General features: G+C 49.1%; 1 protein-coding gene and 1 non-coding gene across 2 annotated transcripts; one reads left to right on the forward strand and one right to left on the reverse strand.

Moving 5' to 3' along the window:
• Nucleotides 1-1067: 1067 nt before the first annotated feature.
• Nucleotides 1068-35630, reverse strand: TGM2 (transglutaminase 2). Its single transcript, XM_019972403.2, has 13 exons — nucleotides 35475-35630; nucleotides 31264-31443; nucleotides 25884-26126; nucleotides 20821-20939; nucleotides 19152-19280; nucleotides 17990-18167; nucleotides 15392-15527; nucleotides 14639-14742; nucleotides 12728-12970; nucleotides 10651-10923; nucleotides 4781-4941; nucleotides 3643-3779; nucleotides 1068-2973 (listed from the first exon to the last, which is right to left on the reverse strand). The coding sequence occupies exons 1-13, from the start codon at nucleotides 35482-35484 to the stop codon at nucleotides 2823-2825; spliced, it is 2064 nt and encodes a 687-aa protein (XP_019827962.1). The 5' UTR covers nucleotides 35485-35630; the 3' UTR covers nucleotides 1068-2822.
• A 14290-nt stretch (nucleotides 35631-49920) lies between these two features.
• On the forward strand, nucleotides 49921-50027 carry LOC139186699 (U6 spliceosomal RNA). The gene has a single exon (XR_011570371.1). It is a non-coding gene; the product is annotated as a U6 spliceosomal RNA (small nuclear RNA).
• The last annotated feature ends 21222 nt before the right edge of the window (nucleotides 50028-71249 follow it).

The raw sequence follows: 71249 nt of genomic DNA on the forward strand, positions 1-71249 counted from the left end.
AACCCAGGGATTGAACCCAGGTCTCCTGTATGGCAGGCAGATTCTTTACCAATGGAGCCATCAGGGAAGCTCAAAACACACTGTTGGCAGTTGGCACCTTGCAAATAAAACCTTACTTTGCTGCAAATACCCGCTGTCAGCGTTTGGCTTTCTGTGTGGCAGGCACATGAGCCCTTGCTCGGTAACACAGTGTGGTAGTCAGTAGCCACCTGAGGCCATGGAGCACTTGAAATGCAGCTAGTCCTAATTGAAATGGGCTGTCAGTGTAAAATACATACCGCATTCCAAAGGCTTTGTATGAAAAGAAGAATGTAAGATATCTCACTCATAATTTTTATGTTGATTATGTGTTGCAATAACAATGTTTATTATACATGCTTATTAAACATAGTATGTTTCAGACATATTAGGTTCAACAAAATACATTACTAAGATGTATTTTACCTGTTTCTTTTTTTAATAGGGCCACTAGAAAAATTTAAATTACATATATGACTTGCATTTGTGGTTCACATTATTTTTCTACTGAACAACACAGGTCTTAGGGGAACTGAGTTGAAACACATCAATTGACCAATTCAGCATTTATTAGGGTCTGTTTAAGAGATACTTGGTCCCCACCCTTGAGGACTTCAGACAGGAAGTGAGGGGCAGGTGTATCAACATGGAGCTAAAAGTCACTGTGATAAATGTTTGAGTTGGTCCACGTTCCAGGGTTCTGAGAAGAAATCTGGGTAGGCTTCACAGAAGAGGTGACTTTAATGTGAAGCATTATGAAATGAATAGGAGTTCATAAGCTGAGTAAGGAAAACACAGCGGCTTTCCAAGGTAAGAGGTTGAAAGTGCGTGGGATGTTAGAAGAGAAACAGGCACTTCATTCTGATCTGAACATGGCTGTTTGGAGATGGGATTGGAGACGGAGCTAAACAGTTGTAGAGCCTTGAATACTGGTTAAATTTAGATCTGAGGGAAGCACTGAAGCTAGGGAAAGGCTCTTAGCATGAAGTGGCTTGTCCAGATGCTAAATGAGCTCACCCACTCACTCTCCTCAAAAGCATGACCAGACCTTGTTTGAATGTGAAAAATAAACTTTTATTTCAGTGCTCGCTGTTTGTAGCTCAAAAGCACATCTACTGCTTGCTTGGAACCCAAAAGCGTTTATAAAACCATAGGGAAACAGAGCAAAACTTATATAGAACGAATATATACTGGCTCATCTTGTGCTTCTCCTTGTGCAAAGCAGAAAGTTCTAAGTGTATCAAGCGTGACTTTCCCCAAGTCCCTCTCTGGGGCTTGGGGGCTCCCTGGAGGCTCTGACCCCACTCACAGAATTCTCTCCCACTTCCCTCCTCCAGGCTGAGGGAAGCCTGGTCACATGGAGAGAGTGAGGAATAAAGTCAGAGATGGCAATTCGTGGGGTCCCCAAGCTTAGTCAGGGGGCAGGGGCTGTGTTCCAGGACTCTGGCTCTTCAAAGAGGAGATGGCTAAGATGCCAGCCTTGTTGCTGGGTGATCAGCATAGGCAACTAAGGCTATTGTGACGTCTAGGCATTGCGGTGGGCGGGCTCATGGTTAGGACAGGGGTTTCTTGGGGGGTCTCTTCCCCCCTATAAATGGGCTCCGAAGGCAGATGCCTGGGCACAGGTGAGGGGACCCAGACACGACTGGGGACAGGAAGGTGGTCACGGTCATGGTCTCACACTTTGAAGCATCCTGGGTCTGTGTCCCAAGGCTCTGTGAAGCCCTGGAGGAGGACCTGCTGTCATTGGCAAGGCTGGGTCATACAAGGCACCGGAAGTGCAGAGCTGGGAGGGCCTTGGAGATGAGCTGGTTCAATCACTCCCTGTGACTAAAGAGGAAACTGAGGCCCAGAGGAGGGGAAGGCAGTAGCTGGCCAGACCTGGGCCTTGAACCTAGGGCTCTAAGCCCTTCCCGTCTCCTCGTCCTAATTGGATCCTTTTTGATCAGGTTCCAAATGGCCTCTCGGACGCAGCCAGGTCAGGGCTGGAGTGGTGGATGGGGCACTGGACTCAGAGTCAGAAGAGCCGGGCTCCTTTCTTGTGCCTCTGCATTAGCCAGCCTTGCAAATATCCAGGATCCCATGGGAGCAGGGCCAGCCGCCTCCCTTCTCCGAGCCCAGTCTCCTCAGCTCCCGCTTTGCAGTTTCCCATGGGGACTGAATGGGCTGATGGGCGTGTGAGCACCAGTATACCCAGGAAGTGCCAGGTACTTACTAGGCGCCTCGCCATTGTGAGAGGGTGGAGGAAGTATTGGGTCAGGGCTGCTGGGATGTGAGGGGATTTGGGGTGTGGTCTGTTCCTGGGACCCTCCCCATCTGCACCTGCTCAGGCTCTGCCGAGGGCCCCCAGGGTCTGGGCTCAACCTGGGGAAAGGGTTCAGGGTACTCTAGGGAGCTGAATTCCTTGATCTGGTCACTGGGCACACTTTTTTTGCCTGCTTCCTAGAAAGGGGCTCTGATGTCAATCAATCAGTTTGGTGGGTGGTCAGTGGCTTTTTAAGGGGCCTCTGGGCTGGGAAGGGAGGGGGAGATGGCCTACCCTCCAGGCTCAGTCAGCCAAGAGGAGAGCTCCCACAGTGCAGGCACAGAGCCTCCCTCATAGGTGAAGGGTGTGGGGAGACAGGCTCAGGGGGACAAGGTGGGCGGGAAGTACATTCGATTCCAAAGGGCCCCCGCAGGCAGCCCACCCCTGCCCTGAGGTCCAGGGCCCAAGGAGGGGCAAGTTTTGTTCATTAGCTTGGGATAAAGATTGGGGTCAATGTGGGGGCCCTCAGTGGCTGAGGTGGGGCTGGCACAGGGACCCCTTAGGAGGGGCCAACGATGACGTTCCTGAAGCCCTTCACGGCCTTCAGCCTATCGCTCTCGAAGTTCACCACCAGCTTGTGGCGGCCCACGTACAGAGGCAGCAGGTCCACCCTCACCTTGACTTCCTCCCCTGCTTCCACGGGGTCTGGGCTGGGAGAGAGAGAGAAAGAGGGTAAGGAGAGGGGCTCTGGCCTGGTCCCCATGATGAGGGATGGGGATGACACGTGACTACTGAGATCTCAGCCCAGTGCCTCCACGGATGTACAGCTGAATAACGACAGGATAAAATGGGCCCTGCTCATAACTCTCAAGGACCTGGGCCATCGCCCTCCTCTGTGTGTGTGTGTGTGTGTATGAGAGTGAATGGTGTGCCAGGGCGTAAGATGTGGATGCTCATGTGACCACATGCATGAAAATGCACTGAGCTGTACATGTGTGATTTGTATTGTATACTGTATGCAAATGATATTACAACAAAAAGTGAAAAAACAAGTGTAAATGCTCATAAGCATATGGGTATATAGACAATTATCTGTGAGGGTACATGGCACAGGCACGCGTGTGCACCTGTGTGCATGGGAGGACTTGTGTGTCTTGAGGCGGGGGTTTAGTGACTGAATGTGTACCTGTTCAGCTGTGTGAACTGTGTGCACAGGATGCAGCTGATGTGTGGGTGTTTGGACATAGACCTGTGTGGGTGAGTGTGTGGGTGATGAGAGGAGGGGGCTAGAGCCCAGGGCTCAGTGTCTAAGGGCACCTGTCCCCTCCACGAGCGTCCACTCTCTGCTCCCGGCCCTGGTGGGAGGGACGGGCACTTACATGTCCACAGTCTTCTGCTCCTCAATCAGGCCTGCTCCCTCCACAGTGAAGGTGCAGCCCGACAGCGCCACAGTGAGCGGGTTCTGCAGAGATATCTCAGCCACCAGCTTGCGGTTCTGCTTGGGCTCTCCCAGGATCTGGAGGAGACACGGGGTGGATGTCACGGGCAGCAGAGACAGAGAGGGGCCCAGAGCCGCTCCAGGGCAGGCAGGGTCCCAAATGAGCCATTTCCATCTCCACTGCAATTTGGCCCCATGTCTGCGCAGCTCCGCCGCTGTCATTCCTCGCCTCACCCAGAAAACACGGATGATGACTCCTGCCCAGGCCTCCTCCTTCACGGAGGTGCAGAGAGGCTCCACGTGACCCACGGGATGTGTAAAGTGCCTCCTTCATTCTAAGGTCTGGGGTGGAAAAATCAGAGGCTTTGGAAGCAGGCTGATCTCTGTCCCTTCCTTGCTGTGTGACCTTGGCAAAGATACCACCACCTTCTCTGAGCTTTGGTTTCTTCATAGGAGAGAAATGCCTGACTGCAGGGTTCTCACGAGGATTCACTGAGCTAACATATGCAAGATCCTAGCAGACTGTCCAGCACACAGCACTCACTCCCCACCCCGCCACCCCCTGCTCTTTACCATTTATTTGTAACGGCAGCACTTGAGGACCTGGGGCTGAGACTGCTCCAAGTGAATCACTGTGATGACCATGATGACGCTGATGGTCAGTATTAATCAGCTTTTATTGCACCCTCATGACATGCTGGATACAGTCTATGTGTTTCCTGTAGACTCACAGCTAATCCTTATAACACCCATTTTACAGATGAACAAATAGACTCCAGAGTCTGAGCCCTTAACAACTCCACCCCTTCCTGCCCCACCAGGGCCCCAGGACCTCAGAATCTTGCCTTGGGAGTTCAGCTTTTAAGGGCCCACAATTCTGAGATCCCTAAATGTCATGATCCTACTACTCTGGGATGTGCGGATTCATTCCTGGAGGCTATGAGTCCCAAATTCTGTTTCACGATGCTTTTCTTTGATGAAGCTAGATTTGAGGAATCCTGGGGCATCAGAGATCTTGAGTCTGTAGGGAGGGAGGTACATGCAGGTGTGGGATCTGGACCTGGGGACCCAGCCCTTACCCGGATCTTGATTTCTGGGTTCTCCAGGTAGATGTCCCTCTCGGCCAGCAGGTAGCTATTGGCAGCTGGCTCAATAAGGAGGCCCCGCACCTTGATAAGGTTCGATTCGGTCAGGCAATCACAGTACTTTTCGTAGAGGATTCGAAGGGGAATGCTCTTCTCTGCAGAAGGGGAGAGGGGAGAACACTCATGCCATCTGAATCATGGCCCCCACCTCTCCTATGGCACCTCCACAAGGCACAGAGAGGGCAAGGGATGAGCTTGAGGTCACACAGCTGGTGAATGACTGGGCAGGTCCCAGCACTTTCTCCCACCTGCCCTGGCTCTAGCACTCCCAGAAAGGAAGTGGGATGAATGGCCTGGGTTTTAATCCTGCCTCTGCCCTTTGCTACCTGGGGATGCTGGGTGAGTCACCCTACCTCTCAGGATGTCCATTTCCCCTCACGAGGTTGGTGGAATTGTATCCATTTTACAGATGAAGAAACACTTCTGCCCATAAGTGTTCAGAAGGGGAGAGTTGGTCCTGTTTGGACCACTGACTGACTGTGTGAGCCTGGGGAGATGACCTCCCCCCTCTGTTTCTGCTCGTTTCCTCTCTGTTCCCAGGAGCATCTGGATCCCACAGGGCAGAGCTAAGACCAGAGATCAGTTCAGAGCAAAAGTCACACAGCGATGGGGGTAAGAACGAAGCTGGCAGGGCCAATCTCCCCACTGCAGAGAAGCAAAGTGTGGATCTTAGCCCTGTTTCTCAGACAAGAACACGGAAGCCCTAGGGCACGAGGGTCAGCTTATGAGAGGCTGGCAGGAGCAGTGGAAAAGGGCACAGGAACTGGACGGATTATCCACAGACCACAGAGAAAATTCGGTACACATATACAGTGGAATATTACTCAGCTATAAAAAAGGATGAAATAGTGTCATTTGCCAGAGAAGGCAATGGCACCCCACTCCAGTACTCTTGCCTGGAAAATCCATGGACAGAGGAGCCTGGTAGGCTGCAGTCCATGGGGTCGCTAAGAGTCGGACATGACTGAGCAACTTCACTTTCACTTTTCTCTTTCATGCATTGGAGAAGGAAATGGCAACCCACTCCAGTATTCTCGCCTGGAGAATCCCAGGGATGGCGGAGCCTGGTGGGCTGCCGTCTATGAGGTCACACAGAGTCGGACATGACTGAAGCGACTTAGCGTTAGCATTAGCATTAGTGTCATTTGCTGCGACATGGATGGACCTGGAGGTTATCATACTGAGTGAAGACAGACAGACACATATCAAATGGTATCGCTCATATGTGGAATCTAAAGAAACGATACAAAGGAACCTATTTACAAAATAGAGATTGAGTCACAGATGTAGAAAACAAACTCCTGGTTACCAGTGGAGGAGAGGGGAGGAGGCAGGATAAATTGGAAGACTGGGATTGAGATATACATACTATATTTAGACTAGATAACTAATAAGAACCTACTGAATAGCACAGGGAACTCTATTCAATACTCTGAGATGACCTGTCTGGGAAGGGAGCCTAGAAAACAGTGTATATATGTGTATAACTGACTCCCTTTGCTGTACAGCAGAAACTAACACAACATTGTAAATTAACTATACTGCTATTTTTTTTTAAAAAAGAGAGAATCCATAGGCTTACGGCAGGCTCTGCTTGTTCACGTGGTCACAGAGAACCTTGGGAGAAATCCTTTCTGTCCCTTGTGTGTGTGTGTGTGTGTGTGTGTGTGTGAGCTGCTCAGTCGTGTCAACTCTCCCGCCAGGCTCCTCTGTCCATGGGATTCTCCAGGCAAGAATACTGGAGTGGGTTGCCATTCCCTTCTCCAGGGGATCTTCCCAATCCAGGGATAGAACCCAAGTCTCCTGCATTGCAGGCAGAGCCTGCCCCATTAAACAGGAATGTTGGAAGGATGGTGCTGGGACTCCGTGGAGCCCAGTCAACCATGATGGGCCATGCTGCTTCCTCTTTTTCTGTCATCTGCTCCCTTCCTCCCCCCAAGAGACTCGAGTTTCCCAAACTCTAGTCATTCATGTGATGTTTCACACGTCTGAGTAAATCCTCATTATTTGCTCATTATTTTTCTTTCAGTCTGCTTGCTTCATACTTTTCAACCTTTTCTGGTTAGGGAATCTTGTTACCATTATTTGCAGCAAACCTGTCTATTTACCACAAGTAGGAGGAAGCTGGTAAAAACAAACACCAGCAAACAATGTCAAGTTTATTCATTCAGGGTCATATTCTTGTTTGCTGAGTGCTCTGAGTTCAGGACCTGAGTTTACTGTTAACGAGGGAGATTAGCAAGGGTCAGGGGTGCCCAGGCCAGCGAGCACCCGCTGGGAGGTCATCTACAGGACTGTGAAGGCCTGAGCAGACGGCCACCTTCTCTCTGCATGGGTCAAGGTCCAGGTCCTGGCCATGCACACTCGGTGCCCCCTATCCTGCTCTCTGGAAAATGAGCGCCCAGCCCTCCCGTCACTCATTCCCCGGGTGGACCTGCCCCAACCTCGGCTCCGATGACATAGAAGGAAAAAAAACACAGCTTCTGCCAAAAAGGACAAAAAGGAGTGAAAAATTCCTGGGTCAGGAATTGGTGGAGCGGAGTGGAAACTCTGACCAGTTCCACGGAGAAGAAGGAAAACACGGCTCTCCAGGAGCCTGGAGGGGGTGGCCCCTGCTGTTAACTTTTCCGGAGGCTGAGGTCAGGGTGAGACAGGACCTTTGAGAATTGCCATCCACGGGCTAGGGGCCTTGGCCTGGCTTCAGGCCAGCGCTGGCCGAAAAAAAGAAACGTGTGCGGTTACTGTCACTCATTACTTAGATACCCCTTTGACCATCACAGAGATTGTGCTGCCCCACCTGGAGGGGTGAGGGCCCCAGAGAGAGGGGGCACGGGCAGGAAGCGGGAGAGCCGCAGAGCCAGGAGGCCAGGGTAAGGGCCGCTGGTTTCAGTTCAGCTGTCCTAGGCCTGGCTTCCTGTCCACCAGCATGTGGAAATCCCCTGGATCTTATCATCAAAGCATAACCAGCAACTCAGGAAAAGTTCAGGGTCTTGGAGGGTGGGAGAATCAGGGTGACCTTGGCCTGGGAGGCCTCAATAGCGCACCCTGGCCTAGCCCCAGCTTCCAGCTTGAGGGCAGTGCCCCGGACTGCTGCCCTCCTCCGCTTTCTCCCGACAGGCTGTGCCCCTCGGGGGTCTACAGAGCAGGTGGGACCCCTCTGCTATGAACACTTTCCCAGGAAGAGACACTGGCAGGCGTGGCTGAAGCAGAACAATGCTGTGAGGAGCCCAGATGTATCTGGGAGGCAAAGTGTGACTCAACAGCGGCCCGGGAGGAAGTCACTCTGGCATCTTGGTTCAGGTTGGGGTTCACCTTATGAAACATATTCCAGGAAAGACACTTCCGCCCTTTGAAGAGGTTCTGAATGTGAGGAAGAGTTGACACGTGCATTCGCACAACGGGGCTGGCGCTCTCTAAAGATGAACCAGGTCTCTCTTGCATTTGGAGGTGGCCCCCACTCTGTTTATGGAGTGGGTTTCCTCCCTGAATCAACATTTGACTTAAAAAAAAAAATAAAGAAAAGATGAACCACCTTTCTAAAAATAGGGAAGCTGAGGCCTGGAATAGAGAAGAGAAATACCCAGGAGCTCACAGCCTGCAGGCGGAAGTGCAGAAAGTAGGACCTGGGTGTGTCCCAAACACCCCACACACCTGGAGGGCCAGCGTCCTGCCCCTGACTTGGGGCCCAGAGGCAGAGTTGAGAGCCCGGTCCTCCAGACACCAGCAATGTTGGCCGTGACTCAGGAAGCTCTGAGCCCAGCCTGGAGAGCACTGTCCGGCACAGCAGCTGTTCAGCAAAGGTGCTTCTTGTCCTCCCCACACCTGTCTGCGCTTGCTCAGTGGGGCATGAAGGGCCCCACCATGGCCGGGCGCCATTTTACATCTTCCAGATCTTTCCAGAACACACATCTCCTTCAGTCCTCAGAGCCACCCACGAGGGGCGTGTCAATGCCCCAAACTGACAGCTGAGTGTGGTGTGAGGCCCGAGGCTGTACATCTAGAAGGTGGGAGAGGTTTTTCCCCGGCTGTGCAGTAGTTAGGACCTTACGCTCCCAATGCAGGTGGGCAGCAGTTCGATCCCTGGTCTGGGAACTAGAATCCCACGTGCTGCATGGTGTGACCAATAATTAAGAATAATAATAGAAGGTGGCAGAGCCAGATTCAAGGCCAAGTCTGGCCTTTGCACATGCCTTTTGGCAGTGAAAGTGTTGGGGCCCTAGCCTGGTACCAACTGGCTCTGTCCCCAAGGCTTCCCCGCTGCTCCTGGACGCTGACAGAGTCTGCTCTGTCCTGGCGTGTAGCTCCAGGAGTGCCTGCCTGAGATAAAGGCCCTAGAGCTGACTGATGTTCTGCTCAAACCACGCTGTTCCCAGGTCCTCTCCCAACTCCAAGACTCCCCTATCCTCCTCATGCCCGTAGGCTCCCAACACAGAAGCCAGAAAAGGGCCACTGCGGGGGCTGAGGGAGAGACCAGGCTCCACGCTGCGTCACTAAGTGACTTCATCAGCCACAACCCCACTCAGGGCCTCCGGCTTATTTTTAGGGAGATAACCAGGCATGGTGACAAAGCGGACAGTGAAACGGATCAAGGGGACGATGACTGTGCAGGCGACCGACCAGGAAGAAAGAGCGACAGAGGCTCAGCCCAGGGGTGAGGGCTGGGTGAGTCGCTGACATCATTTCAGCCCCAAACATGGAAGAGGATCTGCTCCCAGGGAGGTCTGGCCAGGCCCTGGAGCATATGTTCACGCATAAATGTGGAGTCTAGAAAAATGGCACAGATGAGCCTATTTGCAGAGCAGGGATAGAGACTCGGACATAGAGAATGGATGGGTAGGCACAGTTGGGAGGGGTGTGAATTGGAAATTTAGGATTGATATATATACACTACCATGTGTAAACTAGACAGCTAATGGGAAGCTACTGTATAGCTCAGTTCGAAGCTCTGTGATGACCTAGAGGGGTGGGATAGGGAGCAGAGGGTGAGAGGGAGGTCCCAGAGGGAGGAGATATATGTAAACATACAGCGATTCACTCTGCTGTACACAGAAACTAACACAACAAAGTAAAGCAACTATACCCCCAATTAAAAAGATAAAAACCTAAGAAGAGAAGATCAAGGCTCTTCCCATCCCTGTGGGAACAACACTGTCCAACATGGCAGCTTCCGGCCACATATGGCTGTTTAAATGGAATGAAAACTTTAGTCCCGCAATTGCGTGAGTCACACTGCAAGCGTTCAATAGCCACATGGAGCTAGTGGTCACATGGAGCTAGTGGACAGCACAGATATAGAACGTTCTCATATCTCCGACAGTTCTCTGGGCAGCACTAGTCTTGAATCTCTTCTCCCTGAGAACCTCCAGAAGAACAGGAGCGGTTCTCGAAAGGGCTCTGGGGAGAGACAGCTGCAGTGTGAGTTGCTGGAGGCAGAGGGCAGGAATTTGCTGGAAGGGGCAGTAAGTAGAGAGTCTGGGAAAGCAGTCAGGGGTCACATGAAGATGAGCTGAAACAAAATAGAACAGTTGCTGCGAGTACAGGTTCAAGTTTCTGTCCTGTCACTTCCTAACTGTGTGCCCTTAGGAAAGCTACTTAACCTCTCTGTTGTCAGTCTTCTCAACTGGAAAACAGGAGCCATACAAGAATCCACCTCCTACTTTTGTTATAAGAAGGAACTGGGTTGCTATTTATAAAGTGCCAAGGACAGGGCCAGACCTGCAGTGAGGCAGATTGTACATGCTCAGTGCTCGGGGCACAGTCCAGTCAGTGTGGTCAACAGCTGCTCCAGGAACACAGAACCTTACCAGAGTAGGGCTCCAGGGAAAGGCTGAGCAGATCCTTGGTGCCGCACTCAGGTCCCAGGATCCCATTGTAGCTGACAGTGCGGGCACAGAGCAGGAGGCGGCCAGTGTGCTCCTCAGGGGTGCTGTTGGTGATGTGGGCAAAGACGTCGAAGTCGCAGCCTCTGTTCATGCCCTCGCCCACACGGATCCGCATGGCCACCCCTGTCTCCTCTTTGTTAACCAGTTTGTTCAGATGGTTGGCTCTTGTGAAGGCTTCCCTTTCCTCTGGGGACCCTGTGGGGATAGGGTAGAGAGCTTCATCACAGCTGGACAGGGGATCAATGAGGAGGCGGCTGGGGGCAGAGCAAGCTGGCTTCTCAAAGTCTTGGTGACCCAGAGCACCCAGAAGGAGCCCCTTCTTTACATTACTGTGCTAGGAGGAGGAAAGTATTTTATTTACTTCCCACAAGCAAACTCCTATACATCCCTCAAGACCCATCCCCAAATGACCCCTCCTCCAGGATGCCTTCTCTGACTACTTCCCCAGGATGAATGACTCACAATACCTTTTGGAGTTTCATAGCTGCCATTTTTTTTTGGCCCACTAGGGTGTTTTTTTTTTTTTTTTTCTGTTCATATGCTTACACTCGCAAGTCTCTTAGGGACTAAGACTGTGTTTCACTTAATCTTAAGTCATACCCAATGCCTACAACATTGCTTAGTGCCTAGCAGGCACTAATACAATTCAAACTTTCTCACCTCCAAGCATTTGCACAGGGACTGCTTTTACGTGAAATCCTTTCCATCACTTCTCCAACTGTTGAGTTCTCCAGTAGAACTGCCCCCTCCTTTATACCATTTATTTCTCCCCTATGTGCCTTTTATTTTTTCCCAAGTGTTGTTGGATGTATATCCATTTCTTCTATTAAATCAACAACTCTAGACATTTCAGAGGCCAGGAAAATCATCTTTTCCTTCTGTTTTATCCCTTCCTGCAGGAGCATGGCCACTTCACAGCCAATCCCCAGGCAGCCCTTCAAAGGTCAATGGGGGTCAGATGAGGGCTGTGGTTTCTTGGTCACTTCTGTGGAACCTACTGTGCTTGGAACACAGTAGATGCTTCAAAAATATCTGTCTACTGAATCGGCCACTGGATGTGCAAAATAAACCACTTTCTTTCCCCACTCCTGATTTAACATCAGTAGCAAAAAGAAGCTTCATCTTGCTGTCTGACTGAGCCCATCTTATTATCTTTAAGCTTCTTTTGGTCCATTTCTCTTTGAACCTTTCCAATCTACCTTCATACCCACTTCCCCGGCTCTTTATGAAATACTGCAACGATAAACACTACAGTTTGTCTTCCATGGGGCTTCTCTTCCATGGCCCCTCTGGCCTTCCAAGCCTCTTCAGCACATACACTGCAGTAAAAAGGCATGGAACTGCCCGTCTATTGTAGCTCCCATGACTAATGAGTACTGTTAATAAGGGGCTTCCCAGGTGACACCAGTGGTAAAGAACCTGTCTGCCAATGCAGGAAATGTAAGAGACATGGGCTCAATCCCTGAGTTGGGAAGATCCCCTAGAGGAGGGCATGACAACCCACTCCAGTATTCTTGTCTGGAGAATCCCATGGACAGAGAGGAGCCTGGAGGGCTACAGTCCATAGGGTCACAAAGAGTCAGACACGACTGAAGCAACTCAACATGGACGCACGCACTATTAATAAACATGGACATCCTAATTTTTTGTTACGATGCATGCCTCTCCTATTTAACAGCCATCCCTTTTGGTTTTACTAAGAGTCAAACCAACCAAGAAAGTGAGGCTTAAAAACCAAATAGGATCCTTTTGTGGAATATAAAATTCTTTCCCTAAATGAGTAATCCTTTACCATCGCCTCCCCCCTCCACAGTGTGTGTGTCAAATTTGCACTTGTTTCTAAGGAATTTCTTGAAATAGACAGTAAGCAACAAATCACGTCACGTGCAGGCTGCCAGATAAAATACACACACGCACACACACACACAGGCACGCACGCCCACCAGGCTGGTAAAACCCACTGCTTATCTGCAGGGCAGTGATGAGCCCCAGCACCTACCCTCCGGGTACTTGTAGCTGTGGGTGATGTCCTCCCGATCATCTCTGCCCACACACTTTGTGCTGATCTTCAGCCCCACCACCAGGGAGTGGTTGATGGATTTGTGCAGAGACCCATCGTCCTGCCGGATCCAGTCCACCACGTCAGCGTTGACTTCGGCAAAGACGAAAGGGGCGTCGTATTTGGTGCTCAGGTCACCCTCCTTGATGGCACGAACGGGAACCGGGCCACAGCAGTAAGTCCCTGGGGTGAGGGGAGGAGGAGACAGAGACGGACTTGGGCTGATGGGAGGATGGCACCTCCCAAACCTTCCACCATCAAAGCACATGTGGGTAAAACCCGCAAGATGATACAGTGCTTTGACCCAGGAACTCCATTTCTAAGACAGCAGCATCAGGCAAGAACTCAGAACCCCCAGAGAGGAAGTTCCCCATGGTCTAGTGGTCAGAACTCTGCGCTTTCACTGCTCGGACCTGGGTTCAATCCCTGGTTGGGAACTGAGATCTGGCAAATCTCACAATGCAGTCAAAAAAGAGAAGTCCAGGGGACTCTGGAACTCAGCTTCTGGAATTCAAATCTCAGCACAGCCTCTTATTAGCTGTGTGACATTGGAGAATTCATTTAACCTCTCTGAGTCCTGGCTTCATGTGATGACATTTGTACCTGCAAATGAAGACTCACAAACTCTTATCCGCTATGTGTTTGATAAAGAGAAATGTATCCCAAGGCACTTTAGGAAATGAGGGAGCCAAGTGTAGGCAATACTTTACAAGGGCGTGTGTCTGTCTGGTTTCCTGCCAGAATGAGAGTAGCAGTCAGTGCCCGACACAGACTCAGGGAGTGTGTGTTGATTGAATGAACAAGAGAGCTCATGAACAAGACAGCTTGATGCTTATCTAGGTGTGGTTTACAACTGCCTCAAACCAGTCACAATTGCAATGTTGAGGATTAGAGGCTCAGTAGCTATATTACAATGCATCTATCTGATGGAACATAGTAACATTCAATTAAAATTCAAATCACGGAAAATGATCTGATACAGAACTGCTAATGCTATATGGAGAAGCCAGGGGGCCAGGAGAAAAGGTCATGTGCAGCCAGTTTTTAACCTGGGGCCCATGGATCCCCCCGAGGCGCAGCAAATAGAATTCAGGAGTTCGTGATATTGGACAGGAAAAAAAAAAATCACCTCACTATTTTCATTATATTTTGTTAACACTTTTTTTCGATTGTGCAAGCAGACCACAAACCACAGTCTTAGGTACACTTGTGACCTGTCACTCATAAGAACCACAGATATTTTCATATATCTTTATAGTTGTCACAGATAACTGAAAATAGAGATTATGTTCATCTCTATCAAGAAATTAGGGAAATTACTGCCTCTATCACTAGATCATGTTATGTAACACTTATATTACTATATCACAAAAATATTTAAAAAATTTTTGATAACCACATTTCAATGGAATTCAACCCTTTTTCCACTCCCGATTTAACATTAGTAGCAGAAAGAAGCTTCATCTTTATGAAGGTACTATATTCAATATAGGTGTTATATTGTGTGCATTTAAAATATTATTCTGAGGAAGGAGTCATTTGAATTATTGGAAACTGTGTGTAAATGTTAATGAAATTTCTTTGGGGGGAAGAGGACAAAGATGCTATTTGATTTTTTTTTTTCCTTAGTGCTTCTCCATATTTTCTGTTTTCCACAATGTGCATGAATCGCTTTTCAAATTATAAAAGAGGTGTTTCATAAAACACCAACACTCAAAGTTCCTTTGGAGTCAGCCAGACCTGGGTTAGCATCCCTGCTCTGCCCTTCTCTGGGGAGTCCCTCGGGTGGGTGGGTCCCCTCCCATTTCTGCTTCTTCATCTCAGTGATGGGGCCACTTCTGCCCAACCCACCTTCGCTCTTCTCCTGGGGCGTGGGGTCGAGGGCCTGCCACCCCTCGTACCCCGGCTGCAGGTCTGGCCTGGTCATCCACGACTCCACCCAGCAGTGGAAGTTCCTGTTGGGGAAACAAAGCAGAATATGGAGCCAGACTCACATGCAGACGTTCGTGGTCACCTCCAACGTGCTGTTCACACTTGCCTTGTCCTAAGCTGAGCGCATCACACTCTCCCAACACTTTGCTCTTCCTCCAGGGGTCCCAGCCAGGTATTCCTTCCTACACTGAGAGTCATCCTCAATCCCTCAACCCCTCTGCCCACCTCCCTTCCCCTCTCAGTGGCTCTGCAAGTCCAGCTGACTTGACCTCCTAATTTCTTGATTGCCCCTTCTTTTCCAGCCCACAGGCTCTGCCTGGATTCAGGCCCCATCACCACCCACCAGGACCACACCCCACCCCCTTCCTTCTGATCTATCCTCACAGTCATCAGACCACTCCTCTCCAGTCTGAAACCTTTGGAATCAAGCCCAGACCCTCAGCCTGCAGTGCAGACTCTGGACAAGGCGTTCTCCTTTCACGTGTCCTGTGTTGATTTTCCTTCCTCTCGGCCTTGGCTCCTGCTGTTCCTGCCTCCCTGGGAGCCTCTCCAAGTCTTGTTTCCTTTTGTCCAAATACTGCTCAACTTTTAAACCCAATTCAGAGGTGATCTCGTCTGAGACATCGCCCCGTCTCCTCTTCAGGTGACCCTCCCTACTGGGCAACCCCTCACCAGATCATCTCGCTCTTGTCACTCTGGATCTCCCCGAACTCATTGCGGAAGTACTCGATGAGCAGGTTGCTGTTCTGGTCATGGGCTGAGTTATAGTTGGTCACGACTCGGGTAGGGATGCCAAGGCACCGCAGCACTGGGTGGAAGACATGGTGGAGAGAGTTTAGGGGGTGGGCTGGGGCCCTAGAGACATCTGCTCTGCCTGGGCCTCTACATACCCATCTGTACCCCAGGGAGCACTGTACTCATTGTCCAAGTGGTGAAGTTGTGCCATCCCCTTGCCCAGACAATGGTGCCCACCTTGCTGATTGCCCCATGTTCCCCACTCTCCCCTTCACCTCACAGCTAACAAAAGCAGACTCTAAATGCAAATCTGACATTAACAGTCTGCTACTAAACCCTCAATGGCTCTTCAAGGCCCTCAAGGTCAAGGCCAAACCTCCACTGTGGGCCTTGCCCTGCGGGATCTGGCCCTTGATCAATTTCTGCACACTTTGCTCCAGCTACACTGGCCTCCAGCACACCTCACTCCCACCTGCCCCAGGATACTGGCGTATGCCCATCCCTCAGCCGGGAAGGCCACCCCGCCAGATTTAGATTACCCTATCATCTGCATTCACAGTAAGACTAGGGATGCATCATCACTCTCAATATATGGGTATGTGAGGGATTCTTTAATTAGTCCTCTGAGGGCAGTGAGCGATCTGTCTTATGTTACAGTCCCAGAGCCCTGCAAGACCCGGCACAGACTAATCGGTCAAATGGGATGAAGGAGTGAAGTAGAAAGAGAAGGAGGAACGGAAGGAGAAAAGGAATGACAGATTCAGGGCGAGGAGTGAACAGTGGGGTAGACAGATGAGGCAACAGAGGTCAGGACCCTTTGTTCCAGCCCCAGCTGCTCCAGCTGTGTGGCCTGGGGCCAGTCCCTCCACCTCTCTGGGCCTTGTTTCGTCCTCTCTGGCTCAGAGTTCCAGTGCTCTGGGGCTCCACTGTGGACCAGAAGGGCCTGCACTGTGTGGAGGCACGGTTTTCAGAGAGGCCGGAGTGACTGGGAAAGGGGCTGGTGTTGCAGTGATAGGTGACAAGGAGGCAGGAGGTCAACTGGCATCTATAGGCCACAGAATCCTGCTCGAATAGTGGTGCTGGGTGTTCCCGACAGAGGAGATTATGGGTGCTTTTTCCCTTTCGTTTTTTAATATACTTTTTATGTAAAATGTAAAAGTAACATATTCTCAGGGTAAGATAAAGAAAGTAACATCTAAAAAAAGAAGTGAAGCAGAAAGGCCTACTAAATACAAGCTGTAGGACTTTTGTTTTACTTTTAGTTTTGATGAGGTTGAGTCTCTGCGATGGGGGAGAGGCAGGAATGTGAACTTTGCCCAGTGCCTGCCATCAATCAGGGCATAAACTTCCCCGAAGGCCCCGGATTCAGGTCAGGAGATGTGAGAGCCCTAGGAGGAGGGAGGAAGGAGCAGCTGTGACCTTCCACCTCTTGCCTGGTTCTTGTGCCTTGTGGTCTGGGTAGGGGCCAGACTCTCTGCTGCCCATGGGGAGAGCTGGTGTTCCAATTCCAGGCCTTGCCCCATCAAGAAAAGCTTCAGAGTACAGACTTCAGGCTGGAGGAGGCTTGTCCCCACTGATCCAGGAGCAAGCTCCACTCCTGTCCCAGGGGATGGGGTCCCTCGGGGGCCTCATCCTCACAGTCTAAGACCAGGAGGCTGTGCCTGAAGCGGGCCCACCTGGTTCCACGCCTGGCTGTGCAGATCACCAGCTTTGTGACCTTGGCCAAGCCACTTCTCCTCTCTGAGCCTCCACTTCCTCCTCTAAGAGGAGCTAATAATAGCAGCTTGTCGGGATGCTGTAATGATTCAGAGAGGGATGGGTGTGAGCAGTCTGGCAGAACAGAAGTGTGTCACCGTGCCCGTCACTGCAAATATCCGTCCAACCACTGTTGGCCAACTAACAGACACAGAGAAGATGTCCCAGGATCCAGCTGGGGAATCCCAGATGCCCCTGGAAACCCTGAAACCCAACCTAACCTGACTGACTGTGCTAAGTGACCTCCCCTGGGTCCTAAGAACTACCTGTGACTTAGGTCAGTTACCACTGTCTCTGTTTTACAGGTGAGGAAACTGAGGCCTGGAGACACCGATTCTCTTGCCCAGGGATTAGAGGCAGAGCTGGGATTCAAACCAGGCAGTCCAACTCCAGTTCCTGGGCTGATCCACTATTCAACTGCCTGCAGAAACCCCACAGCTGGGACTTCTGGCTATGACTCTGAGCTCCTGATGCAGGGGGCTGGGCTTTGATCTGTGGTCAGGGAATTAAACCGCACATGCTGCAACTAAAGAGTTCAACTGTCATAACTAAAGGTCCTGCATGTTGCAACTAAGGCCTGGTGCAGCCAAATAAATATAAATATTAAAAAAGAGAAGAAACCCCACAACCACCGGGGTCAGACGTCCCGTTACTTGACCGAGTTTTCCCAGGATCTGTTATACATCAGGCCTGGGAGAAGGCCACAGGGACCCTGACTCAGCCTTAGTTCCTGGAAGCCGAGGGCGGTTCCAGGCCCCGCCACGTCCGCCTGCTGCTTACCGGTGCAGGCCACAGCCGCGAACACCCAGCACTGGCCGTACTTGACGCGCTGGCAGCCATCTCTCTTCCAGCGCCGCAGGATGTCCACGCTGCCGATCCAGGACATGGGGCTGATGCCGTCTGCGTAGTTGTTGTCCCAGCGCCCCAGCAGCACGCCCTGGTCATCGTTGCAGTTGACCTGCGACCCATGAAAGCGTCAGAGGGGCCAAGTCTGTGGTTAGTGACGGCTGTGATAGAGTGGGCATGAACTCAGCACGTGGTGAAAGGCAGGGGCGGGGCCTTCCAGGCTGAAGGAGCAGCAGGTGCAAAGATCCCGAGGTATGACTGATGGGGAGGTTGGAGATAGGAGTGGGGGTGGGAGAGGAGGTGGAGAGGGGTCAGGGCCATAAGGATGATGCTGGAGATATGAATGTGTGTGGGGGCTGGCAGGCGGCATGATCTGAGCTTTACAGAGGCCTGTTCTGGCCCTGCCCAGACGGTGTCATTGCCCCCAGACTCTCAGCATCCTGCTGCCCTGGCCCTGAGCCAAGCAGGGTCTGGCCCCGCCCCCTCTGCAGCCCACCTGCAACCCTCCCCAGGCCCCCGGCCCCCTGCCCCTTTGCTCTCCGCTCCGCTCACACTGGCCTCCTTTCTGCTCCTCAAATCTGCCAGTCATCCCTCCTCGGGGAACCTGTGCACAAGCAGTCCCCTCTGCATGGGACGCTCTTCTCCTCTCAGTTACATCAGCTCAAGAATCATCACTTAGGGAAGTCCCCCAGTCCTCCACTGGGGTTGCACCCTGTGGTCAGACACTATCACACGTCTGGCCCCTTTGAGAGCGCATTGCAACATGACTGGGCGCTCACATGATCCTGTGGTTAACTCCCGTCTTCTCTCACACTCCCTAGAATGGAAGCTCTAGGAAGTGAGAGACCATTCATGTCTTCCACCCGCTTTTCCCTGGTGCCTGGGACATGGGTAGCACTTGATAAATACTTTCTGGGTGAGTGAATGAATGAATTGCTTTCTGGGACCACACGGCCTTACCCTCATTTGTGTACATCTTGTCTGTCTAAATACAAGGTCTCCTAGCTGAGACGCACCCATCTCCCAGGTCTCCCTGACCATGACAGCCCAGGGCCTGGTCTCCATTATCACCTGAGGCGGGCCTGCGCTCACTCACCATGCCGCTCACCACCCGGCCCACATAGACCGGACTACTGCGGCGGGAGCAGTCTCGGCCGGCATTCCTCAGGAACTTGGGGTTGACATCCAGGAGCATCAGGCAGATGTCTAGGATCCCTTCTTCAAACTGTGTCAGAGGAAAGAACAGGAGGATGAGGGAGCTGAGACGTCACCTCCTCCAGGAAGCCTGCCTTTAAGTCCAGCGGCTGTGGGAAGCCCCGTGCATTGTCTCACACATCACACCTGGAGGCTCGGGTTGGGTCAGTCACATTGCTGTGGTGCCAGCTTTCCTGGCCCAGGAAAGGGGGGCGGGGTGCGATGGGACGATGACTGAGTGTATGAGAAAGGGGATGGGGTGTGCCTGCATCCAGACTTGGCGGGGGGGAGGGGGTCGGGCAGGGGTCCTGGGAACTTGGAGTGGAAGGTAAGCCCAGAGTCCCTGGAGCTTGACTGCCCTCAGTCACCTCAGGCCCAGCCGCTGCCCTCCCTTACCCGACAGCCAAACCTTCACTTCCCTAAAGCCTGACTCACCCCGCAGAGCTGATAAGTGTCCCTCCTCCCCCACCCCTACACACTGCGCTGATTGGAACCAAAGTATAAATTGTAAAGATGTAAATCTAATCTCATCGCTCTTATCTCCACTGCACCCAGAGTAAGATGGAGACTTCTCCCTGTGGCCTGCAAGGCCCTTCATGATCGGTGTCCCACCCCATCTTAACCTCACCTCTCAACCACACTCACTCTGCCCCAGGGCTTTTGTACATGCTGTTTCCTTTGCTTGGAATGTTCTCTCTGCCCCTCGCTCTGTGACTCACACCTTCTCATCCTTGCAGCTTAGGTGCTGTCTTTATCAAAATCTCTCCCTGTCACCACCCCTCAGACCACTTCGGTCACATTCAAAGGCTCGCCCGTCTGTTCCCGGCTCTCTGTGTCTGTGGCCTTGTCCCAAATCAGGCCTCATCACAGGCCTCCCTCCATGACTTAGAGCAGCTCCCCTGGCTTGACCCATTCATTCTTTGACTCCCTATTGCCATTGTCCTGACATTCAGGGCTGTTCACAGCTTGGATACTGTGGGCTTCTCCCAGGTCATCTCCTGGGGCCCCGTCTCATGCAAGCGCTCACCAGGCTGCAAGACACTTCTTAGGCACAATGTAAAGTTTCTCACCTCTGTGCTTTCTGCTCATGCTATTCCCGAGGACACCAATATGTTAAAAGTGTATTTTAACGCAAAATTTTCTGGCAATTTAGACATATAATTCAAGTTTGAGGACCACTAATTTAGACAATGGTTTAAAGCCCCGCTCAGTACATGCCTAGCACAGTCAGTGTTCTCCAAGGGCTGCCCACTATTTTGCTATGGCTGTGAATGGCTCCCTCCCTCCTGGAGTGCTCGCCAGCCCCACGGCTCCTACAGGCTCTCTGACTTTCTCCCACCTTGAATCCAGAGCTGCCGCTCCCACAGGGCACAGGGCCGTCCTTTGCTGTGTGACCTCAGGCCTGGCCTGGGCCCTCTCTGAGCCTCCAGCCATTTCAGAGCCCTTGAATCCTTGACAGCATGGGGTGGGTGACTCTGAGACCTTGCTTACACTTTCTGATTTTGTCTCAGACCCAGGGCCCAGCTCACAGCAAGCCAGAGATGGTTAGGAGGGGCAGAATGTGGCCCTACCTGCCCAAAATTCCAAGGTATGTTCTTGATGAACTTGGCTGAGCCCTGGTAGATGAAGCCTTGCTGGGTAAGGACGTATTCTTGCCGCTCCTCATCTGAGTCCAGGTACACAGCATCCGCTGTGGGTAAAAAGGAAAAGGCCTCAACTCGGCATCTGGCAAGGCCCAGGTTCCCCACAGACATGGCAGCTGGGGTGCCAACCCTTCAGGGCCAGGGCAGCTTCCCTGAGGCCATTCTCTCTTTTAGTCAGAAAAACTAATCATTAAGTAATAATCTCACACCAGTAAGATAAAGTATTATCAGTTGGTGATAATGGCTGTCTTTTATCCAACACTTGCCACCTGACAGGACCTGTGATAAATGTAATGACATAAGTTAACTTGTTTAACCTCCACCAAAGCTTCACGTGGAAGATATCCTTGGAAGCCCCATTTTACAGATGGCAAAACTGAGGCTCGAGAATATTTTACGGATGGGAAAATCACACCAGCACAAGAGACAGAGGAGCACTGACAGGGGCCAGGAGTCAGGAATCCCCTAGCTCTGAGTAGGGGATTTTTGCTGTATGACTCTGGGCAGGTCACTTCTTCTGCCACCTGACTGTGTTTCCTGAGGGTCAAATGTGATCACAGAACGGGTAGGTGCTTTGCAAGCTGAAGCCCCCAGGCGGTGTGAGGAAGGAGCATGATTCCGAGAAAGTCAACGCAAGGTTGCTGCAACTCAGAGGGAGAAGATCTGTCCAGCTTGGGGGTCAGGTGGCATCTGAAGGTTGCCTTGATGACATTCTAAGCAGAGGACTAGAGAGATGAGCGGTGCAGCTGCTGGAAAATGGACGATACTTAGTTCCCTGTGGCTTGTGACGACAGAAGAGGGCCTGAGGCGGTGGGACCAGCTGGAGGGCAAAGGTTAGTCCAACTTTTCCAATTCCCACTCACAAAAGTGAAGAAATTAAGGCTGGGAAGGGGAAATCCAGAGCCATCATATGGCTTTGATCAGTCCTAGGCATTTTTGCCTTTATGGGCTCCTTCCTCCATTAAAGAAAATCTTTTTGTAATATATTTTTTGACTGCATTTGTATAACGTTGGATCTTCCCAACCCAGGGATTGAACCCAGGTCTCCTGCATTGGCAGGAGGATTCTTTGTCTTCTGAGCCAGCAGGGAAGCCCAAATAAATTAATATTATGTTGTAAAACATATTCTCTGGCCTGAACCTCTTTTTTTTCTTGGTCTTCTGATTTTAAAAGAAATTAACACATTTTCGCGGGTCCCTAAGAGTATGGTGGGCCCAGGCAGCGTGCCTACTGAAATCAGCCTGGGGAAACGTGTCCAGTGCCTGGGGAAGCGGCTGCCTGGCCCCTCAGACCCCTGGGCCCCTCTACAGCAACAGGCAGGCAGCCCCCGCCTGCACCGCCTGGAGGAAAACAAATGTGAAAGTGGCTGAGCACCTTATGCATCCTGCCAGGAGGCTTGGGCGATTGCGCAATGAACACCGGTCTTCAGATAAACGAGCTATGTGGCTGCAAATCAGCTGGTGGCGTGGGAGAAAGAATCTGAGAGAACGAAAAGGCCGTGCTATTTCCCCATCCAGTGGGAGGGTCAGCACATGTTGAACTGTCCCCACCTCAGCCCAGGAGGCTGGGACTACGATGTCCCCACTCAGGTCTCTGGCTGGTAAAGATGGAGGTCTTGGGGATGCTCACTTGGGATCCTGACTATGCTGGAACTCAGGGACCAGAGGCCCCCAGGTCATGGGCAGATGTTGCCCTCTCCCCCAAGAGGGAGAGCAGTTTCCTCCCTTAGCGCCCCACACCCCAACTCAGCCCAACTTCCTATCTCCACATTTCCAGCCCACCCCCTCTCTGGGATGTTGGTCCCTTTAGTCATTGTGGTGCTTGGCTGGCTGCCACCCCATCCCTCTGGGCAGGGAAGAGGCAAGGCCACAGGGAGGGGTCATCCCCTAGAACCTCACTGCCCGTTCCTTGAACTCTGAAACCCCACGGTGATGGGGTTGGGGAGGGGCACTGCCAAGTGTCTGCCCCAGGGGCAGGGTTGCCAACTACCTGTAAGTTCTCACTGATTAAAATCAAAATGAGCAGACACTGTGACCAGCAAGGCCACTTCTGTCCTGAGAAACCATTCTGTGTGGCCACAGGGCATGTGAGCAAGGAAACTCCTCCCTGTGATAAGCCATAGGAAACCAACTCATGTCTGTGGATGGGAGCCAGATGGCAAGGCCCGGGACACTTGCAGCTCTTAAAAAGGATGAACAGTGACTTTCCTGGGGGTGCAGTGGCTAAGACTCTGCACTTCCAATGCAAGGGACCCAGGTTCGATCCCTGTTCGGGGAATAAGATCCTACATGCTGCAACTAAGAGTTTGCGTGCCACAACTTAAGATTCTGCACGCCACGACAAAGACTGAAGATCCTGCAGGCCACCACTAAGACCGGTGCAGCCAAATAAATAAACAAAACAAAAACAAAACAACAACAAGCGATGAGCAGACGTGTGCAAACTGATGCAGAAAGAGCCTCAAGACAGTAGAGGGAGAAAAAAAAAGTCCCAAATTGCAGGCTGATGTATACAATGGGGATTCTTTAATGTTTAAGACAGGGAAATCCATAATGCAATGATGTCTTCTACAACATGATCAATATAATTAACACTGCTGTATGTTACATATGAACATTCTTAAGAGAATAAATCCTGAGTTCTTACCACAAGGAAAATATTTTTTGCTTTAATTTTGTATGTATATGAGATGATGGATGTTCACTAAACTTATTGTGATAATCATTTCATGATGCATGTAAGTCAAATCATTATGCTCTACACCTGAAGCTTATACAGTGGTGGAGGTCAATTATATCTCAATAAAACTGGAAGAAAAAAAAAATACAGCGATGTCTCCAGACACAAACACTGAATCTAAGGAGATAACCCCTCCCGAGACAGCTAATAATGGTGTTTCCTAAGGAGGGGAGTGAAGGATGGGAGGCTATCTCTCTGTAGTGCTTGAAGCTTTTATAAAGAGGGAGTTCTCATATCTTACTGTTATAATTAAAAATAAAAGCCAGGGCTTCCCTGGTGGCTCAGTGGTAAAGAATCAACCTGCCAATGCAGGAGACAGGGGTTTGCTCCCTGATCCGGGACAATCCCACATGCCGGGGAGCAACTGAGCCCGTGCGCCACAACTACTGAGCCGGTGCTCTAGAGCCCAGGAGCCACAACTATTGAAGCCAGTGAGCCTAGAGCCCGTGCTCCACAATAAGAGAAGCCACCTCAGTGAAAAGCCCACGCACTGCAAACTATGAATAGAAAGTAGCCCCCACTCTCCGCAACTAGAGAAGACCCGTGCAACGAGGAAGACCCAGCACAGCCAAAACGAAATGAAAAAAAGAAAGAACAGCCAAAGTATATAAAAGAGAAAATAAAAAATCTTTCTGTTCAAAGAAAATGCCCCCAAATGGAGAAGAAAAATAAATAAATAAAGCGGTGGCTCAGTAGGAGGCTGGTGGTCTGGAGGTCCGGTCTGGCCCAGTAGGAGGCCAGAATTTCTGTTCTGGGGCCGGGCTTCGAGGAGGCAAGTCCATCACCAAGCTGGGCCTGCCCACATGGCCCCTCTCTCTGCCTGGCTAGGTATAAGCAGCAGTAGTAGGGTTAGTTGCTCAGTCGTGTCTGACTCTTTGCGACCCCATGGACTCTTTGTGATCCCCTCCTCTTTCCTGCTCAAGACAGACTCAGCCCTTTCCCTGATTCTCTGGTTTTGTCCGGCATCCGCCAACTTACTTCTTGAAGGAGCTGCCAAAAGCCACTTATCTCTAAGCCTCAGTTTCCTGTCTGTAAAACAAGGATGCTAATCTCTGCCCCTGGGGGTTGTTGAGAGCAACCATTAAAAAAGTGTATAAAGGGGCCTCCCTGGCGGCTCCAAGGTAAAGGTCCGGGAAAATCCCACCTGCCATGAGACGACTAAGCCTGTGCACCGCAACTCCCGAGCCTGCACTCTACAGACTCTGAGGGCTGCGACTATGGGGCCCCCGTGCTGCAGTGAAGCAACTACTGAAGCCCGCACGCCTAGAACCTGTGCTTCAAGCCACTGCAATGAGAAGGCACCCCAACAAAGGGTGGCCCCTGCTCACTGCAACTAGAGAAACTAGCCTCACAGCAACAAGGACCCAGCACAGCCAAAAATAAATAAATAAAGATATATTTTAAAAATAGAAATCAAAAGAGAAGTTTTAAAAAAAATGGTGATAGTGATAATTTATTAAAAAAAATAAAAGAGTGTATAAGGAGCACTTAGGTGGCCAAACTGCTCCTGCCCACCTCTTCTGGGTACCCCATCCCTCCATCTCCCTGCTTCCCTTCCCCAAGCCAATTTGGTGAGATTTAAAACAGAGCCTCACAAAATAGAACCAGGTATGAGGCCATGGCCCTGGGCCTCCACTGGACAGTCCTTTCCTGAATGGGGCTCTGAACCCAGGCCACCTCCAGGCAAGGTGGGATCCCTTTGTAGCTGTGTTCAGTCGCTCAGTTGTGTCTGACTCTTTGCAACACCATGACTCTTAGCCCATCACCCTCCTCTGTCCATGGAATTTTCCAGGCAAGAATACTGGAGTGGGTTGCCATGTCCTCCTCCAGGGGATCTTCCCAACCTATGGGTCGAACCCAGGTCTCCTGCATTGCAGGTGGATTCTTTACTATCTGAGCCACCAGAGAAGCCCAAGAATACTGGAGTAGGTAGCCTCAACCCAGGAATCAAACCAGAGTCTCCCACATTGCAGGTGGATTCTTTACCCTCTGAGCTACCAGGGAAGCCCTGGTAGCTGTGTAGACTGAGGCAAGTCATTTTGCTTCTGTGAGCCTGTCCCCACCTCTATAAATGGGAATAATGAGAGTTCTGACATCACGAAATCTTGGGAGGCTAGAGCCTCACTCAGTCCACCTGGATGTCTCTGCTGCCCCATCTTCCGCCCACCACCCCCCTGCCACCACGTGGTTCCCATGGGTGGGTCCAGCCCTGCCCATCTCCCCATCCTGCCCGTGGATAGAGTGCAGCTCACCTGGACACCAGCTGTTGAAGAGCAGGGTGAACTGACCCAGCATGAAACTGGAGCCCTGGTAGCCAGTGGAGGCCTCCAAGCTGAGGCGGTAATGGCCAACGGGGGCATTGGCCGGGGTGCTGAGGTGCAGCGAGAGGGTGCTGTCTCGCTGGTCCGCTGCCACCGCTGCCCAGGCCCCCTCCTCCGTAGCATCGGACAGCCTGAAGAGGGCCTTGGTCCCGGCCTCCTCACTGGGGTCTGGGCCTGCAGAGGAAGAAAGCAGTGGGCCATGAGCTGGGGGTGGTGAGGGAGGGTGAGCACCAAGCCTGGCAGGGGCAGAGTGCACGCCTGGGGGGTGTCCTGGGCCTGGGTGTGAGAAGTTCCCAAGTTCCCAGAAGGAACTTGGAGGAGTGGTTTCATCTCTCTGAGCCTTGGCTTCTTCATCTGGGGACTGGGCTCCAAAATGCACAGGCTGGTTTTGTGGGAATGCACGAAAAGTGGCAGGCACACAGCACGTCCTCAGTCTCCTGGGAGAGGGGACGGCGTGGCCTGGGACAGGGTCACAGTGACACTGTTCTGGACTGGTGTGACTTTGAGCAAGAATATCCTCCTCTCTGGGCTCAGTTTGCCCATCTGTAAAATGGCCAGGAATGAGGCAAGGTACTCCCCAACGGTCCTCCATTCCCACTTAAATCCTTTACCTGCTGGCATCCTGCTTTCTCTTTCAGAAAAAGAAGCCCAGACTCTGAGTAAAATGGGACCTCAGTCCTCTGAAGTGGCCAGTGGGGCCTGTCTGAGAGCCTGCTTGCTCCTGGCTAGCAGAGGGTGTTGGCCATTGTAGATCCAGGTGTCTGTCTCCCCAAAGCCCCCTCCACCTCTTGGCCTCTGTATCTCCACAGGCAACTCTGAAGAGCCAGAACCATCCCTCACCTCCCTACAGCCTCTGACACTTTACCAAGCGCCCTTGGCACTTCCTGCTTCCCCCGAGACCCCTTGTACAGGTGGAAAAACCGAGGCTCAGAGAGAAGGGCTCTTCCAAGAATGTTCCAGGGGTCTGTGGCAAAGTCAGCATTTGGGCCCAGGTCTCCACGTTGTCTCTCATTCCCAAAGGGGAGGTTTCCCCAGTTGGGAGGATAGTGTCTCAGGTCTCAGTGTGCTGAGGGCCTGCCTCCAACTGGCTCTTTTTCGGGGGGAGGGCAGGGCCCAGATTTTGCAGGGAGGTCTGAGTCATAGGGAGGGCGAGCGGGGCCGGTCCCCCCTTCTGGACTTGGGTGGTGGAGAGAAGAAACAGAACTTTCTCTGCCTGGTTGGGCGGCTGCCCGGGAGGGTTTCTGTTTACTCTTCCATCTCCCTCCCTGCCACTCTGCCGTCCACCGCTGACAGTACGGGGCCTGCCCAGTAAGGGGCTACCTGCCAGCCCCGCCCACACCCGGGCCCAAATATAACTATGAACTAACAGGCATGATGTCGGCCTCTGGGGCCTTGAGTGCCAGGAGCCAGCTGTCCTTTAAACACTCCCTGTCTTCCAGAGTTAGCATTTAGGGGAGGAATTGGGCAGCACTGGGGCCCAAGAGCCAGCCTGAGTCTGGTTTCCCCCAATGAGACCTGGAGTGCTGTGTGACCTCGGCTAAGTCATGAGACCTCTCTGATCTGCAATTTTCTCATCAAAGACAAAAACAGGCTTAGACTATATTCCTGGAAAGGTTTGATTCCAGGTCTGATTCTGTGACCTTGGACAAGCTATTTCGTTTCTTTGTGCCCCAGTTTCCTCATCTGTAAAATGGGGTCAATTGCAGCACCTCCTCATAAGGTCATCGTGAGACTTAAAGAAGCTGAGGCTTGTAAAGCACATTACAAGGTGCCTGGCACGCAGTAAGCACTCATAAGTAATAGTTAATTATTTACTACTGTCACTACCACCTTCTAAATGCCGTTTAGAGGAATTGGTGAGAGTTCATAGAAAGCATTTAAAGCAGTGACTGCTGCTGCTGCTGCTGCTAAGTCGCTTCAGTCGTGTCCGACTCTGTGCAACCCCATAGACAGAAGCCCACCAGGCTCCCCCGTCCCTGGGATTCTCCAGGCAAGAACACTGGAGTGGGTTGCCATTTCCTTCTCCAATGCATGAAAGTGAAAAGTGAAAGTGAAGTCGCTCAGTCGTGTCTGACTCTTAGCGACCCCACGGACTACAGCCTACCAGGCTCCTCCATCCATGGGATTTTCCAGGCAAGAGTACTGGAGTGGGGTGCCCAGCATATACTAATTTTGCAGTAAACATGAGCTATCCTCAATGTCATCCAACAAGACCATTACAAATCAGAGTTCTCATACCAAATAACAGATTTTGAGACTGCAGTGGAATGTAGTAATTGCCTAGCTCAATTGCATCACTTCACAGATATGGAAACCAGGGCTGAGAGTGATAAGGTTTGGGTGACCATACATTCTAGTTTTCCCAGGATAGTCCCATTTTATGCCTGTTGTTTAGGTGGTAAGTCTTTTGTAACCCCATGGACTATAGCCTGCCAGGCTCCTCTGTCCATGGGTTTTCCCAGGCAAGAATACTGGAGTGGGTGCCATTTGCTTCTCCAGGGGATCTGCCTGACCCAGGGATTGAACCCACATCTCCTGCATTGCAGGCAGACTCTTTATCACTGAGTCACCAGGGAAACCCTTTCATGCCAGTGGTCCCAGCATAATTCTTTTATTCATAATCTTTTCATTCTCAGAAGAGACTCTGTTGGGATGATCAATGTTCTGGTTTCCACAGTAATAGGCTGGGCTGGGTCCCATAGTCACTGTCACCACTGACACACCGCCCTTGGGGACCAGCCAAGAAACACTTGCTCTCTGTCCTGTGGCAGCCTTGTAAACACACACACACACACACACACACACACACACCCCTTTCTTCTGAGGGGTCTTGGGGGATGGGATGAGGATGGGCTGTCCCCCAACCCCACCACTGTTCAGGTAAACTGGCTTAGAAAATTCCTTGGCTGCGGTTCCATGCGGTACTCTCTGTGGAGCCAGAGGCTCCACAGAGATCACACTGGGCATAAATGACCCTGGAGACCTGAGGGGTCCTGGCCTCTATCCTAACCACAGCAGTGAGGGGCTGGGTGGGGTGGATGAGGGGAGGCTTCCAGAGTCAAGCCTGCTATTAGCCTCATAAGGGTTCTTTTCACTGTTCCAGGCTGACCTCACTGTTACCCCTCCACCCTCAAACCCTGGCCTCCCTTGTGGGGGAAGTAGAGCTTTAGTCCATAACAAGGATGGTGCTTGTCTGCTGTGGTCTGTACCCCACAACAGGCCTGTCCGGCCTTGAAGTGTCAGGGTGAGACGCTCAGCATCTGGGCATGGGTGGCATCAGGCCACACACTCCATTCACTGGGTGACCTTCACCAGCTCTCTCCCCTCTCTGGGCCTCAGTTTCCCTGAAGAGGTAGGAGAAGCGGATCACAGGCTAGAATGTTCTAACACCAAAGCAGGGTGCCTGGGCCAGGCTTGGCCAGAGGCTGACTCAAGCTAGGCCTTGAGGTGGGAAGCCTGGCTTCCTGGCATTGTCCCTCAGCTTCTTCAGCCCACGGGAGGGTCCTGGTAGCTCAGACAGGGAAGTCAAGAGCACCCAGAAATACATTGCCTTCTATGGCTGCCCTGGGGGCTGCGGAAGTTAGCAGGGCAGGTTGGTGATGGCTTGAGATAGGTTGGCAGAGACCAGAGAACAGAGATTAGTTGCTGGGGTAAGAAGGCTGCCTGCCTGCCTCCCGTTGCGGTCCCAACCCTGAACTAGGGGCCTCATTATCTAGCACCAGGCTGCCTAGACAAATGGAAAAGAAGGAAGAAGAAATAAGACACCTTGAGAGTGAAAGAAGGGGAAAAAAGGTGGGAAATTCCCATACCAGCAATTCAACAACCATCTATTTCACAGAATAATAAAACCAAGGCCAGCAGGCCCTTGTGGTGAGCAAGTAGATGTCTCTGCTCTTAGATCACAGCAACAAAAAGCCTCAACTCTGGGGTCAGGGTTTGAATCCTGCTGTGTGATCTGGGCAAGTAAATGGACCTTTCTGAGCCTCAGTGTTCCCATCTGTAAAATGGGGGCTAGTTATGCATTCAGAACAGAAGGATTCTGGATAAGTATACTTACACCACAGATGTGATTCTCTCCAGCCCAAGCCTGACTCTTCTCAGGGCACCACCCCCAGCCCTTAAGTTCCATAGATTCAGGCTTCCACTTTACAGAAGGGGAAACTGAGACTGGAAAAATCGAAAACTTGCTACAGGGCCCTCAGGTCTATAGCATGAACCCCAAGGCTGCTGGGTGTGGGTGTGTGCGGGGGGGATGCCCTGGTTAGTAGGTGTGTCCCTGCCAGAAGGGAAAGGGGAGGGAGGAAAGGGATGGAGGGGATATCCGTAGTGGGTCTGCAGGCACTGTGATAAGCTTTATCAAACGGCCGCCCAGGTAATACAAGCCTCAGCCTGCTTGCTCTCTGGCCTCAGAGACCTCAGAAAGAGCTAGAGCTGGCCTTTCCCACCCCTGGGCCAGAGTCCCAGCCAGGTGGCCCCTCGCTGACCTCAAGGGAGTGGTTCCCACCAGAAGCCAAACCCAGTGGCGTTTAAGGTCACTTTCTGGGTATGGCAAACAAAGATGACTGGGCATTGGGTATCTGGGGATGGGCTGCTGGGGCCTCAATGTCCCTTCACCCATCACTAGAGTCCCTGGAGCAAGATCAGCAACTGCTGTGAACATCTGCAGGGCACTCCCTCATGTTAGGCTTTTTACCTTAGGAGTGCTTTAGCTCAGAGAGGCTAAGTAATTTGCCCAAGTCACACAGTGGGCAGGCAGTCTGGTCCACACCAGAATCCAAGTCTGTGAGTCTGAGGCAGCCTCCTGATGCTTAGAGAAAGAACTACGGAAACACAAAACTGCCCGCTCAAAAAGCTAGAGAAAGCTGGGTTCTCTCCACCACCCAGACTCCCTTTGGGTCTGATCCCAGAGGCCTGGTTAGGTTGTGTGGGTTTGGAGAAGAAGCTGTTGATAATTAGAAAATTGTCTGGATGTGGGAAAAGGCAGGCAGGATCTTGATGGACCTGTGTGCTAGCAAACGCCGCCCCCGACCCCCGCATACCCAACCCTGGTGATAACAGGTCGTCAGGAAGCCAGGCACCCAGAATCACAGACTTGTCTATAAAGCTGAGTGGTGTGGGATGACATCTCTCCACTCTCTGGACCTCAGTTCTCTCATCTGTAAAACGGGGCAGTGACTGCTGGGGATTTCTCAGGGGAATTCCTGAGAATTTCTCAGGAATTTCTTCCCAGGAGGAGGAATGGCGTCACCTTTCCCATGGTCTGCAGGGGACAATGAAATCAGAACGGGAAGGGGTGGAGGGTAGTACTCACCAGTCACAGCACAAAAGGTGAGGCTGTCCACGCTGGCCTCATAGTTCCGGCCCTCAAAGTGCAGAGTCAGCCAGAAGGGCTGGCCCCGCCGCACTACCAGCCTTTCCCTGCACAGGTCAGCTGTGTGGTGGTCACGGCCATTGGCCTCCAGCTCCAGGTCACATCTCTCCAGGACCAGCTCTGTGAAGACAGTGAGGGGCTTGAGCCAAGGTTCCATCTCACAGCCAGCTGTGTGCCCCAGGCTCCCTGGACATGTGGTGTTCAGGGCCCTCCCAACCCTCAACTGCCCTGTCGTGCAGAAGTTAACCAGGTCTAAATGTCCCCAGTTCTTTTTTTTTTTTTTTGGCCATGCCACACTGCTTGCGGGATCTTAGTTCCCTGACCTGGGATTGAACCCAGGCCTGCTGCAGTGGAAGCTCAGCGTTCTAACTGAACCACCAGGGAAATCCTCCCCAACCCTTAATCACAGGTTGTGGACACTGGGGCAGGTGGGGAAGGCTCTGCCACCTCCTAGCGGTGGCCCTCCGGCGACTCAGCTCTTCTGGGCCTCACTTAACCCACCTGAGTCCACAGTGAGAGACAGTAGGATCCAGGTTGGCTGTGAGCCATTAAGCCCAGTGCCTTGCACATAATAAAGCACCTTCTAGACATGGGCTAGTCTATTGTGACTGGAGGGTTCTTTTGGTAAAAAGTGGGGTGATATTTGGTATTGGTTAGTTACACGGGCTTTGCCTTTTAGGTTTAATTTTCAATTTCCAGGAAATACAGAGGACTGAGGAAGTCATTAAATTTAGGACCAGGACACGCATGGGTGCTCAGTTGCTTCAGTCATGTCCAACTCTTTGCAATCTTATGGACTATAGCCTGCCAGGCTCCTCCGTCCATGCAACTTGCCAGGTAAGAATACTAGAGTAGGTTGCCATGCCCTCCTCCAGGGGATCTTACTGCCCCAGGGATCGAACCTACATCTCCTACACTGCAGGTGGATTGTTTATCCACTAAACCACCTGGGAAGTCCCAGGACCTGCACTCAATCAACAAAATTCATACTCTGGGAAACTACAAGCAAAGTATTTGGTTCCTTTAACCAATAAATTGCAAAACAGAAAGAAATCAAGAAAAAAGACAAGAAAAAAAAGTTGAAGGGGGTAGACTAAAAGAAACCTAAGGCACATTATAACCCACTGTGCTGTATGAGCCTTACTTGGATTTTGATTTTAAAAACTATTTATCACACACAATTGGCAATTTGAACACTGATAGAAAATGGTGATATTAAGGAATTTTTTATTCATGTCTAACAAGGAGTCCTTATTCATTGGAGAGAAATATTGAAATATTTACAGATGTGATGTATGGGAAGTGAAGTAAAGTGAAAGTCGCTCAGTCATGTCCGACTCTTTTCGACCCCATGGACTGTAGTCCATGGAATTCTCCAGGACAGAATACTGGAGTGCATAGCCTCTCCCTTCTGCAGGGGATCTTCCCAACCCAGGGATCGAACCCAGGTCTCCCACAGTGCAGGTGGATTCTTTATCAGCTGAGTTACAAGGGAAGCCCGATGTATGGGATTTGCTTTCAAATAATGGAGAAGGCAGTGATGAAGGGGCAGGAAGCAGCAGTAGCTATAAGTTGGTGGTGGCTGAGACTGGGTGATGAGAACACAGGCATTTATTACACTATTCTCTCTACTTTTATATGTGCACAATATTCTCTACAATAAAATTTCTTTTTTAATGACAGGAGTTTGAGAGTATTCAGGACCTAGGTTTCAGTTTGGATGTACTGCTGTGTGATCCTTAGCAGGTGTCTCTCCCTCTCTGTGCCTCCTTTTCTGAAGATTCAAGGGCTTAGCCCAGAGCAAAAGTTTGATATGTGAAAGTTCTGTTTATAATTTCTGAAGGAGCTGAAGGCCAAAGTAGGGACAGTGAGGGGCTAAGGAAAGCAGAAGTCTCATAACCTTGGCAAGCTCAATCTGACATAATCAAGGTCAAGATTAGGGGGACAGTAGGGTCGGAAGAATGGGCAAGGCAGGACTCCCAGAGCTATGGGGCCCTTGAGAGTAAGTTCTCCCAGTGAGGCCCCGAGGCAGGGACTGGCGAAGTCACCTAGCAAGTGGGTCCTCCCATGGGGTCATCCACGCAGTTCTCCTTCCTCCCGCCACTGAACATCCTCTAAACAAGGCGCAAATTGCCCAGTGACTGCCAAGGACTTTGACGTGGGTTATCTTCACTTAAACCACAACTGCCCAGTTCAGTTCAGTTGCTCAGTCCTGTCCCACTCTTTGCGACTCCATGGACTGCAGCATGCTAGGCTTCCCTGTCCATCACCAACTCCCAGAGTTTACTCAAACTCATGTCCATCGCATCAGTGATGCCATCCAACCATCTCATCCTCTGTCGTCCCCTTCTCCTCCCGCCTTCAATCTTTCCCAGCATCAGGGTCTTTTCCAATGAGTGGGTTCTTTGCATCAGACACAGCTACTATCACTATCTTCACTTTGTAGGGACATTATGCGGCCCCAGGTCTCATGGCAAGCGCAAGACCAAGCCTGGGGATTTGAATCCAGAATCCAAGGCTGTAGAGTCTGGAGCCCAGCCTGGTAACCACCTCACTCACAGCTCAGGATCTGCTGTCCACCCCCCACCCACATCCTGCGTTGTTTCACACCTGGGAGGAGACCTGGGAGGAAGGTGAGGCCCCTGGGATCACAGCAGGAGAGGCCTCCACTAGCCACAAGGAAGAACTTCCTGCTGGCTTCCTGGGGTGAAGAAGGAAAACTGCAATTCCAGAGAGCTGACGCGGCAAAGAGGCTTCGGGTGTTGCGTCCAGCAGCATTAGTCCACGCACATCCCCCATCGTAGGCATCTCGCCTCTGAAATTTGTTGTCCCCATGGGAGACCTTAGAGAGATGGTCAGACCCTGGTGTGGGGCAAATGGGCTGCTGTCTCATGCGAATTGTGTGAAGGATTCCCAGAAATTATGCCCAGCTCTAGAGGTGCAGAAACACCAGGGTCTAGGATTTCTGTACCAAGAAAGGACCTGAGGTCTTCCAGGCCACTGGGACCCCTGTAGGAAGTGGCCACTCTGGCAATGGGGCAGGGGGCTCATCATAACTGGCCACTCCAGGTCCCCCGGCCCTACTGAGCCCCACTCTTGGGAACAGGGATAAGAAACTGCATTGGACACAAGCGGCCACCTAGCTGGCTTTCGGTCACATGTGTTGGGGAGCTGGGTCCCAGAGAGGGACAAAGGTGGCCCAAGAACGCACAGCCGGTCGGGCACGTCCATGGTTCCTCCCACTCATTCCCGCTCCATCTGCCCCATGTGCCCCTCCAATGTCCCCTCTGCCCCCCTCCTTTCTGGGGGCTGCGGTGGTGCCAAGGCCACCTCCAAATGGACTTGACCCAAGAGTCAGCCAGGGTGCTGAGCACAGCTGCATTAGTGCAGGCTCGCCCCCCATCATAGAAATCTTGCCTCTGAAATGGTAGCCCTGCCCAAGTGTGTGTGTGTGGGTGGAGGGGGACAGGTAGGAAGTGAATTGAGCCCCTTCTCCACTCCTCTCCTCACAGATGTACCAGTGGCTGGAGTTACTGTCCATGTTTTACAGGATGGGAAACCGAGACTCAACCAGTGGCCAAGGACAGGGGATGCAGCACTTTGAGGCAGCCTGCAAGAGCAAGCCTGTTCTCAGGCCTCTCCTCCACTGGATGCTAGGAGCTCCTCTCCATCCGCTGAGACCAAGGAGACAGCCAGGATTGGCCTACACACCATGAGGGACTAACCAAAACTCAGTCCCTGAGGCCAGGGACCGCATTCTCTGCACAGCTTCGTGCCCAGCACGAAGCAGGGAGCCAGGCCCCACTGACTGACTGAGGACAAGTGACAGAGGTCGGTGAACAAGGTACCTTACGGTTTAGAACACGCCTTCGTGGTCCACTGCCTCATCTGATCCAGGGAGGCAGGGGTTAATGGATATGCCCTGGGGATGGGGAAACTGAGGTCCCAAGCAGAGCCAGAACTGGGGGCCGGGCACCTCTCATCCAGCCCAGCCCTCCTGTTTGTGCTCCAAATCGGGGGCTTAGGGATTGAGTCCAGCCGGGTCCTGACCCCCACTGCACCGGTGGGACCACCGAGACTAGGGAGAGATGGTTGGCCCCTGGACCCCGGGGACCCTGCGCGGTGGCGGCACCCCTGACTCTGATACTCACCCTCGGCCATGGTCAGGTGGTGGCTGTGCTCCTCGGACTGGTGGCAGGACACTGCAAGTGCAGACCACTGGCGGCGGGCAATGCAGGGGCTGAGCGCGAAGTGAACTTATAGCCCGCTTAGGGGCGGGCTGGGGGCGGGGCCGCGCGGGAAGGCGGGGCCCGGCGAGGCCGGCTTTGCCCGGTCTGGGCCCACGTGCTTTCCACCGGCCGGCAGGGGCGCCTTGGGAGGCAGGAGCCCAGGGAGGAAGGGAGAGGGCTGGGCAAGGGCGCCCTCTGGGGAAGCAGACACGAGCGCAGGGCTGGGACAACAGCCACAGGCAACACAAGCCAGGACACTCAGACAGACTTGGATACACAAAGTCAGATCTTGGGTGACAGAGACACCTGGATACAGAAACACACACACACATACAGACACACTGTTGCATCAAGACACACAGGCATACCTGGATACACAGACATGGACCCACAGTTAGGTCAGACCCGGGATGAAGAAGACACACACATCCTCAGATACAGACTCATGGAGACCTAAGGATGTGGACACACAGACAGACAGACAGATACAGCAGATGAACCTGGACACACACAGCTGGTGACATGGACGTAAAATCAGTGACATGCCTGTACGTAGACACAGCCGGACACACTTGGACAGGTACCCACTGAGAACCACACAGAAATAAGCAGGTGTCCGGAGGCACTCAGCTCCCAGACACACACAGACAACACACTGTCAGAGGTGGACACAAAATCAGATTGGGGCACCTAGAGACACACAAAGGTGCAGAATCTGGGAGCGGGACACGGCCTCATGTACAGACATGCAGACACACCCGCAAAGACAGACATACCACACTGTCTCTGTAGCAAAACCCAGACATCCCTCTAGCTGTTCCTCTGTCCCAACCATCTAATCTAATCACTCATCTATCCACTCATCTGTCCATCGATCCATCCATCATCCACTTACCCCTCCCCCTCTCACTTCCACTGATGATGCTCCTTGCAGACCCACCCTGTGCCACAAGGAGACAAAGCCAGTCTCCCAGGGACTCAACCTCTGCCTTCTCACCCCTAGCATCTGGGGGCAGGAGGCATCACCCAGTCTTCTCCCTCTGATCCTCCAGCCTTCTGTGCTTCTTATCCACCATGAGTCCTGAGCAGGAAGGGTCTCTGGGGAGACAGGGGCCTGTGAGCCTCCCCCAACCCTTCTTCCTGAATGGAACTTCCTGAAAGTTCCATATCTATTGATGGATTGGGGCTTACAAAATTGGCCCCAGTTTCCATTCCTGTGTGACACAGTGCAGGGAATAAACCTGTGTTGTTTCAGTAGATGTTTGTCCCTGAGTCAAATGGACCCTGCCTGGGATCTTAGTGAACAAAACACAACGATTTGGGGCCCTGCTGACCCATAGAATAGTCCCACAGGTGAACCTTGTAATTGCCCCAGAAACGCTGGACTGGAAGAAACACAAGCTGGAATCAAGATTTTCGGCAGAAATATCAATAACCTCAGATATGCAGATGACACCACCCTTATGGCAGAAAGTGAAGAGGAACTAAAAAGCCTCTTGATGAAAGTGAAAGTGGAGAGTGAAAAAAGTTGGCTTAAAGCTCAACATTCAGAAAACGAAGATCATGGCATCCGATTCCATCACTTCATGGGAAATGGATGGGGAAACAGTGTCAGACTTTATTTTTGGGGGCTCCAAAATCACTGCAGATGGTGACTGCAGCCATGAAATTAAAAGACGTTTACTCTTTGGAAGGAAAGTTATGTCCAACCTAGATAGCATATTCAAAAGCAGAGACATTACTTTGCCAACCAAGGTCCATCTAGTCAAGGCTATGGTTTTTCCTGTGGTCATGTATGGATGTGAGAGTTGGACTGTGAAGAAGGCTGAGCGCCGAAGAATTGATGCTTTTGAACTGTGGTGTTGGAGAAGACTCTTGAGAGTCCCTTGGACTGCAAGGAGATCCAACCAGTCCATTCTAAAGGAGATCAGCCCTGGGATTTCTTTGGAAGGAATGATGCTAAAGCTGAAACTCCAGTACTTTGGCCACCTCATGCGAAGAGTTCTCAGTGGAAAAGACTCTGATGCTGGGAGGGATTGGGGGCAGGAGGAGAAGGGGATGACAGAGGATGAGATGGCTGGATGGCATCACTGACTCGATGGACGTGAGTCTGAGCGAACTCTGGGAGTTGGTGATGGACAGGGAGGCCTGGTGTGCTGCGATTCATGGGGTCGCAGAGTCGGACACGACTGAGCAACTGAACTGAACTGAACCGATAGGTTGTTGTAGAAAGTGTCCCCTGCAGCTGACGAGAGCTCCGAGGAGGAAAAGGGGCAAGTGACTTATCAGTCAAGAAGCCAGGGTCTGAGATCCCACTATGGAGCCACGGGCAGGCGTTTTAGGTCTCCAGGTATTTTAGGTTTCCTCCTTTGCAAAATGGGGGCGAGAATTCCTCCCTCTCAGGCCTGGCATAAGATTCAACCAAAATGACTAAGGTTGGGCAACTAGTACCTGGTGAGCACTAGATAAATGGAATGTCCGAGTTTTGGAGCAAAAATGCCACGTGTCCCAGAAACCTGGCCCTGAGGGACAGGGACCCCAAAGAGAGACAGGAGGCCTGGGGACAGTCAGGCTCTGCAGAAGGAAGGCTGTAGGTTAAATGTTTCTATAACAGCCAGCCTTGCCCCAAAGAAATGGATGAATTTTGCCTTTGTTCATTCTTTTCCATTTGAAAATGACATGTTCTTCTCCACGTGGTACTCATCTTTCTTTATTGTCCCTACCTAGGAGCTCCCTGGAGGGAAGGAATGGACTGGAATCTTATTAGAATGCCCATCAGGTTGTTCCTGGGGCCTGGCTTGGGGCTTGGCACAGGCCCATATCTGTTCCTGACCCAGACAGGCACCTCCTCTTCCTTCCTCTGCCCGATTCTGTAGAACTGTGACCACCTACGTGATGCAGGGCCTTGAGCAATCCCAGAACTGACTTCCAAGAAGTGGTAAATAAAGACTAGAACCCAGGCTGGGCCAAAAAACCTGAATTCCAGGCTTATTGACCAGGGGGCCTTTGCCTCACTCTGGGACCCCATTTTCGCATCTGTTCAGGAGGCCTGGGAAATGTTGCCTTGTCTTATCTCATTGGGCAAGTCAAAAATTCAAAAGCATTTTACTGAGGGGGAAACTGAGGTCCAGGGGGCATAGTTATGGGCTCAAGGTCCCAGACAGAGCAGGAAGGGGTCTTTCATCATCCCTTGCAGGGGAAGTGCAGGGCAGGGCACAGTTGAGGTCATCTTGACTGTATGATCCTGGGTAAATTACTAGAAATTATCTCTAAGCCTCAATTTCCTCATCTCTGAAATGGGTATAATAAGAGTCACCATTCTTGGGAATTAAAGATAGCATCTGTGCAATGGGGGGCACATAGTAAGTGCTCAATATCACCTAAAACATTTTTATGATGATGTCATCAAGAGTCAGGACTCCAGGACTTCCCTGCTTGGTCCAGTGGTTAAGAATCCACCTGCCAGTGCAGGGGACAGGGGTTTTATCTTCCCTGATCTGGGACGATCCCACATGTTGAGGAACAACTAAGCCTGGGCACTGCAACTACTGAGCCCACACACAGAGTCCATGCTCTGCAACGAGAGAAGCCATAGCCTCTGCTCCCCTTAACTAGAGAAAGCCCGTGCGCAACGAGGACCCAGTGCAGCCAAAAAGAAAATAGAGAGGATCCCCCTTTCCCCACAAAAGGAGATTCTGACGTGTGTAGGTGAAGCAGGTTGCAAACAACGTAGACTATTTGGTGAGGGTTACTTAGAAGAACTCCCAGTTCCCAGGGTCACTGACTGAGGCCTAAACTCCCCCTTTCGAGGGATCAGTCCTTCATTCCGTAAGGATTTCCAGGTCTCGAGGTGGAGACAAAGGTGAATTTTTAGAACTTCAAAATAATCCATTACCAGCCAGATGTCTCATTTAAAACTCACAATATGATTTTTGTCCTTTATTAAATGAGAAAACGGGGGCTCAGAAAGATGAAGTGACTTGCTTGAGATCACAGTCAGTAAGTGGGGACGTGAAACCTGGGCTTGGTTCAAAAGCCTCTACTGGCTTTTCCAGGGTTCAGAGGTCAGTCCTATCCCACCCCTCCACCCTCCATTCCCACCCACCTAGGAGTGGGGCCTCAGGGGCCTGGGTCATGTTTAGTCTTAAAGCTCTTGGCAAGTGAGACCTCTAAGGGCTGTGGTCCGTGACTGTGACCCATGGTGTCTGGTGTATTGTAGACGTTCAATAAATGTCTATGGCATAGGGTGGCAATGGGGAAGGGTGGTGTGAGGATGAATCAGAGTAAAAGGAAGAAGGAAAGAAGGGAAGAAATTAAGGTTCAGAGAGGTTGGGGAAATTGCCTGAAGTCACACAGCTCAGTCAGGCTCCCAAGCCCTGGCTGAACTCAGCTCTTCCCTAAGGACCAGGGACCCCTAGACCAGAGATCCTCTTGGCTGGCTGAGTTGGGAGTGGAGGGAGGGCTGGGGAGTAGTGGGTGGGACCACCATAGGACATAGTCTCAGCTTTTCTACCAGCTGGTGACTAATGATGGATGAGCAGCGTCTAGCTTAAAGCCCAGAGCAGGCAGGGCCAGACTCCCCTGAGCTGGGAGGGGCTGAGGTAGGGACATCAGGACAGGGGCCTTGGGGAAAATGTCAAGGGGGCAGGCATGACCTTTTCAGCCCTTTGAGAGGGAGTGGGTGGGTGGCCTCTCTAAGGCAGAACCTGGGTGTCCCAGGCCATGGGGAGCAGAGAGCAGGACACCTGACTGGGGAGGGCCCTCCCAGTGTGTCCATTTTGCGGATGGAAAAGCTGACCTGGCCATGGTCCTCAGCTCCACCCTTACAATGTGTCCCCCACTCCCCACGGTCCCTGGCCCCCAGCATAGGGTCTTGGCCCCAACTCTGCCTCTTAAGCTCTGGAGACCATGGACCCTTTAGTTCATTTCTCTGAAACTGCAATTTCTGTGAAAGCAGGAATTACCACCAAGACCTCAGGGGGCTGATGGGAGGATGGGAGGAGGTGTGGAGCCAAGGGGAGCCTTCTGAGAAGTGATCTGAGCTTGTCCCACTCCTGCTGAAAAGTCGAGGCCCTGTAGGTCTGGCCCTTCTTAGCCTCCAGTTGCGTCTCCCACATTTGCACCCTCCAGCCCCACCAGAACCCCTCCAAATGCATCCTGAAGTTATCTACCTCCAGGCCTGGACGCAAGTTGTGCCATCTGAGATGCCATCCCTCTTCACCTATCAGCTTCACCAGGCTTTCCATGCTCCCAAGCAGGCTTTCCTTCCTTCATGCCCAGCACCCACAGGGCACAGCTAGTATATGCCTTGTATAAGGATTCATGTGTGTGTGTCTGTCTCCCACCACCCACCAGACTCCTGGTGGCTGCTCAATAGATGTTTGTTGAATGAACAAGTGACCTGCTTCAGAGAGAGACAGAGAGAAGGGGGAGCAGTGGGGCGCTGGGGCAGGCTCCAATGGTTAGCTTAGAGCCTTGGTTGGCAGGACCTGTGGTGCTGGTTGCCTGGGGCAAGGACATGATTCTGGGGCATCTTTCAGTTCTTGTTGCCTCCACCAGAGACAAGAGGTCTGGGCCCAACTTACTCTCCAATCATATCTCCTACGATCCTAGGAGCAGAGAGACCCACTGCTGAGCCTCAGAGAGTGCAGATAACTTTCTGAAGATCACACAGCAAGTTAGGGCAGAGTCAAGGTAGGGCCTCCAAACCCTATAGAACAATAAGTCTTGGCCTGTACCTCTCCTTTCAATTTTGGAAAGCAGAAAGTTGCTTTTATTTAACTTGGCAATTGGACATCAGTTGAAACCGAGAATGGGGTGAAACTTGAGACTTGCGTGATGGAATCAGGGTGAGTTGGTGTGGCAGGGGCTGACACAGGGTCCAAGAGTGCCAGGCTCCAGCCCTCTCTCCCTCCTTTATTGGCTGTGCGACCTCAAGTCTTAATCTCCTATAAAATGGGACAACCCCTCCCCTCCCCCGCCACAGCCCGCTGGACTCCGAGGAGAAGGCCCAAAGTAGTGACAGCCCCTCCCAAGGAGAGTAAGCCGATCCTATTATTGTCACCATTGTGTGGTTGCAGTTCTTAACTCTCCAGACACCCCAGGGAATGGAGGGTTTTAGGATTTTTGGAGAGTCGAGCCCTGTTCATTTCAGGCAGCAAGACTTGCCTTACCCGTGGGAAAATCCATCTCAGACCCTTACTCACAACCAGTGATCACTTAGTTGACATACAGTCCTAACAAAGATGTAACACCCTTACTGTACAACAGCCCCTAAAGGTTAGACTCTGAGACATTAGGACTGGGGAGAAGAAACACTAGAGGTGGGAAGTGCTGAGAGAGAGGGAGACGTCAGAAAAGCTGCACAAGTAGACAAGAGAGCTCTGACGTTGGTAAGGTCTGGGGGCATTTGGAACTGGGTTAATAGTCCAGCCTCATGGGGCCGTCATCATTGGTCATGACAGTGACCCAGAGGCAGGCAGCCTATGAGTAAAAGGGACTTTATGATCTGCCCATGGAGCCCTTGAGACACTTTTCACTCCCTCCCTGCTTCTTTTCACAGCACTGACGTTCAGCTAGAAGGACACAGACGTATGTGGGAGCTCCACAGACCTGGGTTCACAGCCAGCTCTGCCAGTTATTGGGTTGGCAAAAAAAAAAAAAAAAAAATCGTTCAGGTTTTCTATAAGATGTTATAGGAAAACTCAAAGAAATTTTTGGGCAAACCAATACTTTCCCCTGTGATCTTGGCTAAGTCATAGCACTTCCAAGCCCTAGTTTCCTCATCTGTAAAAATGGGTATGATAATAATCATGCTTACTTCTTCTCAGGCTTTCTGTGAGGACTAACACCATGTCTGGTAGAGAATAAACACTCAGAAATGGGTGACTGATTATCTGACAATTAAGAAAATGAAGTAGTGATGTGTCTACAACATGGGTGAACTTCCAAACCATCACACTCAGGGAAAAGAAGTCAATCACAGATGTCTACATAGAGTATGATTCCATTTATAGGAGATGGACAGGACAGACAAGTCCATAGAAAGGGAAAGTGGGAGCGTAGTTGTCAGGGACTGAAGGGAGGAGTGGGGAATGGAAGAGTGGATAATAATGGGTACAGGGTTTCTTTGGGGGGGGAGTGAAGGAAATGTTCTAGAATTAGATTGTGGTGATGGTTGCACAAATATGTGACTATACTAAAAACCAGTGAATTGAACATTATAAATGGAAGAATTTTCTGGGGATTAAATTATGTCTCAACAACATGGCTTTTTAATATGGCAGTAGAGCGACTTCCCTGGTGGTCTAGTGGCTAAGACTCCACATTCCCAATGCGGGGGGCCCCGGGTTTGATCCCTGGTTGGGGAACTAGATCTCACATGCTGCAATTATGATCCAGTGCAGCCAAATAAATAAACTGGCAGTGGATTTAAAAAAAACATAAAGTAAGAATAAAACTCTGGAAGCCTTTGCAAATATTGTCCCATTTTCGAATTAAACCTAACAGAAATACTTGCACTTGTGCCCAAAGGGCCTGTACAGGGAGGGTCGTTATAGCATTATTCGTTATGGTGAAACCAGCCACAACCTAAGTGCCCAGCAAAAAGGGATGGATAAACAAGCCATGCTTAGGAAGGTCCATCTAGTCAAGGCTATGGTTTTTCCTGTGGTCATGTATGGATATGAGAGTTGGACTGTGAAGAAAGCTGAGCGCCGAAGAATTGATGCTTTTGAACTATGGTGTTGGAGAATACTCTTGAGAGTCCCTTGGAGTGCAAGGACATCCAACCAGTCCATTCTAAAGGAGATCAGCCCTGGGATTTCTTTGGAAGAAATGATGCTAAAGCTGAAACTCCAGTACTTTGGCCACCTCATGCGAAGAGTTGACTCATTGGAAAAGACTCTGATGCTGGGAGGGATTGGGGGCAGGAGGAGAAGGGGACGACAGAGGATGAGATGGCTGGATGGCATCACTGACTCGATGGACATGAGTCTGAGTGAACTCTGGGAGTTGGTGATGGACAGGGAGGACTGGCGTGCTGCGATTCATGGGGTCGCAAAGAGTCGGACACGACTGAGTGACTGAACTGAACTGAGGAATATTATACAACAATTAAAAACCAGAAGAGGTAGTCCTCTGTGTATGGACATGAAAGTAATTCCAAGTCACATCGTTGAGCAAAGAAAGCAAATTGCAGGACATTAACTAGGATGTGATTCCATAAGACTATTCATTTCCTATGAAAATAATAAGTAAACATATGTAAAATATGTAAACAGAAGTACACAGAAGAAGGTTTGGAAAATTTCTCTCCAAATTGCTGATGGTGATGGGAGGAGTATTAGGACCATAATTAGGGGGCGGTAGCGGTGATTAAAGGCTTCCCAGGTGGCTCAGTGGCAAAGAATCTGCCTGCAGTGCAGGAGATGAGGGTTTGATCCCTGAGTCAGGAAGATCTCCTGGATAAGGAAATGGCAATCCACTCTGCTATTCTCGCCTGGAAAATCCCATGTGCAGAAAGAAGAGCCTGGTGAATCTAATTGATTCACAAAAGAATCAAATACGACTTAGTGACTAAACACCAAGTGGTGATTAAAGGTAATTTCAGTATCCCCTGGAAGGTGATAAAATTTTTAAGTGGAGAAGTATTTTTATGTATCACTTTGGTAATTAAAGCTTAACTTTTCAAGACGAAAAGAATAACCTGTTTACATTTAGAATTGAGTTTTTATAAAAATGGAAATACTGCAAAAGAAATTCTAATAGGTAGAAAGAAATACAGACTGAGGGGGAAAAAAGAAAAGAAATTTGCCTAAAAAATAATCCACTATCAGTCCATTAAAAAACAACAACAACTTTTGTCAATATTGGCACAATCTTACAAAACGAAACCCATGACCATAGCACATGAGTAAAGACGAAATACGCAAACGTTCCCACATCTGAAATTTGGAATTTTGAAAAGGGTACACTGAGTTTCTGTTTACTTCCCAATCCTGTTTATGTCTTTAAATGTTTCTGGAGCACATAATCCCAGTGAAATCTAAGAAAGTGCTTGAAAAATCCTTTCCTGTGTTAAAAGGAGGGTCAGAGAGGTAAAGTGACTTGCCCAAGGCCACCTAGCTCAGAAGGGGCAGAGCAAGTGCTCCAGAGTGCATACTTGGAATCCATATGGCTGGAACTTCATGCCAGGGGAGTTCAGCCTTGGTGTGGGAGCCTGGCTAAGCCACCATGGCCATTTGTGGCTGCAGAGGCCTGGGAGATGAACCACTGCATTCTGTAGCATTACCCTGCTTCTCCCCTACTTAGACTGAGTCATTGGTTGTGTCTGCCTGACACACCCGATTTGATCAAACACACTTTCTTTCATGGAAATAAATGACTCTCTAGGGCAGAGGCTGAGCTTGTCCGGCTTTATTGAACACTTGTGTGGCTTTAACAAACCACTTGTTTCTCCCGCCTGCTTGATGAGCCACTCAAGTGGTTGTCTGAACCCAGTGCTTGTAGGTCTGAAGCAGCCCTCAGCTTGACCCAGTCAGTCTGAAACCCAACTTTCATATCTGAGGGTAGTCTGCCAGCACCACGTCCCATCGTCACAGAAGATGGAAGCTTTGGCCACGTTCCTACAAAGACAGAGCTCAGTGTCTAGGATAATAAACCCCTAGGCTATAGGCCTCTGCAGTTGGAGCCCTCTTGGTAGATACAGCTTGTTTGCTTCTGGGAAAACTGCCCTTTTCTGTGGGCTTGATGGGGCTGTCAATTAAATGGCCCGGCCCAACTCTAGTTAAGTGCAGGCCTGGGACCCAAACTCAGCCAATCAGAAGTTCTTCTGGGACTTGGCATCTTCCAACTCTGATACAAGTTCTAAATGATGGTAAAATTCGCTGGTTCGTTCCTAAAACTACTTCACGTTTTGTCTTTTCTGAAGCTCGGCTTTTTAGCTTTTGTTTGACTTTTAAAAGTCAGATTTATTGAGTTGCAATTTATACGCGCATTCCATTTCGCCTTTTTGCGTACACAGTTCAATGAGCTGACAATCATGTACTGTCCTGTTACTACATCACAATTGTGACTTAGAGCGTCTCCAACAGCCTCCAAATTTCCCTCCTGCCCTTTTCCTGGCAATTCTCTCCCCACTTCCTCTGTGCCTGGCAGCCGCTAACTGATTACTGTTCCTATTTTTTGTCTTTTCTGGATGTCATGTAAGTGAAATCAGACAATAGATACCCTTTTGAGTCTGGTTTCTCTCATTTAACACAGTGCATTTGAGATTCATCCAATTGTTGCAAGTGCCCGCAGTTCCTCCCTTTGTGTTGCTGAGTAGTAAGTATTCCATTGAATGAACACATCACAGTTTATTTCTGCGTTAACCAGTTGAAGGACATTTGAGTTGCTCTGGGTGATTATGGATAGAGCTGCTATAAATACAGAGCTACAGTTCTTTGTGTGGACATATATTTTCACTTCTTTTGTGTAAATACCTGTAAGCCATCCCCATGTCCTTCCAATTGATTTTTTTTTCTTGTAAACTGTTAAGCTCCCCTGAGTCTGTGTCTATTCATATAACCAAAGACTGAAATGGACATTTATCTTATTAAATTCTCCAAACGACTCTAAGGGATTTAGGGATTATTGTCCTCATTTTACTGGGGAAATCGAGGCTCAGAGAGCCTAAATAACCTGCGTTGAACCACAGAGCAAGGATTTGAATCCAAATCAAAGTCCTAAAGGGAGTCATAGCTGCCTTTCTAAATCCCTGGTCACCTTGGTGGGAGAACAGCTTCATAATGAGGGTTCTAACTCATATTGATTGGCTGACAGTCGGTAGAATAAATGCTTCACCCCTTTACTCCGACCTCAGTTTGTCCACTGGAGAAATGACAAGATTGGACCAACAATGAATTTCTGATGCTCCAGATTCACTGGTTTCAACACGCTATGACTATTAATAAGATAGAGCTGTCTGATAAACCATTCCTGGGAAATGGAGCTGGTGGGGGAGGGGAGCCCAGCACACCCCCCCCACACACATCACCCCCCACAGATGGCTTCCTGAGCTTGCACCCTGCCTGGCTGACCCCCAGCAGAGCAATTTGCACTCTCTGCTTTCCTGGCCTGAGAAAAAAAATACCCCTGTCACATTGGATTAACATCACCCCTCTCGCTGAGAATCTTCTCCTGGGTGCAGCCCCCTCTCTTTGTCAATATTTTCAGAATGTTCAGGTTTCTAAACAAGACCTGACAGGTTGACGGTTTTTTTTTTTTTTAAGAATAAAATGAATCACCTTGAACACGGTCTGGAGGCTCAAATTAGATTAACCCTGTCCTTTCCCAAGTGGCAGTTGGGCTTTTGGCCTTGCTGGGGGATGGAGAGGTAAGAAGAGGGAAGAGGCTGATGCCTCAACCCGCCTTCTTCTCAGATCCTCATCCTCCCTGGGTGGTACCCAGGCCTCTCCGGAAACCCAGAGGCAGAGAGATGGAGGCCTTCCAGGTACAACAGCCACATGCTGTTAGCTGGGAGCATGCCTGGTGAGCTAAAGGGGTGGCAGGGAGGCCAGCGTAGTGGGAGCGGAGTGAGCAGGAAGGGAACGAAAGTGGTGGATGGAAAGCACAGGCCCGCACACAGGTCATGCATGTAACTTCATGTTACATGTAACTTCACCTCAATTTTCTCACCCAAATAATGAGAGAGTGAGAGTTCCAGTCTCCCAGACTTGAGAATAAATGCGCTATTGCATGGGACAGCATAGGGCACAGTGGGAGCCACACAAGCCTTGGCTGTTTTAATGACTCGTTATTTTTAGGGGCTTCAAGTGCCATCTGTTCCCATAGGTCAGCTCTGGGGTGTGGGTGAGAGGGGGATGCTAGCATCTTGTGCATCCACTGTGTGCTGGCCCTGTAGGGAGGAGCCTTCTGCATGTACTTGCTCTTCATTGGTTTGTTTGCAGCCCCATCTGGCCCTACAAAGACCCTAAGTTGTCCTTCTCTTCCATAATTCTCTGTCTGCATGATGAATGGCTCCATCCCCCAATTGCCAGATGAGAAGAGTGAGGTTGTGAGAGGGCAACAAGGTTCACTGAGCACCCACGGTCACTGGGTGGACATTCCAGAGCTGGGGTGGACCCTGGGGCTGGTGGGTGGCTTCACACTTGGTCTGCCCCTTCCCTGTGGATCCCAGCTCCATCTTCTGATGCATCCCTCCAGCTGAACACAGTGGACCACCTCCACGTGGCGCCCCTTCTCAGCTGCCATCCAGCAGGCCTAGAAAAGGTGCATCGTTCTAGACCAGCAGCTCAGACCCACTGGGACTGCATTGCCGGAGTTTGGGCAGAGAATCTGTTGTGGTGCCCTGAGGAGGCAGAGGTCAGCAGGACTTTGACCTTCATCAGCCCTCCCTCCCAGGTTCACAGGGAGCAGCAAACACCAGCTCAGCCACCTCCCATTAAAGCCACCTTTTATTAAAGCCTTTCAGAGCCACACAGCTCCCCTCCGCCTTTTACTGGGGAGGGCGAAACTGATGCATTTGCCCAGGACCAGGTCTGCCCAGCTCTAAAACCCATGCTTTTTGCAAAATACCTTTCCCCTGTCGAAGGGCCAGTTCTCATGTGGGGAGCTCAAAGAAGAGGCTGGTGTCAGAGTCCGGGTGGGAGAGGATGGAAGCCCAGGCTAGGGAGGAGGTGGGGGGGCCCTGTTTGCACCTCCGTGCCTTTGTCTTCTATTCTTTGTGCTTGTCCTTCCCATCTTACTTCCAGGGCCGCATGTGCTGATGATGGCTGCTACTGATACGTCAGCATATGTGTGGCCATCATTCGCTCAGTGCTCACTCTGTTTGTGGACCTGTGCTTTCCATCCCCCACCCTGTTCCCTTCCTGCTCACTCGGGTCTCACCATGCTGGCCTCCCCACCACCCCTTTAGCTCACCAGGCATGCTCCCAGCTAAGAGTTTTTGCACTGGCTATTCCCTCTGCCTGACATGCTCTTCCCTGGTGTGGAGACCTGGGCACAATGTGGGTGCCTGAGAAGGCTTTGCTACATCTGAATGGTGGGCTTGTAGGAAACTCAATGAAGGAAGGGGTAAAGATTTGGCCCCTACACATTGGTTGCTGCAAAAACTTGGAGATTACTTAACTCTCTTCTGTCTCAATTTCCTCCTTAGTTCTTAAGAGATGGACAACGTCACTGGGGACGCTGATTCTTCACAGCTTGTGGGGAGAGAGAGGTCATGTCCTGAGAAACAAACCAGTTTAGCCTTGTCATTATATAATTAGGGATCCTGAGGTCAAGAGAGGGTTCATGTTGTTTTGAGACCCATAAAGCATTCAAGATAAAGCTGTGGTTTGTTTTTTTTTTTTTAAGAGATTACCTATTGGATAATTTATTTATTGAATATTTATTGAGTACCTACTATGTGGTGAATCATGAATAAGACACAGTTCCTGCCATTAAAGAATTCTCAAGTGAGTGGGAGAAATAGGCTACAAGACACTCACTATGTAAATATTACTTCCCATATACTGTGTTCAGGATTGCGGTGGAGGAAAGCTTGGGGCCTGACAGAACCCAGCTGGGAGAGAGACTCTCCCCATGTGGTAGATCAGGGCAGGCTTCATGAAAGAGGTAACACAATCTGGGTTTTGCAGTATGAGTAGGAGGTTGTCGGCAAATACCATGAAGAAGAGCATTTGCTGCAAAAGGAACCTATCGGTGCATATAGGGGCAAAGTCATAGGGGTGAGAAAGACTGTGGAGAATTCATGGGAATGGAATGTCAAATAGTGTGAGTGGAGTTTAGGGATGTTTGGAGGGAATGTTAAGGCTGGAAAACATGGTGGGCCCCAGACCACAGCCAGCCTTCAATTCCAGGCTCAGCTTAGCCCATAGGGAGTCATGGGAAAGCTTTTAAACAGTGGAGTGGTGTGATTAGGGCTGAGTTGGGGAAAGATAATGATCTAATCATTAACCATGGAATTTTAGAGCTTAAACTAAGTGATTGTCATGATCTCTGGACCTTATTTTAAAGATTAACAAATTGAGGTCAAAATGTGTTGCCCACAGTTGGCCAGGAGAAGCATTTTCTCCCACCTTGTCTCTGTAGGTGAGCTGATTCTGAGACTGGGACATTGGGTGTGCTTGCATGGCCTGTGAGGTAAGCTGTTCCCAATAGGATGAGGTCCCATCCTTCTGTGACATCTCTCTCTCCATTTCTCTTCTTTGGTCCTGCCCTTCATAGTCTCCAAAGACAATGGTGCATATGGGAGCCCCCTTCTTACAAGTTCCTTCTCAGATGTGTGACCCTAACCATGTCCCTTCCCCTTGGGAGCTTCAGTTTTTTCATCTGGTTAATGGGTATGATAAATGAAGAGATGGTGCTCACTTCAGCAGCACATATATTAAAATTAAAATGATATAGAGGAGATTATCATGGCTCCTGAGCAAGGATGCAGCACAAATTTGTGAAGCGTTCCATATTTTTAGATGTAGGAAACAAATTTATGGTTACCAATGGAGAATGGTGGGGTGGGGGGCGGGTAATAAACTGGGAGACTGGGATTGGCATACATACATGATTATATATAAAATAGATAACTAATAGGAACCTACTGTGTGGCACAGGGAACCTACTCAGTACTCTCTAATGACCTATATGGGAAAAGAGTCTTAAAAAGAGAGGATTTATGTATTTCTATAGCTGATTGGAGAAGGCAATGGCACCCCACTCCAGTACTCTTGCCTGGAAAATTCCATGAACGGAGGAGCCTTTGCTATACAGCAGAAACTAACATAACATTGTAAATCAACTATACTCCAACAAAAATTAATCTAAAAAAATAAATGAAGTGATGGCTGGTGCTGACTATCAAACATTCTGGGACCTCCTCCAGCCCTCACTTCCTAAGGAGGAAGGAGGCCAGTCATGACCAGGTTTCCTGACCATGGCAAAAAGTGTGAGGCAGAAGGTTGCTGTTAGTTGGAAAAACTAGGGAAAGTTTGGAAAAACAACTTTTTAAAATAATTTACGTGATTAGTCCAAATGTGACTCTGGGATACACAGAGCTAACTGGATTCTCACTTTTCTCATTCAGGTCCCTATACTTCTTCTTTTTTTTTTTTTAATGAAAAAATTATTTATTTATGTGTTTTTGGCTGCACTGGGTCTTCGTTGCTGCGCAAGGGCTTTCTCCAGTTGTGGCGAGCAGGGGCTACTCTTCAGTTGTGGTGTGAGAGCTTCTCATTGTGGTGTTCTCTCCTGTTGCAGAGCACAGGCTCTAGAACATAGGCTTAGTAGTTGTGGGGCATGGGCTTAATTGCTTCACGGCATGTGGGATCTTCCTGGACCAGGGATCAAATCGGTGTCCCCTGCATTGCAATTGTTAAGAAGGATTCTTAACCACCGGACCACCAGGGAAGCCCTAATTTTGTCTTTATTGTGATGTAAGTTACATAACATAAAACATACTATTCTAACCATATTTAACCATACAGTTCAGAGGCACTAGTACATTCACTTTCCTGTGCTCCTCTTAATGTGAACTAAGACCTCAACAGCTGTGTAAGTGAAAGTGGTGAAAACCATCCACTGACGGACTTCTCATAATATCGAGGGACAGCCCTCGAGAAGTACAGAGACCCCTCTTCTAGTTCCTGAGACCTTACCTGGCTGAGCCCAGCTGGTAGCAGGGATGTCAGGTCTGCTTGCTGACTTGGCAAGCCAAAGCATTAATGGCTCCAGGACCTGCCGGGTGCATGAGAGGGGCAGGACTGAGTCATTGATTGAGTCCCTTAAAGACCCTTGAACATGACCTCACTCTGACACAGCCTCTGCAAAACTCAGGACTGGCTCTTGGGGAGATGGGCACATGGCTTTGGAACTCTGCCAGTTTTAGCTGGAAGAAGCATACTATGTTAGAGTCAGGATTATCCTAAAAGCTCAATTCTACCTTCCAGCTGCTTGAGAAAGATCCAGAAACCACTCAGGCAGAAAATAGAGGTACAGTCACTTGGTCACCACATGTAGATTTGGGTCCACCTCTGTGTCAGACCCTGTGGGAGACAGAGAAATGAGGCAGGCATATTTCTTTTCTGTGGCTTTAGCAGAACATCTGTGATTTTTTTCCCCTTAATTGATATTAATGCATGTTCACTCTCCAAAATTTATAAAATACAGAAAAGCCAAAAGAGGAAAGTAAAAGTCATTTCAAATATTATCTCTGGAGAGAATTATTAACATTTTGCTGTATTTCTTTCAGGCTGGTTATACCATATTTAAGTATATGTGTATATATGTGTGTGCTCAGTCACTCAGTCGTGTCTGACTCTTTGTGACTGCATGAACTATAGCCCACCAGGCTGTTCTGTCCATGGAATTTCTCAGGCAAGACTACTGCAATGGGTTGCCTTTCCCTCCTCACAGGGGATCTTCCTGAACCAGATATAGAAACTGAGTCTCCTGTATTTTAAGCAGATTCTTTACCTACATGTATATAAATGTATATAAGTGTGCATTTAACTTCTTATTTTGGATTTAACTTCTAAAAATGGAATTACTTTTCATGGTCCAACAAATGTTTATTGAGTACCTACTTTGTGCCAACATGTGCCAGCCAGTGGGATACACAGGAGGACAAAACATATGTGGTTCCTAAAGTCGTGACAGGTGCTGATAAGTACTACTCTGACACCTGCCTTTTTTCACTGTATGTCTGACATGTTTCAGGTCACAAGAAGTATTTCTACAACAGAATTTCATAAAATAGATGAAGCCTACTTTATCAAACCCCTATTGTTGCACATTTAGTTTTTTCTCCATGTTTTCACTATTGCAAACAGTGGTCATCACTGCAGACATTTATTATAATTCATTTAGACATTCATTTCAACTTCTTTTGATGTTCCTTCCTAGACTCCCTTGCAGCTAAAGTTTGGAGACCTATTTGTTCATATCCATTGGATGCACATGTGTGAGGCTCCAAAATCACTGTAGATGGTGACTGCAGCCATGAAATTAAAATATGCTTGCTCCTTGGAAGAAAAGTTATGACCAATCAGACAGCATATTAAAAAGCAGAGACATTAATTACTTTGCCAACAAAGGTCCATCTAGTTAAAGCTATGGTTTTTTCAGTTGTCATATATGGATGTGAGAGTTGGACTATAAAGAAAGCTGAGCACCGAAGAATTAATGCTTTTGAACTGTGGTGTTGGAGAAGACTCTTGAGAGTACCTTGGACTGCAAGGAGATCTAACCAGTCCATCCTAAAGGAAATCAGTCCTGAATATTCATTGGAAGGACTGATGTTGAAGCTGAAACTCCAATACTATGGCCACCTGATGCAAAGAGCTGACTCACTGGAAAAGACCCTGATGCTGGGAAAGATTGAAGGCGGGAGGAGAAGGGGATGACAGAGGATGTGATGGCTGGATGGCATCACCGACTCAATGGACATGAGTCTGAGTAAACTCCACGAGTTGGCAATGGACAGGGTGGCCTGGTGTGCTACAATCCATGGGGTTGCAAAGAATCAGAGGCGACTGAGCGACTGAACTGAACTGTGTGAGATTCTAAAGGCAGAACAATGTCTAGGTTATCTTCCTGCTTTGGCTGTTTACTGCTGGTGGTGAAGGCGTTAAGATTTTCTACAGCTGTGGTCTTAGTGTTGCCACCAGCTCATGGTGTCAAGAGGTGGTGAGGGGGCATCAGCACATCTGATCCCTAAATTAAAACTGAAGTGACAGTTTTTTTTCCATTAAAAAAGTTTTGGCCATGCCACATGGCTTGTGGGATCTTAGTTCCCCGACCAGAGATTGAACCTGTGCCCCATGCAATGGAAGTACAGAGTCTTAACCACTAGACGGCCAGGAAATTCCCCACAGCGACAAATTTCTGAAGACAACAGTTACGACAACACTTCCAGGAAGTGGTAGAGGCAGCAGCTCCCACAGGTCAGCAGTACAGTGGTGATTTATGAGAGTCACTCCTGGAAGCACATCCCACTCTCTAGGTCTTTCAATAATTTTGAAAGAACCCAACTTCCCTTATTAAGTCTTCACTAGGAATAGAAAATGTGGTTTCTGTTTCTTGCAACTGAACTCTGAATCATGCAAACTACTCTTTTCAGTCTGTTGGCAGTGATTGCCTTAGCATAAATTTCTAATCATGGAATCAAGGACCCATTTTTGGTTTAAATAGTTTCATTGAGATATAATTAATATACAATAAAACTCATTCATTTAAAGTGCACAGTTTCATGGCTTTTAATATATTCAGAGTAGTGCATCCAACATCACAATCTAATAGTAGAACATTCCCCCCCAAAAGAAGCTCCATACCCATTGGCAGTTATTCTTTACCCTCCTTCTCATCCCAGGCAACCACTTATCTACTTTTTGTCTCTATGGATTTGCCCATTTTGGACATGTCCTACAAATAGGATCATACAATATGTGATCTTTTTCACTGGGCTCTTTGACTTAGCATTATAATTTCAAAGTTTGTCCATGTTGTAGCATATATAGCATCAAAATTCTGTTGCTTTTTATTGCCCGGTCATATTCCATTAGTGGAGATGCCATTTATCAGTTGATGGACAGTGGGGTTGTTTCTAGTTTTAAGTTATTGTGAAGAATGCAGCTGTGAACATTTGTGTGCATGTTTTTGTGTGGATGTATGTTTTAATTTCCTGGAAGAGGAAATGGAAACCCACTCCAGTATTCTTGCCTGGAGAACCCCATGGACAGAGAAGCCTGATGGGCTACAGTCCAAAGGGTCACAAGAATCAGACATGACTGAGTGACTGAGCACATGTTTTAATTTTTCTTGGGTATAGACTTAGAAGTGCAATTGCTGAATTACACAGTAACTCTTGTATAGTTTTTTGAGAGACTGCCAAAGTTGTAGCACTATTTTACATCCCCATTAGCAACGTCTGAATTTCTGTTTTCTCCACATTCTCCCCAGCACTTAACGTTGTCTCTTTGTTTATTATAAACACTCTAGTGGCTATCATGGTTTTGATTTACATTTCCCTAGCACAGAGTCAGACATGACTGAAGCGACTTAGCAGCAGCAGCAGCAGCAGTGACTAATGATGCCAAATGTCTTCTTATGTGCTTATTGGTCACCTGTATATCTTCTTTGGAGAAATGTCTATTCAGATCCTCCTGTGTTGGCAGGTGGGTTCTTTACCACTAGCACCACCTGGGAAACCCATTCAGATCCTTAGCCCATTTAAAAACTTTTCATTATTTATATAGTTGTTAAGGTTATTTATATATTCTAGATACGAATCCCTTATACTACATATGATTTGCAAATATGTTCTCCCATTATTGGGTTGTCTTTTTGATGAAACTGCAGCACAAAAGTTTGGTTTTGTTTACTTATTCTTATGTTTTGGGCTGTACTGTGTCTTGCTTTGTATGGGCTTTCTCTAGTTGTGGCGAGCTGGGCTCCTCTTCATTGTGGTGCTCAGGCTTCTCATCATAGTGGCCTCTCTCGTTGCAGAGCACAGGCTCCAGGGCATGCAGTACTTGTGGTGCACAGGCTTAGTCACTCCGAGGCATGTGGAATATTCCCAGACTGGGATCCTACTCTTGTTCTCTGCGTTGGCAGGCAGATTCTTATCTACTGCGCCACCAGGGAAGTCCCTGCAGCACAAAATTTTTAATTGTGATGAGGCCTTATTTATCCTTTTTTTTTTTGCCATTTGTAATTTTGGTGTTATATCTAAAAAGGCTTTGCCTAACTCAAGGTCATGAACGTTTATGCCAGTATTTTCTCCTAACAGCTTTATAGTTTTAACTCTTATGTTTAGATATATGATCCATTGAGTTAATTTTTATGTATGGTCTGCATGTGGATATCCAGTTGTCCAGCATCATTTTTTGAAGGATTTCTTTCCCCCACTGAATAGTCTTGGCATCCTTGTTGAAAATCAATTGACCATAAATGTAAGAGCTTATTTCTGGACGTTCAGTTCTCTTCTCTTGATCTATCTCTATGTTCTTAATGCCAGAAAACATTGTCTTGATTACTGTAGATTTGTAGTTAGTTTTGAAATTGGCAAGTGTGAATCCTCCAACTTAGTTCTTCTTTCTCAAGACTGTTTTCAGTATTTGGTGTACCTTGCAATTTCATATGAAATTCAGGATCATCTTATCATCCTCTGCTAAATAAAAAAAGGCCAGCTGGAATTTTGATAGAGATTGCACTGAATCTGTGGATCAATTTGGAGGGTATTGCCGTTTTAACAATATTAAGTGTTCTGGTCCATAAACATGGGATATCTCTCCATTTATTTAGATCTTCTTTCACTTCTTTCAACAATGTTTTGTAGTTTTCAGTATACAAGTCTTGTACATCTTCTGTTAAATGTACTCCTAAATATTTAATTCTTTTGATACTCTTGTAATTGTTTTCCTAATTTCATTTCATATGTTCATTGCTAGGGTATAAAAATATAATAGGTCTTTTTGTAATGATCTTGTATACTGCAACCTTGCTAGCCTCATTAGTTCTAATAATTTTCTAGTTAGTTAGTTCCTTTAGGATTTTCTCTATATAAAATTAGGTCTTCTACAAATAGATATAGTTTACTTCTTTCCAGTCTGATGTCTTTTATTTTATTTTCTTAACTGATTGCTCTGGTTGGCATCTCCAGTACAATCTTGAGTAGAAATAGGAAGGAGAGATGATTTTCTTGTTCCTGGTCTTAGAGGGAAAACATCTAGTCTTCTGCCAGTAAGTAGGAGGTTGGCTGTGAGTTTTTCATAGATGCCCTTTATCAAGATAAGGACTCACCCATTTTTTTAAGACTCATTTTGTTGCATGAATCATGTCCCTTTTACATGCCAATCATTTTCCTTCAGCTACTCTCTTGGCTACAACATTCCAATGACAACCTGGGTCACTATGAAAGTGTAGCCTCTAGGAATGACCAAAACTCTCCAAGTGATGACTAATCAGCAGAGAGAGCGAGAAAGAGAGAAACTGAATGAATCAACTCCCTTGATCTAGGTACAATACTCCCATGCATGCAGTTTAATGTAGAACTGGTTCTCCGGTGATTGTAACTTACTGTGGATTTCCTTATGAACTTCAGCTAAATTGGTGGCTCTCAACCCTGTCAGTCCAGAGACACTCCTCCCTTAATAGCTTTTTATTGACATAAAGCATTGTTATGTGTCAACCTGGCTGACCCACAGTATCTAAGTATTTAACCAAACATTCCAGATGTTTCTGTGAGGATATTTTTTAGATGAGATTAACAGTTAAATCAATAGACCTTGGACAAAGCAGATTATTCTCCATAACGTGGGTGCTGCTGCTACTGCTGCTAATTCACTTCAGTTGTGTCCGACTCTGTGCGACCCCATAGATGGCAGCCCACCAGGCTTCCCCGTCAGTTTTGTTTAATCAGTTGAAGCCTTTAATAGAAAACAACTGACCTTCCCCAAGAAAGAGAGAATTATAATTCTACCAGCAGATGGCCTTTGGACATGAATTGCAACATCGGTTCTTCTCTGGGTCTGCAGTCTGCCAGCCTCCCCTGCAGACAAAGGACTTGCCAGCCTCCACAACTATATGAATCAATTCCTTAAAATACTACCCCAAATTATATGCATACAAACATACATACATATAAATGTGTGTATATATATATATTGGTTTTAGAAAAGGTAGAGGAACCAGAGATCAAATGGCCAACATCCACTGGATCATGGAAAAAGCAAGAGAGTTCCAGAAATACATCTATTTCTGCTTTATTGACTCTGCCAAAGCCTTTGACTGTGTGGATCACAAGAAACTGTGGAAAATTCTGAAAGAGATGGGAATACCAGACCACCTGACCTGTTCTTGAGAAATCTGTATACAGGTCAGGAAGCAACAGTCAGAACTGGACATGGAACAACAGACTGGTTCCAAATAGGAAAAGGAGTACGTCAAGGCTGTATATTGTCACCCTGCTTATTTAACTTATATGCAGAGTACATCATGAGAAACGCTGGACTGGAAGAAACACAAGCTGGAATCAAGATTGCCAGGAGAAATATCAATAACCTCGGATATGCAGATGACACCACCCTTATGGCAGAAAGTGAAGAGGAACTAAAAAGCCTCTTGATGAAAGTGAAAGTGGGGAGTGAAAAAGTTGGCTTAAAGCTCAACATTCAGAAAATGAAGATCATGGCATCCGGTTCCATCACGTCATGGGAAATAGATGGGGAAACAGTGAAAACAGTGTCAGACTTTATTTTTTGGGGCTCCAAAATCACTGCAGATGGTGACTGCAGCCATGAAATTAAAAGATGCTTACTCCTTGGAAGGAAAGTTACAACCAACCTAGATAGCATATTCAAAAGCAGAGACATCACTTTGCCAACAAAGGTCCGTGTAGTCAAGCCTATGGTTTTTCCTGTGGTCATGTATGGATGTGAGAGTTGGACTGTGAAGAAGGCTGAACGCCAAAGAATTGATGCTTTTGAACTGTGGTGTTGGAGAAGACGCTTGAGAGTCCCTTGGATTGCAAGGAGATCCAACCAGTCCATTCTGAAGGGAATCAGCCCTGAATTTCTTTGGAAGGAATGATGCTAAAGCTGAAACTCCAGTACCTTGGCCACCTCATGTGAAGAGTTGACTCATTGGAAAAGACTCTGATGCTGGGAGGGATTGGGGGAAGGAGGAGAAGGGGACGACAGAGGATGAGATGGCTGGATGGCATCACTGACTCGATGGACGTGAGTCTGAGTGAACTCCAGGAGTTGGTGACGGACAGGGAGGCCTGGTGTGCTGCGATTCATGGAGTCGCAAAGATTCAGACACGACTGAGCGACTGAACTGAACTGAACTGATACATGTATTTATATATCCTGTTGGTTCTCTTTCTCTGGAAAATTCTTAATACAAGCATATACACAGAAAATGGACATAAAGGCTTGATGAATTTTCACAAACTGAACACGACAGATGATAACACAGGACACGACCATCGTCCTCCCTGTGCTTCCAACCAATCACTGACTCCCCAGAGGTAACCATTATCCTGACTTTTAATAGCATAGATTAATCCATACTAATATGTATGGTATACCGACTCCTAATAGCATCAGATAGGGCTGGTTTGAGGACTTTATAGAAATAGCCTTTGCTCAGGACAATCCCTGTTGTCTCTGGCTTCTCTCATCCAGTTTTTAGTTAAGATTCATCTGCATTGTTGCCTATTCTTGTAAAGAGCTTGTTGTTTTTGCTCGGGAGGATTCCATTGTGTGGCTCACCTCAGTTTATGTATCCATCCAGCTCTGATAGATATTCCATTGTTTCTAGTTTGGGATTATCAGGAATGTGCCATTAGCAACATTCTTACACATGTTTATCAGTGAAAACTTGTAACAATTCTAGTCGGCTATAAACACAAAACTGTAATTGCCAAAGCCCCTTTTTCATAGCAAATATCTTATGCTTCCTTGCATTTTGTTTTCCAAAATGAAATTCATGAAGGATAATCTACAGAAACATGTATATGTCAATAGAATGCCTAGTCTGTAATATAAAGGAGGTATAAAAGGGAAGTCATTTACAATAAAATTATGTGTAACTCCATATGTTCTTGGGAACAACCACCCCAAAAGACATAATAACCCATATCTACTCGTAATGAATAAGTTTGGATTCCAAGGACATTACAGATCAGACGCCATGATACATAAGCAGTGCAGGAAAATGACAGGGCAGGAGGCACAGGTGAAAATTAAAATCAAAACAGTTGTTAGAGCAAGACACAACAGACCCACCTCATTTGTGTAAGATAAGAGAAAGAGACATAACCTTCACTGGAGTAAGGAGAACATGCCAAGACAGGTAGAGGAAAGGAAGGTGAGCATTTGAGTGTGAAAGTGTTAGTCACTCAGTCGTGTCCGACTCTGCGACACCGCGGACTATAGCCTGCCAGGATCCTCTGTCCATGGAATTCTCTAGGCAAGAATACTGAAGTGTGTTGCCATTCCCTTCTCCAGGGGATCTTTCCAACCCAGGGATTGAACCTGAGTCTCCTATGTTACAGGCAGATTCTTTTTTTTTTTTTTTCCACAGGCAGATTCTTTACCGTCTGAGCCACAAGGGAAGCCAAGTGTAGTGATAAATAATTTCCGTTTTATGGCCACCTGATGTGAAGAACTGACTCATTTGAAAAGACCCTGATGCTGGGAAAGATTGAGGGCGGGAGGAGAAGGGGACGACAGAAGATGAGATGGTTGGATGGTATCACCGACTCAATGGACATGAGTTTGAGTAAATTCCGGGAGTTGGTGATGGACAGGGAGGCCTGGCGTGCTGCAGTCCATGGGTCACGAAGAGTCAGACACGACTGAGCGACTGAACTGAACTGACTGCTGGCACAGGACAGGGGAATGGTGTGGCCACACGGAAAACCTTCTTTAGAATCCCATTCCTCAACAGACAGGTGCATTCTGCCTTCAGGACTTTAAAAGAAAAAAGTCCTTTGCTACAGCATCCCTCATTAGGGATTAGCAGGTGGATCACAAAAGGAAGTTTTCCAATCAATGCTGTCAAGAAACCTCGTGGTGCTTCCATGAAGACAATTTCTGAGTAAGACTGAAAAATGATAGGTTACCTCCGAGTAAATCATCTTAATGTTAAATTTTCACAACATAAATTCAAAGCAACCATCCTTAAATAAATTCAGATTTCATCCATCTCTAATTTATTAATATTTGGCTCTAAACTTGTAAAAAAAAAAAAGGATTATGTGTACATAATGGATTATGAGTTACATATCTCTTCTATTAAATATTTACAGTTGGTTTCACTTTTTTTTGCAGTAACATCATCCATGCCTTGGAACCTTTTCCTCTCAATATGTAATCAGTGATGGTCTAATACATTGACCAGACAGACTGCAGAAAGAGAAAATTATTCAATAATTAAATTAATGTCTTTATTCCATTTATGCTTTCCTGTCAATAACAACCTTCTCCTAAGTCATTGAGTTTTTCGTGTGACAGCTCATGAAAAGCTTTCAGTATTGTAATGCACTAAAGCTTGATCTATCTATATTTGTCTTGAGTTTTCACCAGATGGGCGTTTGAAATTTGTGAAGGATGCAGGGCAATTTCCAACAGGCTGAGCCTGTTTCATGCATAGTGAGATGCCCAGAATCCCTGGTCCTTGTCCCTAAATGTCACTAGGGCCCCCAGTTGTGTGTGACAGCCCAAAATGACCCTGTGAGTATGTTAAATGCCCCGCTAGAGAACTACTGACTTAAATCAACTTCATCGCAATTTTGTCTTCATCCCAAATGCATTTGTTGGCATTTGGGTTCAAGTACAGGAGTTGATATTCACTCTTATTATATTTCATCTTCGTATAGTCAGCCCATTGTTCCTGTTGATCAAAGTCTTTGGACTCCCTGGTTCTGATACCCAGCGTCCTGTTGCCCCTCCCCCTTCCCAGATACCCTGGAAAGGGCTATCTGTCCACCTTAAAATGATGGATAGACAGTCAAACAGGATGGAGCTGGGACAGAACCCTATGACAGTCCATTTTAGACTTTTGCTCAGGCCAGCGGGGAGCTGACATCTGATATTTTCTGGCTGCTGGTTATTTGTTGGTCTCATAGGATGCAGCCCACATTGCATCAGCTTGTTCTTAAGTAGAATGCTTAAATGCTGGAACTTCATAAGAGCAGAAGGAGCACAAGTGAGAACAGAAAACTGACTTGCCCAAGGTCATTCGGCAACTGATAGTCCCAGCTGGGGTACAGCTGGTTTCCCCAGAACTGACCCACTCCAGGCTCCAGGAGATTTACATTCCTCTGATGGCTACTCAGAAGCCGAGGGTGGACCATGCACTGCTCCGAGCTGGCCTAAAAAGGGGTGGAATCCAGGGGCCTCTCCCAGCCAAGGGCAAAGTGTCCACAAGTCTATTTTGGCATCTGGCTTGTCTCTGGAGGATGGGCAGGGGGCCAGCACTCCATGGAGTGTGTGGGATGAGTGCTCACGAGATTAGACACCAGCAGCTGCCTTCTCAGGCATCCAGGACAGACTGGCGGACACAGCCCTGCGACGGGTGGCCCAAGCAGCATCGCCATCCTTCAGCCCTCTGTTTCCCTTCTGTAAAGTGAAAGCTATTTCTCCTCCCTTGCTCACCTCCCAGGGCTATTGTAAAGAGCCAGCAAGGAGGACCTTCTAGAACATTCCAAAGACATTGTCTTTTACTCTGGATGAGATGAGAGACAATGAAGGTATTTGAGCAGACAAGTGATTTGACTTAGGTTTTAACAGGGTGTTCTGGATTCTGTGTGTGGGAGGAGCGGCTGCATGAGAGGACTGCCTCAGTCATCCAGGTGAGCGATGACGTTGGCAGTTGGGCAGGTGGTAATACCTGTGGATATATCTCTTTTTATTTTTGGCTGTGCCATGCAGCTTGCAGGGTCAAAGTTCCCCCAACCAGGGATTGAACCTGTTTCCCTGCAATGGAAGCACAGAGTACTAACCACTGAAGAACCGGAAAAGTCCTTATTTGGATGTATCTTGAAGTAGTGCCAATAAGATTTGCTAACAGATTGAGAGACAAGCATCAGAGAGGATTCCAGGTGGGACTTCCCTGGCAGTCCCATGGTTAAGACTCTGCATTTCCACTGCAGAGGACATGGGTTCAATCCCTGGTCGGGGATCTAGGATCTCGCATGCCATGTGGGGCAGCTAAAAAGAAAAAGAAAATTATCACAAGGATTTTGACTAAGGAAGGAGGCAGTTGTTACTGTCTACAATGGGATGGCTGTGGGAGGAGCTGGACCGGTAGCCTAGAGCAAAAGTTTGGTTTGGGACCTGGGAAGTTTGAGTTGCCTCAAGTGGAAACATCAAGTTGATCGTCATTGAATAAATAACCCCTGCTGTCTCTCCCAGAGAAGCACTTGACTCCGACGGCATGCACTTGAATTGGTGATGATATCTTCATAGAAAATTGGCATCTGGGACTTCCCTGGTGGTCCAGTGGTTAGGGTTATGTGCTTCCACTGTTCAATCCTTGGTCGGGGAACTAAGATCCCACGTGGGACACTATGCTGTCAAAAAAAAAAAAAAATCAGTGTCTGTATCTGGAATATCCATCCCTCCTCCCCTGATTGTTTTCTTTCTTTACTTGGCTCCTAAATACACGGGCCTCATCTCCCACCTGTCTCTTTTTGTGCCTCAGGTCCAGCCCCGCTCGATGGTATGTGCTTTCTTTCTGAAATGTCCAGCCTGAGTTCTAAATACTTGAGGGTGGCCTGTATCTAACATCATGGGCTTCCTTGGTGGTTCAGATGGTAAAGAATCTGCCTGCAATGTGGGAAACCTGGATTTGATCCCTGAGTTGGAAAGATCTCCCAGAGAAGGAAACGGCAACCCACTCCAGTATTCTTGCCTGGGAAATTCCACGGACAGAGGAGCCTGGCGGGCCACAGTCTATGGCTTCACAAAAGAGTTGGACACAACTGAGTGACTAACACTTAACACATCCCAACCCTACCCTCTCTGGTGTGTGAACATCCACTCAGTTGTCGTCACGTGATATGGTAACAGTTGCTGCTGCTGTAGTTGTCTAGTCCTTAAGTCGTGTCTGACTCTTTTGTGACCCCATGGACTGTAGCCCACCAGGTTCCTCTGTTCATGGAATTTCCCAGACAAGAATACGGGAGTGGGTTACCATTTCCTCCACCAGGGGTTCTTCCTGACCCAGGGATCGAATCTGCATCTCCTGTATTGGCAGGCGGATTCTTTACCGCTGTGGGAAAGTCCCAGGGTAACAGACAGACACTTTATTTAAGTGGGCTGTGGATGCGAAAGAGCTCTGGAACCCATTCCTGCTGCTAAAAGGTGAGAAGTTAGTCAGCTGCTGAGTCTGTTTCCTCATCCGTAAAGTGAGCAGAAGGTCCTTTCTGCGTGGGAAGGAAGATAATCAGGGTGAGGCTTAGAACTGTGTCTTCCTGCCACTGACTCAGAGTCCAACGGGCTTTTGAGTTGGGTTTCTTTTTTTTTTTTCTTTAATATTTTCAGCCCGCCGTCCGTTCCACCGGCCCGGCGTCCAGCCCCCGCGCCCCGCGCCCCCGGCCCGCCCCCGGCCCAGGAACGCCAAGGGTCCCCAGGGCCCGAGCCCGACCCGGCGCGCGCACCTTGAGTTGGGTTTCTGAGATTTAGCCTCAACCCATCAGTTGCACTGGAAGCAATTCTCAAGACCAGATGGTTCTAGCTCCCAGCCTCCAAGAAATCCAGAACTTACAACTGGGCAATGGCTTTCCTATGTCACCAAGCAACACAGGGTAGAACTGGCTCCCCGGCGCTCCTGACCCCAGTCCAGGTCATCGCCCTCACCCCCACCTACCCCTACAACATGCACACACCCTCAGGGTCTCTTAACCTACAGTAAAGCGCTCCATCCCCCCAGTCCTCCACCTTCTCCATGTTCTGCCTTGCCCGGGAGTCTCCCTCTGTTCTCTTCTCTCCCTCCTGGGACACTCTCCCTGTCTGTCCTGCTGCTCATCTCTTTGGCATTGCTCAGGCCCCCATGAACTAGACTTTCAAGAAAGGGTCTGGACTTTGGGTCTCCCACAGGTCTCTGAACCTAAGTACAAACTTATTATAGAGCCTTGGCTGTGTGCCAAGTGAGTATACCCTCACTTATCCAAGCTTCTTAGCAACTCCAAGATATGGACACTATTCTTAGTCCCATTTTAAAGATGGGTAAACTGAGGCCCAGCAAAGTTAGAAGGCAGAGCTAGGATTTGCAAAAGCGGCCAAAAGGCTCTTCACCAACATGCTATACTTTTCCAGAGATCTCACCCTGGTCAAGCCCTACGGTCACTGCTACAGGCAGACCCCTTGGCCCTCACAGCTACTAGTCTCTGGCCTAAGAGAACCAGGCTCCTGAGGGTGGCCTCCAGGGAAGATACGTCGAGGCTGAAAAGCAGGAAATGCCAAAGTTGAGCCTGGCCAGGCCAGGGTCGCCCCCTGGTAACTCCCGCCCCAGCTGAGGCTTGGCTGTGCCAGGGACTGGGCTGAGCCCTGAGGCTAAGGAGGAGCCTCCCCCAGGGAAGTCCAGGCACTGAAAAACAAGCCTCCTCCCTCTCTGCCAGCTCAGCTTGCCCAGCCCTGCTGGGGGCCTGGTGGCAAGGCCGCCCTCCCCGAGGCTGAGGCTGTGGTTGGCAGGACGTTCAGCCCCAAGAGTTTGAGGCTCCCAGCCCTGCCTTGAGCTCTGGCTTCCTCTTCTGAAAACAGACTCCTGTTGTCTCCCTAGACATGTCTTGGCCCTTCGTTTTCCCCAGGGCCATGGGACAGGGAGAGGAGACCCCGAAGGCCCACACAGACTTCTAAGATGCCCATTTATCCACTGGGGAGACTGAGGCAGTGAGTGTGGATGTGACTTACCCAAGGTCAGTGAGCCAGCAAAGTAGACATGTGTCGGACTCTTGAGCCCAGCTCTCTACACAGCCCAGGGCCTCCCCAAGGAGGCAGGAAGAACCTGGGTGGGGCAGGGGGCAGGGGTGTGGGGGGGCAGTGTGTATGTGAAATCCCCAAAGGGAAGGGCATCAGTAGCTCCCCCAGGACCTGCCAAATGCTCCCATGATGCCAAGGCCCACAATTTCCCAGTCATGAGAGAGTTAAGACAGGGCCCCTTGGGACTGAAATCACTTCCTTAGAAAAGAACAAACCAACATGAAATGAAACCCCAAACCAGAAAACCCCACAATGAGCAGTTGGATCCACTGCCGATCCTGACCCTTGAGCTACATACTTACATGATAAATCCAGGAGTGGCTTGATGTCTTCATTCATTCATTTACCAAACAGTTGTTCGACCACCTACTGTATTCCAAACCCTATGCTGGGCATTTGGGATTCAGTGATGAGCAAACCAGTTCCAGTTCTCCTGGAGGCAGACTAGAAAAGAGGCAGTTACCAAAAGGCACGTATGTGGCCAGCTCTATGTTGGGTCAGGAACAGGAGACTCTGAGTCAGTGCCCAGAGAAATCACCAAACCTTACCTGGGGGAAGAGCATGGTCAGGGAAGACTTCCAGCAGGAGGTGACATTGGAGCTGGGCTTTGAAGGATGTGTAGGAGTTTGCTGGGCAGGCATAGGAAAACAGCAGGTTCAAAGGCCTGGAGGAGCGGGAGAGTGCAGCTTCTTTAAATAACAGCCAGAAAGCCAGTCATCCTAAAGTAAGGCTTGGGGAAACCATGCAGATCTCTGATGCTTTTGTCTCTGAGTACCCTGACACATGCTCTGACCCAGACAAGGGAAAGAGGATGCTGTGAGTATGCCAGGGTCAGGACCAAGGACACTCATCAGAGATTGGAAGTTGAAAGCTGGTCAGTTTCTTCCAGGCTCTTCCAACTCCCTCCCAGACACAAGAAATGGGGCTTCTGGCAGCCTGAGGCAGCCCAGGACAGAGACCCAGGTAATGGCTGTGGAAATGAGTGTGGACCAGAAGCTGGTGTGCAGGAAGCAGAAAAGGGATCTGAGGATGTGGGCAGAGCATATCCTGAGAGTTTCTGAGCTACCATCCCAGCCTCTGGGCCAGTCCCTGTGGGCTCCTTGTCACCTACAAAATGCTCCTGCTCTGTCCACACCTCTGCACGTGCTGTGTGCGTTCAATCAACCAACAGTCATCGAATCCCTGTGACACAACCACTGTGTGTTAGGCTCTGGCAACAGGGATGACTGGAACAGCCCTGCATGGTCCCTGCCCTGTTGGAGGTTAGAGCCTGGCTGCGGACGCAAATGCCAGATTGTCACTGAAGAGATGTGGACCTGGAAGGGAGAGAGTGTTACTCTCTGAGAACAGAGGAACTTGACCTAAACCAAGGGTATCAAGGAGGGCTTCCTGGAGGAAGGGATGCCTAAGGAGGATCTGAAGGAGGAAGGGGCACAATACAGGCAGTGGGATCAGAGCCTTTCCTCTTGGGAGATGGGTCTTGTTCAGGACACTTGAACAAGCCAGTTCCCTGGGCTGAGCCTCAGTTTCCTCATCTGCACAATGGTGCAGAGGAGGCTTGAATTTCCAGCTCTGATCCCCGGCTCAAAACACTCACTGAGCAGTGAGAACAGCAGCTTTCTCAGGACTCTCAATGACCTCTCACTCTGCGACCCACGCCTTCTTCCTTGTGCCCTCTGTGACCTCTGTGCTTATCAGTCTGACTGCTGAATTCTGCCACATGTGACGCTTAGGGTTGTGAAACAACTGCCCATTTCCCCCAAAGGCTGCCAGTTCAGACTCCCTGGACTCAGGCCCTAGACAGCTATGCTTGCTTGCCCAGGAAATGTCAGTCCCCAGGGGATGCTGACCTGGGGTCATTGCTTCAAGGGCTCTTTCAGAAACAGCTCCATTTCTGGAGAAAGCCTGACCTCAGGGATAGCAAACCTGGGTCCTGGACTCAGAGTTGACAGTGCCTTGGACAGCTTGTGACTGTATAGTCATTACATCTTATCCTTTTAGGGCTTTTAAACCTTCACTGTGTATTCATGAATTTCACAAATATTTACTGCATACCTACTATGTGCCAGGCACTGTTCTAGGCATTTAGAGAGACAGCAGTAGACAAAAACCAAGCAGGAAAATAAAAACAAAAGCCTTGCCTTTGTGAACTTCACATTCTGTAAATGAGTTGACAAAAGAATGTACCACAATGTCGAGTGGTAACAAGTGCTTTGCAGAAAAATGCAAAAAGGATAGAAGCTACTAAATAAGACAAGAAGGTCAAGGAAGAATTCCCTGAGGAGGCAAGAACTGAATAAAGCAAAAGTGGAAACTGTGGATATCTGGAGAAAGGGTACCACACAGAGGAGAAGGCACGTGCCAAGGTCCGAAGGCAGGGATGAATCAGGGAGAGCAAGAAGTAGTGTGATGGGAGTCCAGTGATGGAGATGGAGAGTGTTAAACATCAGAGTTGCGTTTGGGAGTGCGCTTTGTCAGGGTGAGAGTGTATGTATGTTTATGTGACAGAGAGAAAGAAAGAGAGACAGAGACACAGTCAGGGAAAGAAACCTAGAGACTCACATTCCTCTGTCTTTCTTTCACCTCCCCCTCCTCATCTTGACATTTCAAGATTACGGGGGTGGGGAGGAAGATAGATGATTAAATGATTTAAATGTGCAAGTAAAATAACAACTCAGTGAGCACATTATGCAAATCTATGCAATTAACATCACAAATGAGGTGAAGCCACTGGGGCCAGAAGAACTAATTTCTCTGGGGGCTCCAGCTCCATTCGTGCTCCTCCCCTTCATCCAGAAACTTGTCTGGGTGGAAGGGAGGTGCTCACAAGACTGAGCCCACAGGCTTGTAGGCTACAGGCTCATAGACTGAGGGTCTTTACCTTCCTTACTTCCTGCATCCTTCCTGCACTATCAGAGGCAGGAACAGATAATTGCTCTCTTTTGTTAAAGAAAAAAGTAAGGTCTGGAGAGGAGGAGGAGATTAGCACCCAGGTCTCTTGGGGTTAAACTTTCAGTTGAAAGTTTTCCATTTCATACCTTGGGGAGGTTTGAGCTTCTGGGAGGGGCAGCAGCTTTCTCAGGGCTTTAAGGAAGGCTAACTTTCAGCTGGGAGGGATTGAGGGCAGGAGGAGAAGGGGACGACAGAGGATGAGATGGCTGGATGGCATCATCGACTCGATGAACATGAGTTTGAGTAAACTCCGGGAGTTGGTGATGGACAGGGAGACCTGGCATGCTGTGATTCATGGGGTCGCAAAGAGTCAGACATGACTGAGCGACTGAACTGAACTGAACTGAACTTTCAGTAAAGGATCAGTTGCTAACTGTTTCAGGCTTTGTGGGCCATACTTGATTGTGCCCTTGCCGGGTTAAAGCAGCCAAAGGAGATATGTAAATAAATGGGCATGGCTATGTGATAACAAAGCTTTATTTACAAAAAAACAGACAGTGGGCCAAACCCACAGCTGTCCTTTGCAGTTGCTTTAAGAGATGTGGTTTAATCAGAGCTCCCCTGCAGCAGGGCAGCTAGCCACTGAGGTCTGTGGTACCCTAGGCAAGTCCCTGATCCCCCTGAACCCATCTCTCAATCTGAATAAGGATGGGATATTCTGGGAAAGGTTCTGGGTGAGGTTCAGCAAGGGGATGAGACCCACACCATGGGGGAGGGCTCAGGATGTTGGGTGGGGCAACCTCTAGCAGGGCCAGTATTCCTGTACTATCTCAGCATCACAAACCACCCAAAACTTTGTGGCCGAAGACAAGTGTTTTATGATACTTGCTGGTTCTGTGGTCCAAGAATTTGGACATGGCACAATTAGGGACAGTTTGTCCTGACCCATGTTGTCAACTGGAAGTGCTTGGAGGGTGATTCAGTGGCTGGAGGCTGAAATCACATGGAAGCAACCTCACTCACAGGTCTGGAGACTGATGCCAACTGTCAGCTAGGAGCTCAGTGGGGGCGGTCACCAAAACCCCTACATAGGGCCCCTCCTGGTGGTCCCTTTCTAGCTGGATAGTTTGGGGCTGCCTTGTAGCCTGGTGGCTGCATTCCCAGATGTTAGCAAGACAGTGATAAGGAAAAGTGAAAGTGAAGTTGCTCAGTCGTGTCCAACTCTTTGCAACCCCATGGACTGTTGTCTACCAGGCTTCTCTGTCCATGGGATTTTCCAGGCAAGAATACTGGAGTGGGTTGCCATTTCCTTCTCCAGGAGCTCTTCCCAACCCAGGGACTGAACCCAGGTCTCCCGCATTGTAGGCAGACGCTTTAGCGTCTGAGCCACCAGGGAAGTACAGTGATAAGGAAAGGATGTGGTTAAACCAGACTATGTCATATTTTGCAGAAGCAGAATAGCAGGCAATAAGAGAAAGTGTAGGAACTTCCTTGGCAATCCAATTGTTAAAACTTTGCCTTCCAATGCAGGGGGTGCCAGTTTGATCCCTGGTCAGGGAGATAAGATCCCACATACCTCATGGCCAAAAAAACGGAAACAAAACATAAAACAGAAACAATATTGTAACAAATCCAATAAAGACTTTAAAAATGGTCCACTTTAAAAAAAAATCTTAACCAAAAAAAAAAAAAAGAAAAGAGAGAGAGAGAAAGTGTAATATGCCCTGAATAAACTCAAGAACCAGAATGTGAATTTCAGAACCCCTCTGTGTTCTCTTTACTGATGATTTCGAGAAAGGTAAACGATAGCCTCCTATAGGTCTTCACGTGGAAACAAAGAATAGATTTCAGTAGTTAGTGTTAGTTGCTCAGTCATGTCTGACTCTATGTGACCCCAAGGACTGTAGCCCACCAGGCTCCTCTGTCCATGGGATTTCCCAAGCAAGAACATTGGAGTGCGTTGCCATTTCCTTCTCCAGGGGATCTTCCTAACCCAGAGATCGAACCAGATCTTCTGCAAAAAAAAAAAAAGAATGCAGGAACAAACAACTGTGATCAGGCGAAAGAAATAACTTCAGCAAAGATAAAAAATCAATCATAGGGCTCAGTGGTAAAGAATCTGCCTGCCAGTGCAGGAGACACGGGTTCTATCCCTGATCCAGGAAGATCCCACATGCCTCAGAGTAGCTAAGCCTGTTGGCCACAACTATTGAGCCTGTGCTCTAAGGCCCAGAAGCCACAACTACTGAGCCCATGAGCCCACCCTCTGCAACAAGAGAAGCCACTGCAAGGAGAAGCCTGCACATTGCAACTAGAGAAAAGCCCAGGTAGCAATAAAGACTCAGCACAGCCCAAAATAAATAAATAAAATTATTTTAAAAAATCAATCACAAAGACTCCTGGTTCTGTTTCAAAGGTAGAGATCAGCCTGAAGCACATTTTTGAGTGGTGTTGCAGGCTCCAACCCCCCTTGAGCACTCATCCACCAGACTAACCGGAGCCTAAAGAATGATGATACTGACTTTTGCTGACCCTGGTGACTTCATTCAACTAACTGCCTGGATTTTGACAACCTAGAGTAAGCTTTGCATCATTCTAACGCTAAAATCTCCAGCCCAAGGGTGGGGATTACCACCATGTTGTCATACCGTGCAAGCGGGTCTCAAACTCCACCTCTATGTGGAAGGTCACACCTGCCTTTCCATGAATACGCTTGCAGCCTTAGCTTAAACGTTCCTTAATCTTGCTGTTTGGGAGATCGTACTTTGAGAGCTAACTCCTGTCCCCTTACTTGTCACAAGTGCTTTTGCTTTAATGAAAGTACTTGGTGTGTACTTTCCATTGGCTAAGCACCCTAAGCGATAGACCCACTGCATCCATTAACAATGGCTGCCCTGGGTTTTTGTTGCAGAGCACAGGCTTTAGACCACAAAGGCTCAGTAACTGTGGCACTCGCTGACTTCTCTAGTTGTGGTCCGTTGTCTGAGTTGCGTCTCGACAGGTGGGATCTTAGTTCCCCAACCAGGGATCAAACCTGCTTCCCCTGCATCGGAAGGCCGGTTCTTAACTACTAGACCACCAGGGAAGTCCCTAGATTTGCATTTTTTCTGATCTGTGCTCAATAGAAGAGTCAGGGTCACGTGGTAAGAAAAGCAAGTGAGATGGTAGGGGCTGTCACAGCCGCCTTTGGGAAATGCAGTCTGCCCCACACGCGTGTTGTAAGGGCCCCAGAGTGGGGCCTGGGCCTGGGATCCCCTGGGTCAAGGCGGCGTCGGCACTGTCACTGGAGCCCACACTGCTCGGATCCCTCCCTCAG

The sequence above is a fragment of the Bos indicus genome, chromosome 13, assembly GCF_029378745.1.
Source record: "Bos indicus isolate NIAB-ARS_2022 breed Sahiwal x Tharparkar chromosome 13, NIAB-ARS_B.indTharparkar_mat_pri_1.0, whole genome shotgun sequence".
Classification (NCBI taxonomy): Eukaryota; Metazoa; Chordata; class Mammalia; order Artiodactyla; family Bovidae; genus Bos; species Bos indicus.

Coding starts and splice junctions, on each gene's coding strand:
- TGM2 (XM_019972403.2), bottom strand. Junction 15,528..17,989: donor CGCGGCTGTGGCCTGCACCG/GTAAGCAGCAGG, acceptor TCTTCCACCCAG/TGCTGCGGTGCCTTGGCATC. Junction 3,780..4,780: donor ACCCAGAAATCAAGATCCGG/GTAAGGGCTGGG, acceptor TGTCTCCTCCAG/ATCCTGGGAGAGCCCAAGCA.